The 72089-nt window shown below is 40.1% G+C and overlaps 1 protein-coding gene across 2 annotated transcripts; it reads left to right on the plus strand.

Moving 5' to 3' along the window:
• Positions 1–11522: 11522 nt before the first annotated feature.
• Positions 11523–52188, plus strand: KCNG3 (potassium voltage-gated channel modifier subfamily G member 3). 2 transcript variants are annotated; one of them, XM_079109773.1, is made up of 2 exons: positions 11523–12779; positions 49399–52188. In XM_079109773.1, the coding sequence occupies exons 1-2, from the start codon at positions 12115–12117 to the stop codon at positions 50042–50044; spliced, it is 1311 nt and encodes a 436-aa protein (XP_078965899.1). In that variant the 5' UTR covers positions 11523–12114; the 3' UTR covers positions 50045–52188. The 2 variants fall into 2 exon arrangements, with proteins under 2 accessions (XP_078965899.1, XP_078965900.1); XM_079109774.1 differs by having other exon boundaries at positions 11526–12746.
• The last annotated feature ends 19901 nt before the right edge of the window (positions 52189–72089 follow it).

Consider the following 72089-nt stretch of genomic DNA (forward strand, 5'->3'; position numbering starts at 1 on the left):
TGATCCCAGCGACTCAGTAGGCTGAGGTCGGAGGATCACAAGTTCGCTTTTTGTTGTTGTTGTTGTTGTTGTTGTTGTTGTCTCAAAACAAAAATATAAAAAGATCTAGGGAGGTAGCTCAGTTGTAAAGCTCCCCTGAGTTCAATCCCCAGAACCAAAAAAAAGGTGAACTAACTGGTCTGTGACCTGGCTCAGTGGCAAAGTGTTTGTTAGCATGCAGGATGCCCTGGGTTCCGTCCCCAGTATGGCTACATAAATAAATAACAAAAAAACTCAGATGACTGGAGTTGTAGCTTAGTAGGAGAGTATATGCTTAGTATGTGGGGTCCTGGATTTGAATCCCAGCACTGAAAAAAACAGAGGGTCATAGTTTGCCCACTTCTGTTCTAGAATATCTGCTATTTATCCCTTTTATAGTGTTTAGAGCTTTAATCCACCTAGAAGGGTGGAGGTGATAAATAAAGCATGATTGTAGAGAGTCATCACTGAGTGGGAAGTTTCTCTTTTGGTCTCTGAGATTTTCAGTCCTAGGGGCATTTATTAAACTGAGGTCAATGAACCTAAGCTTAGTAACTTAGCCTTTCTCAAATTCTGAACAGGGATCAAGTGTCCCAAGTATTCTCTTTTTATTCCAAAAAAGTACCTTAAATATGTCAAAAGGACACTGTCAAGGGATGGATGAAATGAAATGCCACGATAGGGGTTGCAGGAAAGGGCAGTCCCTCCTTTGCCTAGCTGATGATTTAGCAAGTTAGTAGGAGGGTGGGCAGAGGGAACATTCTTCTAGGGGACCCTATAGGGACAGATTCAAATGACATGGCAATATTACTTATATACCTGGAGTTCTCACAATTGTGGGTTTTATTGGCATCATTAAAATTGGAGTTTCTTTAAGGGCCTATAAGTCAGGGGATGTCTCAGTAATATCTAAACTACAAGGAATATAAATATCACTCTTGAGTTGGTTATAAGGTGAAAGCACAATGAACTATAAATTGAAAGAGTAGACTAATGCTGATGCAATGGAAGTGACATACATTTTTCTCCCTTTCTAGAAATATCTGTTGCTACTGAGATAGGCCACAGTACAGTGGGTGAGTGTTTCCTAATCCCTTGACACTGTCAAAATGAAATATGCTCCATACCTAGAGGAGGGAATGCCTTGGCACCCTCAAACTTGGGACGCCTATTTTCTTTTTCTTCGGAGATTTACACTGACATCTGCTCTAATTGTTCTTGCAGTTTCATCCATCACAACAGGAGCTAGTGAAAGGAAACACTGTTCAGTGTTCTCTGTTACAAAAATTTTTGTGCTTACTTTCCTCTGGAAAGAAAAATCCTACTTGGAAGACCTAAAGGACTCTTTTCTTTTCTTTTGGTATTGGGGATGGAACTCAGAGACACCATTGAGCTACATTCTTGGTTTTTATTTTTAAGAAAGGGTCACACTGAATTGGACAGGCTGACCTCAAACCTGTGATCCTCCTGCCTCAGCCTCTGGAGTAGCTGGAATTACATATGGTCCTGGGCCATTGCACCCAGCTACTATCAAACATTAAACAAAGAACAGGGTCCTGCAGCCAGAGGAAAGTGCTCTCTGGGGGACAGGATCTGATGTGACTTGGCCACACAGCTGCATGGGATAACAGTTCTGGAAGAAAAGTCCTGAAAAGCAGGGAAAGCTACAATAGGCTCTCATATTCCCCCCCCCCCCCCTTTTTTTTTTTTTAACTGAACCATAGGCTCTGTTGTCTGACCCAGGTCTGAGACAGGTTCACATCCACCTAATTGTACCTTCTCCAGACCACTTTGAGTAGTTGAGTAGACTGGTACCAGGGGTTCAACCACTGAGTCACATCCCCAGCGCTTTTTCTAAAAAAATTATTTATTATTATTTTTTAAAATTTGAGACAGTGTCTCACTAAGTTGCTTAGGGTCTCTCTAAGTTGGTGAGAATGACTTTGAACTTGTGATTCTCCTGCCTCTGCCCCCCAAAGCCACTGGGATTACAGGGGTGTGCCCCTGTGCCTGGTATCCAAACCACTATGAAAAAAAGGCAAGTAGCTGGGTGCAGTGGTGCACACCTGTCATCCCAGCGGCTCTGGAGGCTGAGGCAGGAGGATCTCGAGTTCAAAGCCAGCCTCAGCAAAAGTGAGGTGCTAAGCAACTCAGTGAGACTCTGTCTCTAAATAAAATACAAAATAGGGCTGGGGATGTGACTCAGTGGTCGAGTGCCCTTGAGTTCAATCCCCAGTACTCCCCCTACCCCACAAAAAAAAGGCAAGTCAGTCGGGTGGATGCACCAGTGTAGTCCTAGTTACTGAGGAGGCTGAGGCAGAACCCAAGAGTTCAAAGCCAACCTGGACAACATATGGAAACCCCATCTCAAAACGAAACAAAAACATCTGTAAGTCTTCCAGATAGCTGTTCCTCTCACCTCTTCACTCAGTTATTTTTGCTAAAATGTCTCCGAGGAAACTGAGGTAAATGCCTGAGAGTTTTTGACATACAGGGTAATAGGATCATACACAGTAGAATTGGATGATTTTATCTCCAGTTAAGAACTGGAGTTCTTAAATCCAATACTATAAAAATAGTATTTTAAATCCTGCACCTTGGAGAAAAATGCAATTGCTCTTGAAGAGTATATCAATTATTAAGTGTGGAGCCGGTGCTATTTTGGTTGCATCTACAATGGGAAGATCATTTCCAGGAATGCCATACGCTTCCCTTCAGTCAACCCCAGCCCCAATCTTTCCTGAAGCAGAAATAATAGCACTGGGCATGGGGGAGGAGGGCTGGCTTGTGGGGCCGGAAACAGACTGTTAGAGGGACAGAAGGGTAAGAACAGCAGGTGTTTTTGGAAGCTGACTTCTAAACTAGTTAATTTTGGTTCATTTGTGTTGGTAAAGGCAGCCCTCCTCTTTGCAGAATGGATAGAACACAGTGGGGAACTTTCATTTTAAAAATGTCTTTGATATTTCTTCTGAGTAGAATGTTCCCTGTTTGCATATGCCCTGCCATGTGATAAGGGGCAGAGTGGGTGATCCTCTACCTGTCAGGCTCTCCCACTTCCCTCTTGTCTGGGCTCAAGGACTGCCTTGCTGGAAGGTGTCTCCCTTGACCTTGAGCATCCAGGCAGCGGTTGGGTCTCTGAGATGTCAATATACCATAAAGGCGACAGCTTCAAATATTTCCTTCTGTATTTTCCTGCTTTCCTCTCTGTATTTTCTACAGTTTCTGAGTTCTGTAGTTTCTACAGTTCATAACAAAGAGCCTCCTGAATCCATATCCGATTCTTTTTGGATAGATCATTTTTCCTTTTGTAAGGTAACAGCCTTATTGAGATAGAACACACAATTTGTCCACTTCAAGTGTTCAATTTAATGGTAGACAGCTCTTCTTCCTTGCACCCCTGATCTGCTTTTGCATCAACTCCTTCCTCCAGGGACAGTCTGGATGGGTGAGGGAGACCCAGAAATGACTGGGGCTGATCCCAACAACTTTTCTGACTAGGGCATCTGTAGGTAAGGAGTAACCGGGGAACAACACATAGATCCCTACTCAGTGTGTAGGGTTTTTGCAGTGCTTTTAAACACCAGAAACAGATAGATACCATAGATACAGGAGAAAGCAGAGCCAAAATTTCCACCAATGTGCAAAAATTGAAGTGGTTTCTCAGAAAAAGTCTGAATTTCCCCAGATGGTCAATTCCAGTCTCATACACGAATACTGCCAGTTTATATATACATGAATACTGCCAGTTCAGCACTCAGAACAGTATTGAGATCAATGGTAATAGTCATTTATTCCTTTACTCAACAAATAGTTACTGAGCTGGGGTAAGGAGCCAGACACTGTTCTAGAAGCTGGGGTGGGTGTGAACTGGCCCTGGGATCCCAGCTTTCAAAGGAGGTGAGCAGTCTGGTTGGGAGACAGATGATAAACAGGTAAAGGTGAATAAGCAGGATGATTTTTGAAAGATTAACTTTATTTTTAAGAGCCACTTTAGGTATGCAGCAAAGTTGAGAGAAAGGTACAGAGATATCCTGTCTATACCCTGCCCTCTACATGCACAGCCTCCCCCACGACCAATATCTGTGCCAGAGTGGTAATGGACACATCATAATAACTCCAAGTCCATAGTTCATATTAGGGTTCACTGCAGGTATTGGACATTCTATGGGTTTGGGAAAATTAGGTTTTCTTGTGGGGTTAAGGGAATTAAAAAAGACAAAAAAAGAAAAGAAAAGAAAAGAAAAAGGTTGATATGCTGGAATGGGTGACCAGGGAAAGCTTCTCTGAGGAAGTAACATTTGAACTGAAACTTGACTGATAAGAAGGAAATCAGTCACATATGCTCTGGGACAGAATGTTCCAGGCAGAGGGAGTAGTAGGCGCCAAGGCCCCAGGTGAAACTGTGCAGGGGGAGATGCAAGATATAGCAAAAATGGGCCAGAGAAGGCTGGGGGTGTAGCTTAGAGCTAGAGTACTTCCTGAGTGCGCACAAGGCCCAGAGCATGATCCCCTGGGCTGAAAATACAAAAGAGAAAAGAATGAGCCTGAGGACAAAGGTAATCTGGAAAGAGGACCTGTGCTGAGATTTTTTTTAAAACTACATTTTTAAAATATTAAAAATAATCCTTTCATTGTTTTTAAAGACAAAGGTTTACAATAACAAATAGGTTTTATAACTACCCTAACATTCTCAGTCTATCCATAAATTTATTTTATGAGTCCTTTAAGAAATCTCACCATTTGGGCTGGCAATGTAACTTAATGGTAGAGCACTTGCTTTGGGGTTCAATCCCCAGCACCACAAAAAAGGAAATCTCACCATTTGTCTATTGGTCTGTTTATTTATTTATTTTCCATACAAAGGAGGAATAAATTTAGTCTACGGCTTAGGACCTAGGCTTTTTTGTTTAGCAATTTAGTTTAGAAACAAGTTCTATGTGGCCAGGCCTGGTGGCACATGCCTATAATCCCAGCTACACAGAAAGTTGAGGCAAGAGGATAAGAGGATGAAAATTTCAAGTCTAGCCTGGGCAACTTAGCAAGACCTTGTCTCAAAAAAAAAAAAAAAAAAAAAAAAGGGCTGGGTTGGGGATAAATTCCAGGGCAAAAGCACCCCTGAGCTCAATCCCCAGTACCATAACGGGGGAACAAAAAAGGCAAAAGGAATAAAGAAAAATACACGAAATGGAGAGATTAATATAATAAAACCCTCCTCATCACCTTTGCCCTCACCACCTGACTTTGATAATTGATTTGTGGCCAGGCTTTTTTCAGCTGGATGTCTACCCACTTGCCCCATCCTTGATGATTATAATTATTTTGGGGATGTTAGGAATTGAACCCAGGGGCACTGCACATTCTAGGTAAGTGCTCTACCACTGAGATATAACTGCAGTTGAGAATTGATTATTTTTAAGCAAATATTAGATGCTATAAAATTTCATCCTTAAAGCATTTCAGGATAAAGTGACTTTTTTTTTTTTTTTGGTACCAGGGATTGAACCCAGAGGTGCTTAACCACTAAGCCACATCCCCAGTTCTTTTTTTATGTTTTATGATTTTATTCATTTTTTAATATTTTTAGTTGCAGATGAACATAATACCTTTACTTTATTTTTATGTGGTGCTGAGGATCGAACCCAGTAACCTCACATGTGCTGGACAAGCACTCTACCTCTGAGCCACAACCCCAGTCCTTATGTTTTATTTTGAGATAGGGTCTTGCTAAGTTGCTGAGGGCCTTGCTAAATTGCTGAGGATGGCCTTGAACTTGGGATCCTCCTGCCTCAGCTTCCCAAGCTGCAGGGATTACAGATGGACACCACCATGCCTGGCTGAAAGTGACTTTCCTAAGATTAGTTATCTTGAATAATATTCTAGATATGTCTGATCATATCCTTTGGTATCAACTAACTTGTTCCTCCCTCCCCAGAGATGGTTTTTGTCTTTGTTTTATTTTTAAGGTATTGGGAGTTGAAACTAAAGGCACTTTACCACTGAGCTCTATCCCCAACTCTTTTGATTTTTTATTTTGAGACAGTGTCTGGAAAAATTGCTGAGGCTGGGTTCTAACTTGAGATCCTCCTGTCTCAGCCTCCTGAGTAGCTGGGATTATAGGTGTGCATCATTGTGCTGGGTCCCGGAGGTGTTTGATGCTTGGCAGATGGGAGAGTACGTGGTGAGTCAGCAGGGGAAGCAAGAGAACCTGCCAATTTGGGTTTCAAGACTGGGCTGCAGCACTTACTAGCTAGCTGTGGGACCTTGGGCAAGTCATCATCTTAGGACTGATCCCAGGGCCTTGCATATGCCAGGCAACCTCTCTACCTCTAAGCCACATACCCAGCCCCTTCAGCAAGTCACCTAACCTCACTTCCTCATCTGTAAAATGAGGGTAACAAAAAGAGTATTTCTGTGGAAAGTTGAGTGCATGGTGTCACCTAAAAAGGTGAAACAAGGGACATGGAGTGGTGATGGGAGAAGGGCTATTTCAGTCCTACTTTGGAGGACCAGAGTGACGTTTGGGGGAAGATTAAGAAAAGCAGCTGTTTTGTAATGGCACCAAAAATGTTTCTGCTGTTAATGATTATACAGTGATGCTCTCAAAACTGGATATTTAAGGCAGAGAGTACTTATTTTGCTTGTATAAGAGCACAAAGTGTCCTGGAGCAGAGAAAAAGGCAAGGGCATTGGTGAGAGATGGAGGTGATATCTTTCTAGTGGATTTTCATCTTTAAGAATGTGGTCTAGCTGCTGGGATGGTTCAGAAGGCAGTTAATGGAATGAAGCCACTGAACTAGGACAGCGTGGCTGGCAATGCACAATGGCTGCTATGACCTATGAAGGGGATCAGACTATGCCACCCCAAAATATGCCACTTTGACCTAGGATTATTTCGAGCTGCAAATGAGAAACCACACACACACACACACACACACACACACACACACACACACACACACACACACAGAGTCTGTGCACTTCCCTCTTTACCAGCAAGGGCAGGAAGATGTAGTCACTGAGATATGCTAGGCTCTCATTAGCCCGAAGATGGCACCAGAAGAATCTCCATGATACACCTTACTAAAATTCTTATCTCTTATTAGTTTCCTCCATATATTTACTTCTCCATAGTCTGCCACCCCTAAAAATCTAGCCTCTGTCCCCTTTGTTTTGTTACTTCTTTACAAATTTATTGTTCTTTGTTAATATGCTATATAAGCCCAAAGTCTTAAGTACCCCTTTGGTTTTCTCCTGAAATGGAGTGAATAAACTCTTGTTCTTTTGTTATTTGTGTTGTTTGTTTGAGATGGGGGTCTCACTGTTTTGCCCAGGCTGGCCTGGAACACTTGATCCTCCTACCTCAGCCACATGAGACTCTGGGAACACAAGTGTGTGCCACCATATCCGACTAAATTTTTAAATACACAATGAAGTGTAGGCACTATGTTGGATAGTAGACCTCTAAGACTTATTTCATCTTGCATAACTGAAACTTTGTGCTAATAACTCTTCAAATTAGATTTTTTCAATTTTGAGATGGGGTCTTGCTATGTTGCCCCAGGTGGTCTGATATTCCAACCTCAGCCTCCTGAATAGCTGAGACTACAGGCCAGCGTTACCATGTCTAATCAAATTAGAATTCTTTCAGGAAAGTACTCTCTGAACTTTGACCTTGAAAATGACAGTTTTGCCTTATCCAGAGAAACTGTGCATTATGGGCTAGGCCATTAGAGTCTTTCTTTTATACATAATTAGAGAAGCATTAAGGTTACATTTCCATTCAAAGAGCTACTTTTTAAAAGACTGCACCTACTGATTCTGTAGAGGCTGAGAAATAAACTGATATAAACACAAATATTCGGAAATATGAATTAACAACAGAGCAAGGGCTTTTTAAAGCAAACAGGGCTGATAAGTCAGATGCCCACAAGGAATTTCAATTTCTAAAGCTTTGGGGCAGGCAGGGTATTTAGTCTGCTGTGCGAAGTGATGGAGGAATTCATGTTCCAACCAGAGTTAGCACTGTAAGGGCTACAACTTCAATGAATTTTGATGTTTCATGTTACTTATTTGTGGTTGGTCACATTTTTAGGTGAATCAATTCACTCAACTGATTTGTACTTACTTAGAACTGAGGAGAGAAGTGAGCCTGGCTTGTTTGGCTACAGCACACATGAAGTGAGATTCTCCCAGTGTTATGCCCTGAACTATACACTGGCACCTATGCAGGATATAGCTACAGACCTCACATTATCTCATGCTTCATACCCTTGATAATAGTGTCTTTATCTTTATGAATGAGAGAACTGAGGCTCAAAGAGGTTAAGGAGCTTACTGAAGCTCACTTAGCAAATAAATTGTGCAATCAGGTTAGGGAGACCCCTAATAGCAAAGTTGGACTTTAATTTATAATTAAAATTTCTGTAGATCAATATAGTCTTTTTATTTTACTTGTTTATTTTCTCCCCTGTTTCCAGGAACTGGGGATTGAATCTAGGAGTGCTCTACTACTGAGCTACATCCTCGGACCTTTTTATTTTTCATGAGGCTGCTCTCAAACATGAGAATCTCTTGCCTAGCCTCCCAAGTCACTAGGATTACAGATGCACCATCACAGCTGGCTCCTTTTAGGTTTTGAACTGGGGAATGCTTAGATGGAAATTGATAGAAGGAAGAACTGTCTGGTGGCATTATACAGGATTCACAGAGGTAGGAAAGAACTGGTGTGCAAAGAGAGATGGTAGAAGGTTTTGACTACAGGCCATTTGCTGGAGACAGGGTGACTAGTTTGGAACTAAAAGACCTGCTTTTGTTTTGTTTTGTTTTGTTTGTACCAGGGATTGAACTCAGGGGCACTTCACCACTGAGCCATATCCCAAGTCCTTTTTTTTTTTTGGTATTAGGAGTTGGGGGAGCTCAACCCTGAGTCACATCCCAGCCCTTTTTAAGAATATTTTATTAGAGACAGGGTCTCACTGAGTTGCTAAGTGCCTTGCTAAGTTGCTGAGACTGGCTTTGATCTCGTGGCCCTCCTGCCTCAGCCTCCTGAGCCTCTAGGATTACAGACATGCGCCACAGTGCCCAGCTCTCAAGCCCTTTTAAAGTTTTTTATTTTGAGAAAGGGTCTAACTAAATTGCTTAGGGCCTTGCTAAATTGCTGAGGCTGACCTTGAACTTTCAATCTTCCTGTCTCAGCCTCTGACCTCAAACTTTGGATCCTCCTTCTTTAGTCTCTGTCACTGGGATTACAGGTATATGCCACCACACCTGGCAAGAATGCTTTCTAAACCAGATTATATTGAGACAAATCAATCATTTCTGCATCTTTCTGTATTCTTTGTTTAAGAAAATGATTAGGGTATTGCTGCTGCTGCAGGGATAGATGTTAAAATCCAACAAGAATATTACTTTTGAAACAAGTGAAATGATTTAAATTCATCTCTGTAAGAAATTTTATGGAAAATATACTTTGGAGGCACAAATTGCACTGTCATCAAATTAATTTGTTTTCTAAGCTCAAATTTAATTTAAAATGAGATATTTCTTCAACTACCTCAATCCACAGACTGTCAAGGGATTTTTGGATAGAAAACACAGGAAACAAATACAGTAATGTTTGAGCAAATAACCAGCACAATAGTTAGTCTGTCTTCTGTTGCTTGTGATGCTTCTGGAAAGTATTTTTAACAACTTACTGATGAATTGGCTATTGCTGGTGTGAAGCCAGGGTTATCTCTGGATGACACCTGCAAACTTTATTCCATCCCAATGTTCTAAAACAAACCCATTAACAAGCCCCGTTAAATCCTTGGTCTGCATTTCTTATAATTGACCTTCTTTCCATCTTTCCATCCCTAGGTTGCTGACATGGCCTTCTCTTCAAAATAACTCACAGGGCAAAGGCCTCTTCCTGAAATAAAGCTTTCATCAAGATATTTCTGTTATCAAAATTGGGGGGATCCCATTGCTTACAGATAAAGTCTTAATACTGCAGTTGGGCTCCCCATTGTTTCAGCCAGGCAAATGCATGCTCTTTCTTTAGACATTAATCCTCCACCTACTGAGATCCTGCTACTTGGAATCCTTTGTCGTTTCTCTCTGACAATTCAGGCCATCACCTCCTTCCATTCGGACTTGAGATTCGCTTCCTTTAGTATGTTTTCCTTGTTTAAAAGCTATTTAGCAGATAAAAAAAAAAACTTCTTTGTTTTTGGGCTTTTAATCACATTAAGAGCTTTTAAGATAAATTATCCAAGTCTTGGGATAAATAACTTACAGAGATTTCCATTCTTTAAGAACCACCCAGAGGGATTTTACTTTGTCAGAAACAACACTCCAGTTTTTAGGCGTCTGTCTTTTCACTAGGAATCCACATGAGAACCAGAGCAAAATGATTCTTTATGGTGACCTCTAGCGGGCACGGGACAATCCTACAAAATTGTTAAAAGTGGAGGGCAAAGTAAAACCCTTCCCAGTAACCAGCAGGGTTACTCTGTGATCAGATGACCGTATCCTACCCCACCCTTATTTTTTCTTTAAGCAAGTTTTGCATCTAACATAGTTTGCCTTACGACTCACCTGTTTGCCTTCGGCGGGTTGGGCTGCCAGTGTCGGATGTCGAGTGAACTGCTGGTAGCGGTTCAAAATAATCCCTACCAAGTAGAACCCATTCCCTGGGCATCCAGCAGAGCTCGGGGTTGTTCCCTCCGCGGAGCCTTAAGGGGCTCTTCGAGCTCCGGGGCTGTTGCTGTAAGCCGGATCAGGGGTGCAGGGGGGAAATCGCGACATTATGGAAAGGATGCCGACGAAGGCAACGGGAAATTCTGTTTTGGCCAGGGAATCCTCCCCAGACTTTCACCCTACTCTACCCGAGGCGTCACGAGAGGGTCCAGGCGCGCTTCACGTTGGCGCCTTCCAAGGACAGGCGCCGGGGAAAGCGGAGGCCCGGGCCGTTCCGCGGGCGGCACCGCGCGGGGGCTGGGGTGTGAGGCCGCCTTCGAGCACACGGCACGTGGGTCGCCCTGCACGGGGAGAGGAAGCGCAAAGTCTGCAGGAAAAGCAGCGGCGGGTGTGCCTTCTCTGAGGAATCCTTTGGGGCAGTCTCAGAAGCTGGGACAGTTTCTGGAAAGAGCTCTTGCCAAACGCCGTCTGTCCCTGCCCCTCAGACCCTGCACTCCAGACCTCACCTCTGCACCCTTCCTTACCCTCCTGTCGCTTCCCTTCAGGGGCTGTTAACTAAGGCCCTTGGGAGATGCACAAGTCATCCCGATGGCCAGGGGTGGGGACGTGGCAGCAGGCAACCTGGCCACTGGGCTTGGCTCCCCCTCCACCAGGACTCCCCTCTCCTCGCATCCCCGCCCTGCGGACCCCTCCTGGCCATGGCAGGCGGGAGCGCAGCGGGGAGCCAGCGTCACAAGGCAGGGAGCCCGAGGTCCAGGGCGGGGCGCCGGGGAATCCCAGCCCGAGCGCGCCCGGGAGGTGCGGGCAGACGCGGGCGGGCAGAGGAAGGCGGCGCGCGGAGGGAGGTGAGCGGCGCGGAGCCGGCAAGCGAGGAGGAGGCCGGCGAGGGAGGCCCCGCCCCCGCTTCTCCGAGCCGGCTTCTCGCAGCCGCGGAACCCGCTCACTTTGCCTCTCGCCTCTGGACGGCTGCGGGGCAGCTGCCCGAGCTGCGGCGGGCGGGAGCGCCTCCCGGGACCCGGAGCCTTCCGCACGGCGCCTTCCCTCGGCGCCCGCGCCCCTCAGGGAGGACGGCGCCGCCGCCTAGGAGAGGGCACCCCGGCATCGCAGGGGGCATCCCCGGGCGCGAGGGGCGGCGGCGCCGACACAGCCTCGTTCCGGGCCAGTGGGGCGCAGCGCTGGCTCTGGAGGGGACTCCCTGGCTACCCGCAGGTACTGCCGCGCGGAAGGCGCGCTGCTAGCAGCGACGCTGGGCTGCCGAGGAGGCTAGAGCCGAGGGACCCCGTGCCGGTGCGGGGCAGAGAGAAGCCCCGAGGGAAAGCGGGCCCCGACGGCGCTCTCCCGGGTCTGCCTGAGGCAGGCAGGCCCCGCGCGGCGACTGGGAGACCCTTGAGCTGTGGGGTCCCAGGGCAGCCAGCCATGACCTTCGGGCGCAGCGGGGCGGCTTCGGTGGTGCTGAACGTGGGCGGCGCCCGGTACTCGCTGTCTCGGGAGCTGCTTAAGGACTTCCCGCTACGCCGGGTGAGCCGGCTGCACGGCTGTCGCTCGGAACGCGACGTGCTGGAGGTGTGCGACGACTACGACCGCGAGCGCAATGAGTACTTCTTCGACCGGCACTCGGAGGCCTTCGGCTTCATCCTGCTCTACGTGCGCGGCCACGGCAAGTTGCGCTTCGCGCCGCGGATGTGCGAGCTCTCCTTCTACAATGAGATGATCTACTGGGGCCTGGAGGGCGCGCACCTCGAGTACTGCTGCCAGCGCCGCCTCGACGACCGCATGTCCGACACCTACACCTTCTACTCAGCGGACGAACCGGGCGCTCTGGGCCGCGATGAGGCGCGACCCGGCGGGGCCGAGGCGGCTCCCTCTAGGCGCTGGCTGGAGCGCATGCGGCGGACTTTCGAAGAGCCCACGTCGTCGCTGGCCGCTCAGATCCTGGCCAGCGTGTCCGTGGTGTTCGTGATTGTGTCCATGGTGGTGCTGTGCGCCAGCACGCTGCCCGACTGGCGCGCAGCGGCCGCTGACAACCGCAGCCTGGATGACCGGAGCAGGTACTCCGCCGTCCCTGGGAGGGAGCCCTCCGGGTAGGACGCACTGCTTCTCTGCCCGTCCGTCCTGTAGCGTCTGTCCGTCCCGTCCGTCCGTCGCGTCTCCGTCCTGTCCGCCTGACTGCCAAGCCAGGCAGGGTTCAGGGCCCAGGGAGGCCCCAGGCACGCCAACTAAGGGACGGGTTGGGCACTGGCCGGATCTGGTACCTATCTCAGCTTGAGGGCAGATCCCCAGGCCTGGGTAGGGGCAGATGGAGATACACAAATCTCTCATCTTTGTAGTTTACTTCTGAGCAAATAACGACCTAATTAATTTTCTCTAAACTTTTGTTGTTATTTTGCAATAATTTAACTCTGGGCATTTAATAACAGTTTGAAATATTTGCCAATTTTTGGTGGTGTTTGAAAAGATGAAATCTTGTTCTGGTGAAATGTGGTCTGCTGTGCTCTGCCCACACATGCTGTACACCCTGCCCCCGGCATAATGTGTGCTGTAATGGAATTGCCATATGATAAAAGACCCTATATTTAACGACAGACTCCAAATAATGGATGTCTGTGTCCTTCTCTGCCTTCTTTCCCCACCAAGGAGGAAGTGAGCAAAGTTCCTGTCCACCCCTTGGTACCAAAGATACACACTGTGACTCTCAGAGGGTCTTCAGTATGGGGAGGGAAAGAACCATTGCCTTGGGAGAGGAGAAAAACCAAAACTGCCCTAAACCCAGAAACAGTATCTGTATAGTTTGTTTTTTTCTTTTCACTTTACTAGATGAAAGGAGAATATTTTAATCTTTTTCTAAGATGGGGCTTACCTCTTAATGGTGATAACACTTTTCTGTTTTTAGTACAAGTGAGTTTATTTTGCATATTTGGTGGGAGGAATAAGCATACTAAAGTTGGACTTTCAAGAGAGACAGCCATTTTGGGCACAAAAACCAAGTTGTATGTTCTGTTTTACCTTTGTTTGGTAACTGTTTTAAGATTCTCCCTCCATTCACTTTTTATTTTATTTTTTTCCTAGTTACTTTTTAAATTCAAGCTTCCACCCTGTAATCTTTTTTTTTTTTTTTCTTGATAGGATGTGGTATGCTAGGAATGGTGCTATTCTTCTTGATTTTGCAGTGGATTACTTCCACATAATCTTCTTCCTGTGGGAAGTAAAGATTTCTACATAAATCTAAGTAAATAAAATTGTCTAGTATCATGGAGTCTATTACTGATATGTCATCTTGGCATGAAATCCAAGATACACGCTTTGAAAAGAAATATATTAGGAAACTTTGTTTATTGTATTAGGTTCTAACTGTTTTCAATTTACAGATAAGAATTACTTGGTACTCCAACAGAACAATAAAATTAATTTATATATCTAAATACGTAAGTGCCCTTGATTTTGATTTTTCCCCCCTAAGAGAGTCACGGGAAAATGAGCCATAAATGATCAGCCTTGAAATGATTCACTAGTAACTAAGAATTCTAAGATCCATGAAGACTTGAGCTATATTAGTAAAGGAAACAGGAGAATTGAGTTATTAGCAAAGATTCGTAGGGAGTAGACTACGCCAATATATAAGCAAAAACAGTGGGAATACAGAAATAATAATTGTTTGAGGGAGTCGAGGTGTTTTGGGAGAAGGGAAAGCTAGACTGCTGATCATTAATGTACAGCATTTGGAAAGAAGTGAGAGATGAATGACAATTTCAGGGAGAAAATCAGAAGAAACCAAAAAGGGAAGAGGCAGAGATGGAATAAAGGGAGGCTGCAAAAGAAGTGAGGGAAAAAGAGTAATGCTTAATTCGTGTATATGTATTTCATGTATATATATATAATTATTCAAGTCAGAACTGTTTCCTAGACACCCAGATATTTCAGGCAAATGCATGTTTTTCTTGGCTTAATGGCCCAGTTTTAAGCTTCCCTTTAGGAGTGTAGGTATATCAGACCAATATCTGTAATCCCAAACAGATGAACCGAAGGATGACTGACTGACGGAGGATGCCCCACATTACAGAGAAAGCCCCTCACACGCCTCCTTCAACCAAGAAGTACAGTCTTTCAAATCCTGCTTGCTTGTAGTTGCTGAAATTAGTCTTTTTGGGGGTGGGGGGTGGGTACCAGACAATGAACTCAGGGGCACTTGACCACTGAGCCACATCCCTAGCCCTATTTTGTAGTTTATTTAGAGACAGGATCTCACTGAGTTGCTTAACCCCTTGCTTTTGCTGAGACTGGCTTTGAACTCGCAATCCTCCTGCCTCAGCCTCCCCAGCCATTGGGATTACAGGCGGGCACCATCTTGCCTGGCTAAAATTAGTCTTTCTAAAATATCATTATGGTCATTTGACCATAATTGAGATTTATCAAATAAAGCTCCTTTCTTGGTCTTCAAGGCTCTTTACAATTTCATCATAACCTACTACTCTTGGTTTATCCCGTCATTAGGTGCAAATATCTTTTCAGTATGGGCTATATTCAAGGCACTGTTTCAAATATTGTAACTCTTTATTGTAAAGAAAAGTTGGATGTGTAGAACTTAAGAGACACAGTAGATTTCTTGAGATTGTTTTGAGAAGGCATTTAAGGTTGGGGAGGGTGAAAAATGCCATCATTGAAAGGTTACAAAGGTTTTGCACTGTCGGACACTGATGGGGTGTCATTTATATAAAAACTAGTTTAGGCAACCTGTACAACCATGTGTGGGTTGTGTTCCACCTGGGAACAAAGTAAGGATATTTCCAGGTGAAAGTAACAGCATAGGCATGAAACTTGTGTATTGCCTTCAGGGAGTGAGAATTTAGTGATGGAGTGAGAGGTGGCTGGAGAGCAGATGTGAGGGAGAATAATTTTATTTTCAGACAGTGGCTGCAGTGGTGAGCCATTGGCTGGTTTGTAGGGTTTATGATGTGTGGGTTATGCATATAAAGTAATGAATGTAGCCAGGTGCAGTAGCCATGCCTGTAATCCCAGTGACCTGGGAGGCTGAGGCAGGAGGACTGAGTTTAAGACAAGCCTCAGCAACTTAGTGAGCCCTAAGTAACTTAGTGAAAACTTGTCTTCAACCCCTGTTACCCAAAAAATAAAATAATGACTGTGGTGTGTACCATGAATTGGAGGGGAGTGGAGATTATACACAGTAAGATGAATTTGAAGATCTTTGCAGAGAGAGGGAATGAGAACCTGCTTGCTTTGTGGTGGTAAAAATGGAGGATAGGGGCTGGGGATATAGCTCAGTTGGTAGAGTGCTTGCCTTGCAAGCACAAGGCCCTGAGTTCAATTCCCAGCACCACACACACACAAAGAAAAAAAAAAAAAAAAATAATGGAGGATACATGCTAGCTGTGGAACATTCCAGGAAGAATTAAAATTACTACAGGATATTGGAAAGCTAGAGGAATCAGGGACTGATTCAGTGGATTTCCAGATGCTACCAAGTACTCCCTATGACTTGAGGGTCCATTTGTCCAACCCAGCCTGCTCACTTGTACCTAAAGTCTGTTTACTGTGCAATCTCTGGCCTCTTGAAATAGAATCATTGATCAAGCTCAACTCCCTGTTGTTTCTCTTGAAGCCTTCACTATGTATCCTCCTGAACATCTTCAGGGATTCTTATTTGTACTGCTTAATTGGCATCTGTAATGTAATTCCTAGCATGACAGTTATTTTCTCATATCTATGTGTCCTAGCTGCTAAGCTTGGGTTAGACAAAGAGACCTACAAGACAGGTAAATTTTCTTATGCTATTTCTTATCATGGCATTTTTTAGAAAAAATTACTTTTCAGCCACAATAAATACATACTGTTTATATTCAAAATAGAACCTTTCATAAAAATATTTTCTTTTTTTTCTTTTGGTACTAGGGATTGAATCCAGGAGTGCTTTACTGCTGAGCTGTATCCCAGCCCTTTTTTATTTTTTATTTTGACTTAGAGCCTCATCAAATTGCTAAGGCTGGTTTTGAACTTGCAAACCTCCTGCCTCAGCCTCCCAAATCTTGGGGTTATATGTGTGCCACCATGCCAGGCCACAATATCATCTTATGCACCACCATGCCTGGCCATAATATTTTATTACTCTGTCAGCCCCTGTATTAATTATAGGTAGTACTGATGATTGCACCCAGGGCCTTACACATGCCAGGCAAGTGCTTTACCACTGAACCACATCCCCAGCCCCAGAAATATATTTTTTGTTGCATAGTTTGAAGAGCTGTGTGGGATAAGGCCGTGGACTTCAGGTGCCAGAACTCTTAGTTAAAGCAGATGGGATCCTGTGCTAGAGTAAGAAAAAGTCTATCAAATCAAGAATTTATCAAGTACTTGTTGTACAAAAGGGATAAGGAACATGATTTCTTTAAAAAAAATTTTTTTTTCCATGCTAGGAATCAAACAGGGCCTTGCACATGCTAGCAAGCCTTCTATCACTAAGCTACATCCTCAGCCATTTTTAAAAGATTTCATCTCACTAAGTTGTCCAGGCTACCCTGGAACTTTCGATCCTCTTGTCTGAGCCTCCTTGGTAATTGGGATCACAGGTATGTGCCAGGGTACTCCATCAGAAACTGCCGGATTCTTTGGAGAAGCTTCCTGGGCCCAGTCTCCCCTCTCCAATTCATGGTACACACTACTTTCACTACTTTATATGGCTGTCCTGTAATTGTTGGACATTTGTGTTGTTTCTTGTCTATAGCAGGTGCTTTGATGAATATAGTGTGTATTCATATTATTTTGCTTGCTTTTTTTTTCTCCCTCTGCAGCAGGGGAATTGAACCCAGGGGTGTTCTACCATTGAGCTACACCCTCCGCCCTTTTGTTTTACATTTTAAGACAGGGTTACTTAGTTGCAGAGTCTGTCCTTGAACTTGTGATCCTCTTGCCTCCGCCTTCTGAGTCCCCAGGATTTAGGCATGTACCACCGTGCCTGACATTATTTTTTTCCATTCACAAATATACCTTAGGATAAATTTTTGAAAGTTAAATTATTGAGTTAAAGGACATGTACACATAATTTTCATAGATAATTCCAAACTACTCCAAGAAAGAGGGTATCAATTTATACTCCCACCTACAATGTGTGAGAGATCACGTTCATACTCTGAAGGTGAAGAATGATATGTAGTAGTTTAAGTTTGTTTTGATTAATTTTGAATAAGATCATGCATCTTTACATGTATTGAGAAGTCACTCATCTTAAGGGTTTTTTCTTTCTTTCTTTTTTTTTTTTTTTTGTGATGCTGGGGATTGAGACCAGGGACTCATACTAAGCATGTCTATCATTGAGCAGCACCCCTTACCCCAATGAATTTCTGTTTGAAGTTTTTCTTTTTCTTTCTTTCTTTCTTTTTTTTTTAGTATTAAGAAATTTGTTTATAATACGAGTTGCCAAGGCTGGCCTTGACATTGCAATCCTTCTGCCTCAGCCTCCTGAGTCACTGGGATCATAGGTGTGAGCCATCGTGCCCAATAAGCTGATGTGTTTTAAAAAGACCACTGACTGCTGGGTAGAAAATGTACAAGAGGTGAATAGCAGATTCTGCAAAACCTGGCAGGCAAGAGATGTAGGGGATACAGCAGGGGAGAGGCGATTGGATTCAGGTCAGTGGTGGGTTTTTATGATGACTCATTCACCAGAACTAGGAATGTGTGAGATGTTGTGGATTGAGTGAAGCAGTGCCAGGGCCCACAGACATTGGGGTCTCTCTGGTGTGACCACCGTGGCCCACGTGTAACTCTGTTACATAGGGTCTGCTTCCCATTTTAGGATATTGTGAGGAGGAGACTCTGGAAGAGGGATGCCCAGAGGGCTGGTGGGAGACAGACCATAGATCCTCTTCCTTACCGTTCACCTGAAACCGTCTAATTGAGAGTATTTTCTCATGAGCCAAAGATCTTTAGTGAACACATGCGCAGCCTCCCTTGATAAACAGTCCTAGTAACTAATTAATCTTAGAACGGTGATGCGCTTAATGTTTTATCTGATTAAGAAGATAAACTAGATTCTTCAGGCAGTTTGCCTTCCAGTCACATCTGAATATTATTCTGACGCTGCCAAGGTCAATGTTCTTTTTGGCCCTTTAACGTATAGACGAATCGTCCTTTTTTATTTTTTGGTACTGGGGATTGAACCGAGGGGGACTTAACCACTGAGCCATATCCCTAGCCCTTTTTATTTTTTATTTTGAAACAGAGTCTTGCTAAATTGCTTAGGGCCTTGCTAAATTATTGAGGCTGGCCTTGAATTTTGTATCCTTCTGCCTCAGCCTCTCAGCCTCTGGGATTATAGGTGTGTGCCACCACACTCATTCAGCTCATTCTTCAAAATAACTAAGCATTGCTGCCTTTTCCATAAAAAGATGCTGTTTGCTTGTTGCTTTTGAGAAGTTATGACCTCTGAAAGACAGGTCAGATATAAAGCTGTTCCTTTCACTGTCTGGTCCCTTTTGCTTCTGGACTTCTGTCCCCTCAGACAGCCTCAGTAGAAGTTTTTTGAGTTTTTAATCTCTAGCAGGCAAAGTCTTGTGATCATTTTGATCTATTCTTCAGAAATTCTTTCCAAAAGTTGCTTCACGTAGGAATTTTGATCTTTAATTTGTATTACTTTGTGTTGTGGTGATGAGCATTTGAGGAGATTTTTAAATGTTTAAATTTCTCACAGTGTTATTTTAAGCCCAGGTTAAGGAAATTTAAATAATCAAAATGAAAAGCAGGGTGATGGAAATTTAAAAATCAATTGTATTCTTTCCATTGCCTTTTCGTTCAATATTATAAAAATCAAGTAGGTTTTAAAGTATGTTAAAAATAAAAAGCAGTATTTTAAATTGAATGTGAAAGTCTCAGTGCTTTTATTCTGCAGATAAGATGGTTATTTTCAGAAGTCAGTAATTAATAGATCTTTGATAAGATTGAACATAACCCAGAACCTTGGTTAAATCCTGCTCTTTTACAGTAGACTGTTTCTTTTAAATATGTATTGGGTTTTTCAATCTGCTGACAATTTTAGAGTCCTGTGGAAACTCTGTTTTGTTAATGTCTTTTAACCAAAGTGCTTTTGGTAAGCAAATCAGTTTCAATAATATTATTTTATTTTTTAGTTAAAACTTTGCTTATTGGAAAAAAAGTGTTATGATGTGAAAAGTTAACAAGTCCCTGTCTCCTCCATCCCACCACCCAGTTTCTGGGTATTCCATGCATATACAAACGCATATGTACACACATTTGCATACATGTATATAAATACAGATGTGCATACATATATATTTATATATATAAAAATATTTTCTTTGAAAATATATAATTCAAGCAAGATCATTCTGTATTTATGTTCAGCAATTTGCCTTTTTCATTTAACCACACATCTTGGAACTCTTTCCATACAGTTCATGTTTTTCTCATTCTTTTTAATATCTGTATAGTATTCCATTGTATGGATGGGCCATCATTCATTTAATAAGTGTCTGTCCTGGAGATAATAGTAATGATTGTAATAGCCATTAGTGTATACACACACACGTTTGTGTACATATATCTATACTTGTATAAAAATACACACACGTGTATGTATTTATTTTTGAGACATTTTTGCTATGTTGCTCAGGCTAGCCTTGAACTCCTAGACTCAAGCAATTCTGCCTCACTCAACCTTCTGAGTAATTGGGGCTATAGGCATATACCACTGTGCCTAGCCATAATGCACATTTATTGAATACTTAAATATATTCTAGCCACTTAAGTTTTTACATAATTTTGTCATCTAAGTCTCATTAGAGTCCTATGAGATAGTGCTGCTTTTATTCCCATTTGTGACTAAGATTTAGACAGATTAACTAATATGTCCAGGCTCACACGAGTGGGTAAGAGTTACCCCAGGTTCTGATTCCCACATCCCCACTCCATTGTATTGAGAAATGATTAGTTTGCTTCAAGTTCTTAAAAAAATACAGAGTGGTGCAGAGAACATTATTTTTCACATCTCTTTGAAAATGAGTGTGAGTCTAAATGTAGGCTAAATTCCGAGTGGAGAAATAACTGAATTAAAAGGATTATACGTTAAAAAATTTTGCTATGGGGGACTGGGGATGTAGCTAAGTAGTAGAACATCTCTAGCATGCACGAGGCCCTGGATTTGATACCTAGCACCACAAAACAACAACAAAACCCCACAACAAAAACAACTGGGGGAGAGAGATTTTATCATCTTTCCCCTTAAAGTCTGAATGAAAATCAGTGCTGTTCTTTTATTTATTTAGTTTTGACTTTTTGCAGAGCTGAGTATTGAACCTAGGCTCTCATGCATACTAAGCAAGTGCTCTGTCATGGAGTTATATTCTCAGTCCCCAAATTCACACTTCTTTAAAAAAACAAACAAACATGGTACTGGGATTGAACTCAGGGCCCGGGACATGTGAGACAAGTGCTCTACTGCTGAGCTACATCCGTAGTCCCCAAATTCACCTTCAAAGTGCATAATTCAGTGGTTTTCAGGATATTCGCCGAACTGTGCAACTATTACCATCTGGACTGCTTTAACCATTGTGGTTTAGTGGTGTGCTTGGGGGAGGATAAAATGTTTAGAAAGCTGCATCCCTTGATTGGCTTAGAAGGGGACCCAGGCATTTTGACTGAGCAGATGAATCAGAGGAAGCAACAGACAAAACATTTGTGTTTGAATAAATTAATTGATCAACTGGTGGGTTCTGCTGGAGTGTTTGGAATAGTATATACATTTAAATGACCCTCTTTGTGAGTACTGAGGTCTCCTCATAACTCTGCTGGCCAAGGGAAGTAGGTAATTGAAGCAATCATTTGACTTTCCCAGGCAACACATGTCAAAAGGGAAAGGCTGTGGTGGAAAGAACCAGGGCTGAGAGTCAGGAGGGGGTGTGTGTATGTGTGTGTGAGAAAGAGAGAGAGAGAAGAGAGAGACACACGCAGACACAGTTAATTAGCTGCCCTCATTTAGTAGATTGTGATCTCCCACAGAAAGGGTGGATGAGAGAATAAAGACCAAACCCTCAACTAGAAGGTAAACTTCCTTAGCTGTATCTTTCCAAGTCTTAGGCCCCTGGTTACTGTCTAGCTGTCTTGAGGTTGCTTGAATGTCTTAGATTCCTTTTAGTCTGTTCTTTGAGAACAGAAATTCTGTGCTTCGCAGCACATGGTTCAGTGCCTCACACATGGGCAGGCACTCCATATATATGTTAAAATGAATGATGCATGTGAAAGAACCATGCAGAAACAATAGTGTTTTTATTTTTGTTATTTTGGAAGAGTGGGTATTGATAAGTGTCTTCAACCTAGAAAATCTATAAGCAGGATTTTTTAAAAAAATAGTTACTGGGGGTTGAATCCAGGTCTTCACACATGCTAGGCAAGCTCACTACCATGGAACTACATCTCTCAACCCAAGGTTTTCATTTGTGTGTGTGTGCGTTTCCTTTTTGTTGATACTGGGGATGGAACCCGGGGACACTTTGCCACTGAGCTACATCCCAAGCTCTTTTTATTTTTTGAGACAATGTCTGATTAAGTTGCTTAGTGTCTCACTAAGTTGCTGAGGCTGGCTTTGAACTTGGGATCCTCCTGTCTCAGCCTTTTGAGTCTCAGGGATTATAGACATGCAGCACCATGCCCGGCTTCACATATTTTTATTGGTGCATTATGGATGTACATGATGGATTCGTTGTTACATATTCATACATGCACACAATATAATGTGGCCAATATCACTCCCCAGCACTTCCCCCTCCCTTCCTACCTCACACCCCTTTTTCTACTGATCTAAGGGCTTAGTTGTCTGTTTTAAGAGTTTAGTTTTGATTTGTCTTCTTTCTTTATTTTTGATGCTGGAGATTGAACCCAGGGCGTCCTCCATGCTAAGCCTGTGCTTTTCCACAGAGCTATGCCTCCAGCCCCATTCTCTCTCCCCCCTGTTTTTATTTTATTGGGAACGGAACTCAAGGCTGCTCTACTGCTGAGCTGTATCCCCAATTCCCCTTTAAATTTTTTATTTTGAGACAAAGTCTTGCTAAATTGCTGAGGCTGGCTTTCAATTTACCATCCTCCTGCCTCAGCCTCCTAAGCCACTGGGATTACAGGTGTGCGCCACCACACCTGGCCCCAGTTCTCCTTTTTGAAAATGGAAAACAGTAAAGATTTGGGTTTACATCTGAATGTGGGTTTGAGCAAAAGACTTAATTTGCTTCCTCCCTTTTTGAAGTGGGGTGTGTGGGAAGGAGCAGGAGGTCTCTCTGTTCTCCACATTTGCCTCAAAATTGTGATTCTCTTGCCTTAGCCTTCTCCTAGCTGGTTTTACAGGTGTCTGCTACCACTCCCATTGGGCTTAATTTTATTTTATTTTTTATTTATTTATTTTTAAATTTTTGGTACTGGAGATTGAACTCAGGGGCACTCAACCACTGAGCCACATCCCTAGCCCTATTTTGTATTTTATTTAGAGACAGGGTCCCATTGGCTTGTTTAGTGCCTCACTTTTGCTGAGGCTGGCTTTGATCTCAAGATCCTCCTGTCTCAGCCTCCTGAGCTGCTGGGATTACGGGCTTACACTACCACGCCCAGCTTGCCTTAATTTTAAAAGCTCACTCTAGGGGCTGGGGTTGTAGCTCAGTGGTAGAGTGCTTGACTAATGTGTGAGCTCTGGGTCCTTAGTACCAAGGGGGGGAAAATGCTCACTCTGGCCCAGGTAATGAGTCCAGGTCAGGTCTGCTGTTAACTGAGTGGTTTCCTTAGCTGTCTCAAAGAAGCTTTTAAAATCTGGTTTTACCTTGACACCCAGAGGACCGCCTCTGAGATCTGGTCCAGGCAGCTAAAGTCCAGGGTTTCCTTGTTTATTTTGTGGGAGGAGATACTGGAATCAGCTAAGTTTGCCTCTGCCCTTACGGTGTAACCATGATCTCAACTGGTCCCCTACACTCTTAGTTGCCACAGTGGTAGAATTTTGGAGCCTGCATGTGAACTCAGCCCCACTGGCTGTGTCTTTGTACAGATAGAAAGCTGAATATAGTTATTATTTTTATTTTTATTTTATGGTTTTGTTTTGTTTTGTTTTTGTTTTTGTTTTTTGGTCCTGGGGATTGAACCCAAGGTCACTTTGTTACTATGCTACATCCTTAGACCTTTTTATTTTTTATTTTGGAACAAGCATCTTGCTAAGTTGCTGAAGATCTCACTGAATTGCTGAGGCTGTCCTTGAACCTTTGATCCTCCTGCCACAGTCTCCTGAGTAGTTGAGAATATACGTGTGCAGCACTGTGCCCAGCTTTCTCTCTCTCTCTCTCTCTCTCTTTTGGTGCTGGGGATTTAAACCAGGGCTGTGTAACCACTGAGCCATATCCTCAGCCCCCACTTTTAAACTTTTTTATTTAGAGATAGGGTCTCCCTAAGTTGCTTAGGGGCCTCTCTAAGTTGCTGAGGCTAGCTTTGAACTTGTGATCCTCTTGTCTCAGCCTCCCGAGTGGCTGGGATTATAGACATGCACCACTGTGCCTGGTTTGTTTGTTTGTTTTTCAATTAAAAGTTTTTTGGTGGTTCTGGGTATTGAATTTGAGGCCTTGTGCATGCTTAGCATGTACTCTACCACTGAGCTACGACCCCAGCCCAAGTATATGTTTTTATAATAATCAGCGTGATGGAATGGGAAATTGCAGAAAACACTTTTGCACATACTGGAATGTTGTGACTGTCTCCCAGAAAAGTACTTGTGCAATTGGCTGAGTCCTGAACTGAACTAGTGGCTCTCTTCATGACACACCAGTCACTTTTATTGCAAGAATGACTAACACACTGGGTTTATTCCTACTTGACAGTAGAGTAGACATTTTCTCAAAAACAGAAAGGTGAGTCTTTGAATTTGAGGAAAACAATGGACAGTGTTTGCTGCTGATGAAAAAATTCAAGCTTTCAAGAAAAGTTAAAAATTTGGAAAACTTGAATTCATTCCGGATGCCTTCTTAACACTTTTCTGATTAAATTTGTGCTGGTGTTAATAAATGTCATTTTTAGAATACAGAATGAGGTGTTGGGGTAAAGTTCAGTGGTAGAGTGTCTACTTAGCATATGCAAGGTGAAAAAAAAATCTGTTTGAAAATGACTTAGTTTTCTCAATTCTTTTAAGATTCAGTAACATTTAGAGACCACTGTGCCTCAACTTGCTAGAGCCAGACAAGAACTGGGGGATGGTTTGGGGACCACATTGCTGTAGGTTGTGATAATGTCATAAAGTGTCAGGAGATGAGTGTGGTCAGCTAGAGGGTGGCAGATCAAACAGCAGGTCGCTGAGTAACATGTTAAATAACTAGCTTGATGGGAGAGGACAGTGTGTTATGGAAGCATCTAAACTCTAGACAGTCCTGAAAAGCCTGGAGGATGACATCAAGCTCTTGGCTTTTATTCAGTTCGTCTTCCTAGGATCATGCCAGGGTTTTACCCACCTCTTTATTCATTTGCTTATCCTGTGTCTGCCTTGATGATCACTAAGGATCTGATTGTAGGCTATGATATATTTTGAAGAAAAACCTATTTCCAATTTTGTCCCCATGTCCCTTGTGAGCACCTTTGCACGGTGCATAATTCTGGTGTGTGTGAGATGTGAGTGAGCAGAATAAATATGATGGAGCTCTTTCCAAGTGCTCAGCAGTAACACAAATTGCCTTACGTGTACAAAACCTTCTGAGTTTATCCATTAGCATCTCGGGATCACACAGGCAATGGAGAAGTCAAGTGATGGACTCTCTGGAGGCCAGATAGTGCGAGGGGGTTGGGATCAGCCAGGTTCTGGTCCCAGAACTGCTGTACATGGCTGAAATTTCATTGCTTTCTGTGTAACAGCAGCCCTGTCTTTGGGTGTGTAAATGATGCGTGGGGAATTTTGACTCACATTTCAAGAACCAAATTAAGGACCAAATTAAATTTAATTGGTAGTTATTGTCATATATGTCATTTAAGAACTAAGTAAATGGAAAAGATTTTTTTCTATCCCTAGAAAGATAAAAACTAAATTTTAGCAGTTCACAGTACAGTATACAATGGGCTTTTAAACAAATTGCCCCTATTTTTCAATTAACATAATTTATTTAAATGTTGGTGATAAGCCCATTATAGTAAATGTTCTGAGGAATTTTTCTTAAATACAAAAGACTATTGGGAATAAAACAAGATTTAAGCATTTAGAAAAATGAAGAATTCCTTATGCCAATCAAAATGTTTTCCTTAAATACAACTACCAAAAACTTGAGAAGAACAAATCAATCTGTGAAATAAAAGAAACTTGCTTTACAAGAGGTAGAAGAGGAAATTATGCATAAAAGCCATTATAAAGTCTTTCAGGCATGTAAAAAATATAGATTATAGTACAGTGAACATTTGTATACCACCCAACAGAAGAAATAAAAAATACTATGTGTGTCCACTAGGCCCTTCTCTCCCATTAAAATCCTTTCCTTTTCCATATAGAAATTGCCATCTCATAATTTTGATGTTATTATTTCCATGCACTAAAAATATATTCAATATGATGCATGTATATACGTTTATGTGTGTGTTACTTAGCTTTCCACTGCTATAATAAATACCTGAGACAATCAACTTAATAAAGAGAAAAAAGGTAGCTGGGTGTGGTGGTGCACACCTGTAATTCCAGCTACATGGGAGGCTGTGGCAGGAAGATTTCAGGTTCAAGGCCAGCCTCAGTCACTTAGGGAGAACCTGTCTCATATAAAAACAATGAAGAGCTGTGCTGTAGCTCAGTGACAGAGCATTCCTGGGTTCAATCCCCCAGTATCAAAGGAAAAGAGAGAAAAAGAGGGAGAGAGAGAGAGAGAGAAAGAGAGAGAGAGAGATTTATTTGGGCTCTTAGTGTTGGAGGATTGGCCCTGGCCCTATTGCTTTTGGGCCTAAGATGAGGCAGTATATCATTGCAGAAATGTGTGGGAGAGCAGAATTGCTCACCCCATGGCGGAGAAGCAGAGAGGAAGGGATTGGGGTCCTATTATCCTCTTTAAGGTCACATCCCCAGTAACCTAAAAGGACTCCTCCCCCTGACCGCTAGGCCCCACATTGGAAGTTTTTACCACCCCCCCAACAATGCAAACTGAGAACCAAACCTTTTACCATGTGAGCCTTTGGGGAACATTCCAGAGCCAAACTCCAGCAGTGCATCTGCACATAAAGTATGGTATCATTTTACTACTTTCAACCATTTTTATAGATGGTATCACTAGTGGAATCTGCAGCTTGTCCTTTTAGGTCAGCTTTATATTCTGATGTTGATTCCTATAGCTGTAGTTCTTTCGTTTTAACTGTAATACAGGAGGTATTGATTTATTTGTTCTTCTGTCTGTAGATGTTTTGCTATTACTATAGTGCTGCAGTGAATAGTTTGATTCATTTTTCAGTGCACACATAGGAGAATTTCTTTAATGTATCTACTCAGGATGGGAGTTGCTATATCCAAAGGTATGCATGTTTCTCCCGGATGCTGCTAACTGGCTCTCCAGGCGAGTTGTATTGATTTATACTCTTTTTGGTAGGGAATAAGGCTTGTTGCTCAGTATCCTGGCTCTTTTTGCATGTTGCCAGAATTTAAAACTTTGCTTATATGGTGGATGTGAAATAGTATCTCATTTTTTCTTTAAAAATTATTATTATTATTATTCATTATTGTGTTACTGGGATTGATCCTTAGGGATGCTCTACTTCTGAGCTACATTCTAAGCCCTTTCTAGTTTTTATTTTGAGGCAGGGTCTTGCTAAGTTGCTGAGGCTGGTCTTGAACTTGTGATCTTCCTGAGTTCCTGGGATTACAGGTGTGCACCACCATGGATGATTTAAATTAATTTTATTGAGATATGATTTAATATAAAATACATTACACCCGTTTTAAGGTATACAGTTTGGTGACATTTGACCAGTGTATATACTGATATGAGTACCATTCCAATCAGGTAAGAAATTGCCTTATTGCTCTCAGTAGCCACTGATTTCTGTCACTAGATTTGTTTTGTCTTTTTTAATTTTTTTGTACTAGGTATGGAACCCAGGGGTGCTTTACCACTGAACCACATCCCCTGCCCTTTTTATTTTTTATTTTGCTAAGTTGTTTAGAACCTCACTAAGTTGACACTGGCTTTGAACTTGGGATACTCTTGCCTTAGTCTCCTGAGCTGCTGGGATTACAGGCGTGCACTACCATGCCCAGCTAGCATCATGCTTTTAAAAATTCATCCATGCGCTATTTGTATCATTGGTATATTCTTTTTTTTTAAATTTGAGATATAATTCACATAATAAATTTTTCCTTTTTGTTTTTCCTTATTTTTAGCTTTTTTGAGAAGGCTTCTTGCTGTATTATCCAGGCTGGTCCTAGACTTGTGGACTTCAGTGATCCTCTTGTGTTCATATATAGCTGGGGATTTACAGGCATGCACTACCATGCTGGGCAAATTTACCATTTTATTTTTATTTTTATTTTTTTTAAGATTGCTGTGATTTTTTTTTTTTCAGTTTGAAATCCTGATTACAATAAAAGCAGTGAGATGAAGCTTTACAAATATTGCAAAATTATGACATCATTGTGAAAATTTACTGTTATAGAGTTGGGGGTTTTTGCTATACTCTCTGTATGGTTCAGTCCTCATCACTATTCAAGATCATTTTCAGGGCTGGGTTGTAGCTCAGTGGCAGAGCGCTTGCCTAGCACACGTGAGGCACTGGGTTTGATCCCCAGCACCACATAAAAAACTAAATAAACAAAATAAAGGTATTGTGTCCATCTAAAAATAAAGGTATTTTTTAAAAAGAACATTTTCAACACCCCCAAAAGAAATTGAACCCTGAGCGATCATTTCCCTTTCCCTTCCATCCCTTGACAGGCATTTATCTATTTTCTGCCTCTCTGGATTTGCTTAGTCTGGACATTACATATGATGGCAGTTATACAATGTGGAGCCTCTTATCTCTGGCTTCTTTCACTTAGCATGATGTTTTAAAAATTCATCTATGTTGTCTTTTATTCCTTTAAAAACTTTTTTAGTTGTAGATGGACACAGTACCTTTATTTATTTATTTTTATGTGGTGCTGAGGATCGAACCCAGTGTCTCACAAGTGCTAGGCAAGTGTTCTACTACTGAGCTACAACCCCAGCCCCTATTTTATTCCTTTAATGATTGTGTGATCATTCCACATTTTGTTTATCCATTTATCATTTGGTTTGTTTCTGCTTTCTGACTATTCTGACTTTTGGGAACATTCACGTCCATGTGTTTTTTTTTTTTTTTTTTTGATACTGGGGTTTGAACCCAGGGGTGCTTAATCCTGAGCCACATCTCCAGCCCTTTTTGTTTTTTCTTTTGAGATAGGGCCTCAATAAGTTGCTTAGGTCCTCACTAAATTGCTGAGGCTGACTTTGAACTTGGGATCCTTCTGCCTCAGCCTGGGGTTACAGATGTGCACCACTGCACCCAGCACATGTCCAAATTTTTGTGTGAATATGTTTTCATTTGTCTTGGTTAGACAACTACTAATGGAATGCTGGATTGCATGGTAATCATGTTTTAACTTTTTTTCATGTTTAACTATTGTATAGAATATACTACCAGCTTATCATTTACTACTCGATGGACATTTGAAGAGCTTCTTAGTTTTAGTTATGAATAAACTGTTATGACCATTTATGTACAAGTGTTTTTGTGGACACATTCTGCACCCACCCCCACCCCCCCACCCCCCGCTTGGATTAACACCTAGGAGTAGAATTGCTGGATCATAGGTAGATGTATGTTCAATTTTTTTCCAGTACTAGGGATTGAACCCAGAGTCTCGCAATTGCTAGGCAAATGTTCTATCACTGAGGTACATCCCCATCCCTTTTTTATTTTATTTCGAGACAGGATCCATTAAGTTGCTCAGGTTGGCCTGGAATGAGACTGGTAGTCTCCTGCCTCAGCTTCCCAAGTAAGTGGGCTTAGGTGTGTGCCACAAGATGTATTTTTTTGTGTTTGTTTTTTTGGTACTGGAGATTGAACCTCAGGGGGCCTCTACCTCTGAGCCCCATCCCCAGCCATTTTTAAATTTTTTATTTTGAGACAGGGTCTTGCCTAGTAGCTGTGATTACAGGTGTGCACCACCATACCTGCTTAATTTTTAAAATATTGTCAGCCTTGGGTATTCATGGGGATTGGTTCCAGGGCCCCAGTGTATATCAAAATTTGTGGATGCTCAAGCACCTTATATAAAATGGTATGTAGTATTTGCATTTAACCTATGCATATTCTCTTGTATCCTTTAATCATCTCTAGATGAATTATGTATTACCTAAGACAATGTAAATGCTGTGTAAATAGAAGTTATACTACATTGCTTAGGGAATAATGATAAGGAAAAAAAAATCTGTAGTGTCCAGGACAGATACAATGTTTTGATTTCCAATTATTTTTGATCCACAGTTGACTGAGTCCATGAACCTGGAACTCTCAGATTCAAGGGCCTGGATACTCAAACTGTCTTCCAAAGTGGTTGTACCATTTTATATTCCCACTAGCAGTGTCTGAGAGTTCCAACTGCCTCATGTCCTCACTGTACTAGATATTATCAGTCTCTTTAATTTTAGCTTATCTGGTGGGAGTGATACTTCATTGTAAGTATAATTTGCATTTTCCTGCTTAGTAGTGAATTTGAGCATCTTTTCATATAATTTTTTACCATGTGAATTTCTTTTTTTTTTTTTTTTTTTTTTTTTTTTTCAGTACTGGGGTTAGAATCCAGGGGTGCTTTTACCCCTGAATTAAACCCTAACCCTTTTTTCTGTTTTATTTTGAGACAGTGTTTCACTAAGTTGCTTAGGGCCTCACTAAATTGGGGGGCTGGCCTTGAACTTGCCATCCTTCTGCCTCAGCCTCCTGGGTTGCTGGGATTACAATTGTACCCCACTGTTCCCAGCGCTTTTTTGTTTTTTGAGTTTTTTTTTTTTTTTTTTAAAGACAGGGTCTCACTAAGTTATTGAGGCTAGCCTCAAACTTGTGATCCTCTTGTCTCAGCCTTCTGAGTTGCTGAGATTATAAGCATGTGCCACCATGCCTGGCTGGATTTCCTTTTTGTGAATTGTGTTCATAGCTCTGTCCGTTTTTCTTCTTTTCTTTTCCTATCCCTTCCCCTTTCTTTCTTCCGAACTGGGGATTGAATTCAGATCTGCTGTACTACTGAACTGAGTGTACATTCCTTTTTATTTTTCATTTTGAGATAGGGTCTCACCAAGTTGCCCAGACTGGCCTCATTCTTAGGATTCTCCTGCTAGAGGCATCTGAATTTAGTGGATTACTTCTGTGCTCCACAGTGCCTGGCTACATTTTTCTTTTTCTTAATAGTTGATTGTACACCCTCTATACTGATTTCTGTCAGTTGTGTGTACTGAAATATCTTCTTCTGATTGTGGGTAGACTTTTCACTTTGTTTATGATGCTTAGTGTATAGAAATCAGTTATATTTTTATTTACTTACTTTTTTTTGGTGTTGGGGTGGAACTGAGGGTCTGGGCATGTTAGGGCCTGTGCTCTATTACTATACCATCAGCCCCTGTGGATTTTTTTTTTTTTATTGTAAACAAATGGGATACATGTTGTTTCTCTGTTTGTACATGGCATAAAGGCATACCATTTGTGTAATCATAAATTTACATAGGGTAATATTGTTTGATTCATTCTGTCTGTGGATTTTAACATAGACAAACTGATCATTCTCTTCCTTTATGGTTTATGTGGTTTTTAATTAAAGAAAATAACCCATGTCTCAAAGATTGTAAAGATTTGACTAAAAATAAAGTTTAAAAGGGCTGGGGATGTAGCTTAGTGGAAGAGCATTTGTTTGGCATTCTCAAAGTCCTGAGTTCAATTCCCAATACTGGGGAAAGGAAGAAAATATACTTATAAAAATTTGAGTTAGCTTTTACTTTTCAAGTATGGTCTTAGTCCTTCTACAATTATTTATGCCGTGAGGGGTTTAAATTTTTTTTCATATGGCTAATAGTTTTCTCAGCATTATAGAATAGTCCAACATTACTCACATTAATCTGGAGAGCTTCTTCTGCCATATATTTAGTTTCTGTGAGTGTGTAGATCCTTTTTAAAAGGATATCATCAACAATAGTAACAAAAGTTGTAAGGTACCTAAATGTAAATCTAACAAAAGATATAGACAGATTTTTAAAAGAAAAATCATAAAACTTTGCTGAGAGACATTAGAGAACACCAGCGTAAATGAAATTCTATACTCTGCTCAAGGATAATAAGACTAATGTAAATTGGGTTCCTTTCTCTCCATTAGTCTTCCTGTTAATTTGAGCATCAATGCCACACTATCTTAATTAGCATAATAATATAATCAGCTTATTGATTTCCAAGAAAACCCTTATGGGAAATTTTGATTGTAATATGTTAAATTTTTTTTGCATTAAAGTTGTGGATTAATTTGAAATAGTTGGCATGTTTACATTAGTCTTACCATCCATGAGTATAGTATATAATTTCATTTACTCCAGTGTTCTCTAATGTCTCTCAGCAAAGTTTTATGCATTTCTTTTAAAAATTTGTCTTTATCTTTTGTTAGATTTATATTTAGTTACCTTATAAATTTTGTTACCATTGTTAATAATATCTTTTTAAAATTCTCAGTCTCTTTCTTTTTCTTTTTCTGGTATTTGTAATTGAACCCAGGGGTACTTTACTACTGAACTACATCCCCAACCCTTTTTATTTTTTATCTTGAGACAGGGACTCATTGAGTTGCCCAGGCTAGACTCAAAGTTGTGATCCTCCTGCCTCAGTCTCTGGAGTAGCTAAGACTACAGGTGTGTACCACCACTGCCTTGATATGAGTTTTTATAAGATGATCTAGTTTGAAGAGGGAGATGGGCTCTCAATATCCCTTCTTTTCTCATAATTATTTTATGAATGAATTGCCAGTTAAATGGAAAGGGTGTAGAACCATCTGGTAGGGATGTACGGAGTGGGAGCAGATGAAGTTTCAGGATAGGATCGAGTTTCTTGTAACATTCTTCAGGTCACTGTGTGCATATTGGGGTGGTGTGAAGAAGCAGTGAGGTTGCTGCACATGTAGGGTGAAGGGGGCCCTTCTGGAGTGGAGGGCAGGGACCTGGGAGGTCAGGCGCTGGTGCTGTGGGTTTCTGTTGCTCTCACCTCTGGGAAGTTGTTTAATGGCGAGGATCAGAACCACAGATTTTGGGTCTCCCCATCCATATGCCCACCCAGACCATGGTAATCTTCTGCAAAGTCAGTCCTTAGCTCTGTGAAGAGACACATCCCTTATTTCTGGGTCAGTTAGAGGGAAACACTCCTGACTAAGCCTGAGACACACAGAGCCTTCCAGAGCTAAGGCAAACTACCCAGGCTTCTATGAGAGGGAATGAACATGGGCACCAATGCATTCTAACTGGTTCTAGATTGATGAAAGTCTTTAGGTAATTAAGCTTCTCAAAGGTGATTTCTGTCTTTGTATCTGTTATGAAAATCAAGAGAATGGTTAGAGTGGCCTTGTCTTGAAATTAGATTTTCTGGGTGTTTTTTGTTTCCTTCACTTACCTTTTCATTTAGAGAAGCTCTGCTTGGCTCCTGCTCCTTGCCTATCTGTGGGAGGTGCAGGTAGTGGCTGAATGTCTGCTAAGGGTGGTCTGCCTGTGCCATCAGACTGGGATGTGCTCACATGCTCCCAGCCATGACCGTGGACCCCCTATAGCCAGCCAGTTGCAGGGTCTTGAAGTCCTCTGGCTTCTCTCTCCCATCACTTCATTTAAAAAAAAAAAATTTTTTTGTATATATTATTTTTTTATTTGCAAAATAAAAAGTGTTAACAATAAAATAAATCTATTTCTGTGAACCATATGATAAATGAGAGAACGAACAATTACAACAAAAGCATCCCAACAATCTTCTCTCTGAACCTGACAGCAGGACTGTTCAACCTGTTTTCCAAAATATTACATCATCAAGCCCATCATTTACCCAATTTTCCACTGCTCTTCATGTCATGTGTTCTTTTTTTAATAATATCAATAATTTAAATATAAATGATCTAGATATTGTAATTAAAAGGTATAATGTTCAATGTGTGTAAAAAGCAAACAATATCTATATGCTCTATATATGTCACACTTTGAATATCAATACGCCAATAGGTTAAAAGCAGAATAAGGGGGAAATAATCATGAGAAATCTGAAGTAGAGCTATTAATATAAAATAAAGTTCAAGAAAAAGTATTTTCAGAGCTAAAGGGGAATGTTTAATAATCATAATATTGTAACTTCTTCAAGAAAGTATAACAATCCTAAATGTGTATGTACCTAATAACAAAATTTCAAAATACATGAAGTAAAAATTAATAAAACTAGAAAGACAAATCCCCAATCTTATTTGGAGATTTTAAGCCCCCTCACTTTGCTGGAATGAGTAATAATGTAGAAGATTTAACATTACCAGCCACCTTGACCTATTTGTTATTTATAGAGAACTATATACAAAAATGACAAGTAGAAAATTAATAGACCATATTCTATCATAAAATAAGCTTTGAGAAACTAAAAAAATGTGAAATCATGTAGACTGTTTCCTGCATGATTTATTACATTAGAAATCAATCACCTTAAGATATATAGAGTCCCACCCCCACATCTCAACTACTTCAAAATAAAACAGCACGCTTATAAATACCTCAGATCAAAGAAGAAAGCACAAGAAAAGTAAATAAAAAGTGCTTTGAACTAAGTGATAATAAAAGCTTAAAATATCAGAATCTCTGGCATGAAACAGTACCCATGCACAATTATAACTTAAAGTATTTGTATCAGAAAGAAGCTAGAATAACAATTGAATTATTTTCAAATTAAGTAGTAGGAAGGAAAAAATAAGAGTAGAAGCAGAAACATGAAATCAAAAAGAAATAATACAGCTAAAAGTTGATAAAAATCTAACAAGTCTAATCAAGAAAAGAAGAAGAAAAAACATCAATGGAAAGGGAGCCATCAAAACAACCCTACTGATGCTAAAAATGTATTAAGGTAATATTACAATTATATAATTACAATTATATAGCTTACATAACTTGGTCTGTTTTAGAGGGTAGAAACCCCTGCTTGTTTACGCAATCCATATGAGTGATATGTTTTTTCCCATCCTTTCACCTTCAGTTTGTAGATGTCGTTACCTATGAGATGAGTCTCTAGGAGGCTGCATATTGTTGGGTCTTGTTTTTTATTCCAATCTGCCAGTCTAGGTCTATGATTGATGAGTTCAGGCCATTAATGTTCAAGGTTATTATTGAGATAGGATTGTGTTCTTGGTTATTTTGACTTATTTCTAGTTTTTAATTTGAATTAGTTTCTTGTTTGATTGACTATTCCTTTAGTGTAGTTTTTTCTTTTGCTGGTTCACTTTTTTTAAAATTTCATCTTCATGGAATATTTTGTTGAGACTAATCTGAAGTGCAGGCTTTCTGGCTGTGAATTCTTTTAATTTTTGTTTATCATGAAAGATTTTTATTTCATCTTCAAATCTGAAGCTTAATTTTGCTGGATATAGGATTCTTGATTGGCATCCATTTTCTTTCAGAGCCTAGTATATGTTATTCTATGACCTCCTCACTTTGAGGGTCTGGTTTGAGAAATCAGCTGAGATCTGAAATTGTTTCCTCCTATATGTAATCTGATATTTTTCTCTAGCAGCATTTAAAATTTTATCCTTATTCTGTATACTAGGCATTTTCGTTATAATGTGCCTTGATGTGGGTCTGTTGCAATTTTGCACATTTGGGGTCCTGTAAACCTCTTGTATTTGATTTTCCATTTCGTTCTTTAGGTTTGGGAAGTTTTCTGATATTTCATTGAAAAGATTGTGCATTCCTTTGGTTTGTGTCTCCATGCCTTCATCTACCCTGATAAATTTTTTTGTTTTTTTTTGGTGGTGCTGAGGATTGAACCCAGGGCCTTGTACTTGAGAGGCAAGCACTCTATCAACCGAGCTATATCCCCAGCCCCTATCCTGATAATTCTTAATTTGGTCTTTTCATATTATCCCATAGTTCTTGGAAGTTCTGTTCATGGTTTCCTAACATCATCTTTTTATGGTCAACTCAGTTTTAAAGGTTATATATTTTGTCTTCATTGCCTGAGGTGTCTTCCAAGTGGTCTAATCTGTTGGTGATGCTTTTTATTGACTTTTTAATTTGGTTATTGTTTCTTTCATTTCAAGAACTTCTGGTTTTTTTTCCCCCCCCAGAATCTCTATCTCTTTATTGAAGTGATCTTTTGCTACCTGTATTTCCTCTCTTACGTCATCTTTTACCTTGCAGACTAGTTTAACTATGCACATTCTAAACTCTGATGTTTCTTCCATTGTGGTATCAATGGATTCTGTAGTTGGAGCATTGCTTTGCTTGAGGCAATTTGTTTCCTTGCTTTTTCATGTTGTTTGTGTGTCTGTCCATCTAACAGTTATGGATCTGAGGCAGTAGTTTCTACCCTGTGGGCTTATAGTGTCCCTGAAGGTTTCCAATACCTTACTCTTCAGGGGGAGACAAATAATAACAATAACAAACAATTTACAGTATTAAACCATAGTTCCTACTATGGCGTCTACAGTGTTAATTATCACAATAAACAAATGATATGATCAGTTATGCCTATAATAAAAACAAGTTTGCAAAAGGGTTTACATTTTCAAATGGTGGACAAAAAGAGGACAGAAGTGATATAGTATGTGATGATTATGAGGGAGGAGAAGAGACAACAGAAGAGATTAAAAGAAGAGTGAAAGAGAGAACAATAGAGATTGACTTGCAGAAGAAAAGAGAGAATCCAGAGAAAAAGGTAGAAGAAAAAATGTACATAAAACAAAAATTTAAATAAAAACAATTAAAAATAAAAAATAAAAGAATACAAAACAAAACTAAAATATACTAATCAAATATCCTAGTTCACAAAAAAACTAATTCATGTGAAATAACTGGCTTCAAAAATACTAGAGATGAGAAGAAAAAAATGGAAAACTATATAAATGACCATGTACCATTAAGTTCACAATTAAACAGTGAAAAAGAATTTTAAAAAATCTTGATGAAAAGTTAAAGAATTTTTTCTGTTGAGTTCAAGATTCTCAGCTTCTCTTCTTGGCACTTCTAGGTGGGGTCTTCTGGAGTGTGATGCTCCACTGTCCATATTGCTGCATGAGGGAGGTAAACCGTAGGTGGAGTTCCTGGAGGCAGGCTTTAGGCTTAGGCGGGCTCCAGGCTCTTCACTGAATGCCAGTTGGGCTGGCATCCCCAGATTTTATATCAGCTCACCTCCAGTGCCAGTACTTGCTGGTCTGTGCTGGAAGGCTTTATCCCAGGGCTTCCCAGGGTTCCACTCACATGGTGGGGTGCCAATTCTTAGTCCCCTACGTTACCTGCAGACTCCACATTTCCTGGTCTTGGGTTCAGTCTCCAAACAATTTCTCCCACCCTGGCCCTTCTGAGTTCCTGGCCAGATGTGCCTCTCCCAGCAGGTCCTGCAAGTAGTCAGATTGGAGGGGGAGGAGTAGAGCCTGGTGGGTTTCACAACCAGTTTTCCCTTGTGTAAAACTCTCTCCACGTTTGAATTTCTTTGGTCACTTAAGCACACTCTGTAGTGCAGTATGTGTTTACAGGGCCTGTGTTTGAGGCCAAACTTGGGTATGCCAGGAATCGGCTTCCTCACTTTCTGGCCCCCAAATCAGAGCTGCAAAATGGTTCCTTCCTTTGTCCTCTGCACACTGACTGGAGATGCCGGCTTCTTTCCCCACACTTGAACATTGTGCAGCGCATCTTTCAGGTTCGCAGGGCAGTGTCCTTGATCTCTAAGTGCTCTTTACCCAGACACACCTCGAGCCTTCCAAAAATGTTCCTTTAATTCCCTTATTCCTATTATGCTCATGGAGGGACCTCTCTGGCTGGAGCTTCTGGTCCGGCTGTGAGTGACTGTGCTGCTGGGGACTTCTTTATTTTATTATATCCAACCTCCTGTGCTTGATTTGCTTTGAATGTCCAGTTTTAGGTTCCAGTAAAGTCCCCCCTCCCATTTTTTTTGTTCACCCTCCTTGTGGAGAAGCTACCTGTGTGCTTTCTTGGTTTCACACCACGGAGCAGCCAGGAATGTGACCTCCTCTATTCCGCCATCTTGGATTTCCCTATCACTTTATTTCATTTCATTCAATTACCATTATCTCCTTCCAGTTTGAGTTCTGTTTCTCTGACATGTGTCATAGCCTTCTGACTCACTGTGCCCTCCAGCCATCCCATAAACTACTGCCTCGTGTGTATTCCCACAGCATGTGGTATGTGGCCTCTTCCCACATGCAGGTCTGGTAAGTATAACCACGTGTGGAAATGCATATTGAGTGAATGAACCCACCTGTTTCCTAGTCATCCATGGGGTCCCTTTGCTTTTAGAGCAGCAACTGGATCTTCAAAACCTTTTGCTGTCAAGCTGCCAGGTCTGCACCCAGCTGCCTTTCCCAGTCTCCCTCTCTCCCCACTGCACATCTCATTGTGCATCTGAGTGGGGCTGTTGCCTGAGCCGCTTGAGACACAATCCTCCCTGCTTTTCTTGATGTTAGCCCCTCCTCTAGTTTTCCACTAGCATTGCTTGGTTTTTGGCTTTTATTTTGGTGTTTGAATATTTTGAAATTCCCTGAGTAGACCCTATCCTCCCTTTTCCCCCAGCAGAAATGTCCGTGCTGTAGACCAAGCACCCCAACTGTGTCACTGATGAGCCACGAGCCTATTTCTTCATCTGAATAGTAGAGATAATACAATGGTGATGACAAACTTGTAGGCCCTGAAGGATAATAATAATATACACCTAAAAGTTTTTTTTCTTCCTGGGTACTGGGGATTGAACCCAGGGGTGCCTACCTCTGAGCTATATTCCCAACCCTTTTTAGTTTGAGAGAGGGTCTCACTAAATTTACCAGGCTGCACTCAAAATTGCAACCTTTCTGCTTCAGCCTCCTGAATAGCTGGGGTTACATATGTGCCAATGTGCTTGCTGGTCTTCTTTTGTATGTTGAATAGTCTTTATTCTCCACCTCAAAAGTTTATTTAAAAAAAAATAAAAAGCCTATCACATTGACCGTATCAAAACCATTTCTTGCCAAGCATGGTGGCTCATGCCTGGAATCTCAGCAACTTGAGAGGTTGAAGCAGGAGGATCATAAGTTCAAGATCGGCCTTTGTAACTTAGCAAGACCTTGGTTCAAAATTAAAAATAAATAAATAAATAAAAGGGCTGGGGAGTAACAAACAAACAAAAACACCTCTTTCTGAGGTTTTAGAGTCTCTGCTGAGACACACTAGCAGCACAGAATTCCAAGCAAGATACTACCTTAGGCTGAATCACAGTGTACTTGCCATGTATTTGGGTTGAAAATGAAATTGATTATGCTAAAAGGAGTCAGGGAAGATAAGGGTTATTTTTATTAACTGCCTGTAATTTTTCACAGAAACATTCTGGTCTTGGTGGAGATCTATATATGATAGGTAGGCCTGGTCTTAGCAGACCTTGGGTAACTCAGACAGGTGTTGTGGTCTTTAGATATCTGTGCAATCAAGAACTTGCTTGTTCTTTAAAGAGGGTCACTGGTCCCTCTTTACCAATAAGGAATGGGGATCTGGAGCCTGTGTTGCCAAAACTAGAGGACAGGAGGACAGAAGGACAATGGGAGAAATGGGGCAGCTTCCTTGAATGAGGGAGAGAGCAGCATGTTCTGTTGTCTAAAAGGAGAGTGCAAAAAATAAGGGAAGCTCCATTGGAGATGGTTAATGAGAGAAGAGATCCAGCAGTTGTAGCAGCCCCTGCCCCTTAAAAACTTTGGGAGAAGATCCCAGTTCTCCTTAACCAGCCCCGATGCCTTTCTGCTCACCATTATTGTTACCCTGACATATCACCCTAAAGAAATTGCCACCCAAATACAGGTGTGTGGTTTGGATCTGAAAAGTCCCCCATAGGCCCATGGGTCTTGGACCCTTAAGAGGTGTGGCCCAGTGTGGCATCTTTAGGTCACTGTGGCTGGGCCCTGGGATAATGAGACTATAGCCCTTCCTCATTTTTGTTTTTTTCAATTCCTGGCCATGAGGTGGGTAGCTTTGCTCTACCATGAGCTCCCTACCATGATGTGCTGCCTTGCTGCAGGCCCAAAAGCAACGGGGCTAAGCAGTCCCATTAGAGGGTGGAAATCTCCAAACTTTGAGACAAAAGAAATCTTTTCTCCATAAGTTGATTATTAGGTATTTGTTACAGTGACCAAAAGTCGACTAACACAGCAGGCATGAGTAAACAAAATAATGTAAATCAAGGAACAGAAAAGAGTAAGTGTGCATTGACTGTGGCTACAAGAAAAGACCTATATCCCGATAGGATTTGATGTATGACATAGTCAGTGAGTGATATTACTCTGCCCTTCATTAGCTGTGGTGCATGAGCACATTACTCTCTTTGCCTCATTTATAGGAGGGACTGATAATAAAACCTGTCACATTCGGTGTTGTGAGAGTGAAATGAATTAATATATCCAAGTTCAGATGAAATGAATTAATACGTCTAAGTTGGCATTTGACTAAGTGCTCAATATGTGTTTTTCTTTATTCTCATCGGTAGAGATTGGAAGATAAGTAGATGAATGATAAAGTTCTTTATTTTTTTTCTTTAAGGTACTTATGAAAAAAATCATGTTTTAAAAAAAAATCCTACTTTCCCCCCATGTAACTTTGTCATGGAGAAAACTCTTATAAGGGACATCAGAGAGACTTCAGGAAATATGGTGGATGTTGATGTGCAGTTTGTTGAAAATTTTTATTACACTACCTATTATTAAACTGTACTTGTCTGTTAGAAATGTGATTGGAAATACCTTGCACATTTAAGTCTGAAAGCTGTGGGTATGGGTGTGGATGACTTTTCCTTTTGTGGTTCTCCTGGGGTTGTGCAGGTTGATTCAAGCTGCTGATAACTCGATCATGATGATTGCTCTTCTGGTTTGGCAGGGTTTTTACTCTTTCTTTAAAACTGTTTTTAAATTGGAACAGTAATATGTGTGCATGGTAAAGCATTTAACAGCACAAAAGGGAATAAAGTAAAAAAAGTGAGTTTCCATCTAGCATCAGGGTTGAGGTTCCCTCCCTGGAGGCAGCTGGTGTTAACAGTTTCTTGCGTTTCTCTCGTGTGTACACACAGAATTTTAGCACACTATCTGCACACAATTCTAGCACACTGTGTGCACACAATTCTACATACTATATGTACTGTTTTGCACCTTGCTTAACCATGCTTCTTGGAGAATGTTCCACACCAAAACACAGTGATATACTGCATTCCTTTTCATAGTATAAAATTGAATCATATAAAATAGTTGATTTTTTTTTTTTAAATCTTAAGAGCTGTCTTTATTGGTTGCAACAATAAATAGGAGAGAGATTATGATGACTCTCACTACTGGGGTGGCGTCCAGAGACTGGGACACCACCCTCCAAAATGCTGATATATAACTGACAATTTTGCATGATTCAACCCAAAATAACTTTGAGAAATATATTTATATAATCAATTTCCTATAGACAGACATTTGTATTTTTTTTAATCATTGGGTATTATAAATAATGGATCTTGTCATACATGTTTGTGTTAATACACTGGTGCGTATGTAGGATAAATTTTTAGAGTGTATGGTTGGGGCTCCTGTGTAGTATTAAGCTTGATGGATTCTGCCAGTTGCTCTTGTAAGTGATTTTAACAATTTGTGCTGCTGCCAGCAATGTGTAAGAATATATGCAGAATTCTTGAAAGAAGAAAAGAATGAAAAGGTAGAATATTCATTCTTGCTTTCTGTCTTAGTCCATTTCCTGTGGCTGTAATTGAATACCATAGATTAGGTAATTTGTAATGAACAGAAATCTCTTGGCTCACAGTTCTGGAGGCTGGGAAGTCTGAGATTGAGGGACCAGTATTTGGTAGGCACTATTTTGCTGCCATATCCCATAGTGGAAGCATCACATGGAAAAGGAGAAAGAGGGGGAGAGATGCTCAAGAGGGGGCGAACCCACTCCTCTAATAACAAACCCAGGCCTGCAACTTGGCATTAGCCCATTGTGAGGATGGAGCCCTCCTGATCTAAACACCTCTTAGAGCTCTCACCTCCCAATACCATCATAATGGCAATAAAATTTCAACACGAGGTTTGAAGGGGACGAACATTTAACCATGGCACCTTCAGTTTGTACTCAGGAAGGCAGTGAAATTAATCTTCTTTGTGTAAAAATAACTATGAGCTCAGGGGTAGTGATAATAATTGTAGTAATGATAATGACAGCAACAATTTAATGAGCATTTATTGTATGTTAGGCAATGTTATAACCCCCCCCCCTTTTTACAGTGTGATTGTGATTAAGTTGAATCCTATAGTAATTTAAAGTTTGTGTCTTTTTTTGGCAGTGATTGGTGATTGAACCCAGGACCTCGTGCCCACTAGACTCATCTCTATCACTGAGCTACAGCCCCAGACCTTTAAAAGTTTTATTTAGAAGCCAGGTGTGGTGGCACATGCTCCTAACAGTGACACAGGAGGCTGACACAGGAGGCTCTCAAGTTCAAGACCAGCTTCTGCAATTTAGTGAAATTCTATCTCAAAAAAAGAGGAAAGGACTTGGGATAAAGCTCAGTGGTTAAGTGCCCCTGGGTTCAATCCACAGTCCGCTCCCCCCCCCAAGGTAAAAAGAAAAAAAAAAGGAAGGCAGATTGAGGCTCCAGCCTCCTTGAAAATGTGGATTGAATCCCATCACTGCCCTTTCCTTGACACTTGGTGGTACTAGGAATTGAACCCAGGGATGCTCTGCTACTGAGCCACATACCCAGCCCTTTTTATTTTTTGATTTTGAGACAGGGTCTCACTAAGTTGCCTTGCTGAGTTTCTGAGGCTGGCCTTGGAATTGTAATCCTTCTTCCTCGGCTTCTTGAGCTTTTGGAATTGTAGGTGTGCACCATCAGGGATGGTGGATTTCCTAACTTTGAAAGGTCAAATAATATTTCATCCTATGTTTATACCATATTTTCTTTCTTCATTCATTCATCAATAGACATTTGGGTTGCTTCTGCATATGGTCTATTTTAAATATTCTGTTACGTATATGGGTGTACAGATATTCCTTCAAGATCCTGCTTCTCAATTGTTTATATACTTAGAAGCGAGATCGCTGGATCATATGATATGTCTATTTTTAATTTTTTGAGAAGCTTCTGTACTGTTCTGCATAATGGATGCACCATTTTATAGTCCCATCATGGCTATGGAGTGGTCCACATCTGAGGCCTTTGCATTCTGTTGAAGTCATTTATGAGGTACTGGGTTCACATCTGCTGTGTACTTGCTAAGTTAAGTGTTTGATGGATTTGGAAAGCGAGGGCAGGGCATATAAAGCTGAATCAGGCAAAGAACTTTCTGGGTGGTGTGAATATTCTATATTTTGATAGATGTTTGGGTTACGGGTTATGTATCATTAAAACTGCGAATGTACATTTAAGGTTTGCACATTTCATTGTATATAAAATTTACATCAAGAGAAAAAAAAACCTAAAATATTGAACTCCTGTTAATGATATGCACTCTGAAGTTTTAGAGGAAAGAGCACTGATGTCTGCAATTTATTTTGAACTGCATAAAAAAAGAGATTAATGGACAGATAAAGAGAACAATTGGTGATAAGCAAGTACAATATATTTAAAATATTAATGAATCTGTTCTCTTTGAAAGTTTTCATAATAAAATGTTGGGGGTAGAAGATGAAAACAGCACCCAGAAGTCCCTGATCTTTACCTTACGCAGCATAATTAATGGCCTTTTGTGTCCCAGTCTAGTCTTTTTTTGAGGTAGCAGGAGAAAATGGAGTCTGATACCGGTTAATCTGAAAACATTTGATCCCGACTGTAGCCTGTTTATAAACCTGAGTCATTCCCAGAAATGCCTTCTATCTTGAGGGATCTGCCAGCAATTAGTAATGGCCAATGGTTGCAAGCAATGTCAAAGTCCTCCAGGACCTGAAGAAAGGGACACTTTTTGCATCATAACTGTCTTGGTCCATTTTCTGCTACAATACCAGAATACCAGATGGGTAATTTATAAACAATTTACTTGGCTCATGGTTTCTGAGTGTGGGAAGTCCAAGGGCATAGCCCAGCAGCTGGCACAACCTTAGTGCTGTGTCATGGCAAAAGAGCCAGTGAACACGTGAGAGATGATTTTTTTCCTCCCAGTACTGGGAATTGAAACTAGGGCCTTGCATATGCTAGGCAAGTGCTCTGCTACTGAGCTACAACCTCAACCCAAATTAAGTTGAATTTATCCTTTTTTTTTTTTTTTTTTCTGGCTACCAGAGATTGAACCTAGGGGCGTTTAATGACTGAGCCACATTCCCATTCCTTTTTATTTTTTATTTTGAGTCTCACTAAGGTGCTCAGGGCCTCACTAAAGTCCTGAGGTTAGCTTTAAACTTGCAATCCTCCCGCCTCAGCCCCTCAAATCACTAGGGTTGCAGGTATGCACCACCATGCCCAGCGAATTTATCCCTATTTCAAGGAGCTCACTTCCAAGATGATCCACTTTCTTTGAGGATTGAGCAGCATTGATTCATTGGTGAGGACAGACCCTCATCTCCTAATCACTTTTTAAAGCTCTTATTTCTGAGTTCTGTTAGAAAGGCAATTAAATTTCAACATGAATACTTGTGGAGGGGACACTCAAACCATAGTAATAAACTAGAACACAATTACACATAATTGAAGTGAAGCTTTCATAAAACTGTACTTTCATGTGCCCTGACATTCTTTTTTTTTTTTTTTTTTTTTCAATATTGGGGATCAAATCCAGGGCCCTCATACATGCTAGGCGAGTGCTCTCTCTCTCAGTTTTTCTAATATTTTCTGTTCTATTTTTGAAAAAGAAGTTTTGATTCACTGATGGATAAGAATCTATATTCTCAAAAATGCTGTTCTAACATAAACCACAGAGACCAAGAGATTAACACATACCATTTACCATTATAAGTGAGATAAATGGACACCACCACGAAAACTATCCGTGCTTTTGGATGTTTCTGATAACTCTCAAGACCTGTAGATCTGAGTTTCATTATCTGTGTCATTGCAGTTCCTTAGTTGTATGATCCTGAAAAAGATGCTTAACCTGTCAGTCTTAGTTTTGTCATCTGTATTATGGAGATATGAGGGGAATACATGCTTCATAGAAGATCCTCCTGCCTGTGCCTCCCAAATTGCTGGGATTACAGGTGTGTGCCACTGCACTTGGCTCAGAATTCCTCAAAAGGATTAAATATGATGATCTCTGTACAGTGCTCAGCCTAGTGCCCAACTGAAAGGTTGCAGTAAGTTGTCAACATTTTTATTAGTCGTGCATTCAGGAACTTCTGTATGTTTGGACCGCAAAAGCAACGGAATGGCTTCTAAGGAATATGGTGTTCCTCATTACCTTCTTCAGTTCCTTTTTCCTGTTGGTTTTCTATAGAAGTAACCTTCAGGAGTGCCCCGTTGTTTTTGCAGTGCTCAGTAAACAGTACTCGCTTTCAGCCGTTGTTGGTGGCACTGGCAAGAGAGCCATTTGGAAACATGGGGAGTTTGGCAGGCTGAGTGGTGTTTGTTTTTGGAGACTGCCTTGGCATAATCCTAGGTGGAAGCGATGCCTGGGGTTTCTCACTGATTCATCCCTTTGGTGTGAATTCTGGAGAAACCGCATCTGACTTGAGGAATGGGCAGGAGGAGCCCCCAGGACCTCACTGCAGATGTGCTTCTTTGAAATTTCCTTACTGAGGGATTATTCCACATCATTTGAATTTTCTCCTTTTTAATCTGAACAACTTGGGCTGCTGGTGGAAATAATTAGAAACTGTGCTGGTATTTTTGGCACAATTAAAAATTTTATTCTTGTGTAATTAATAGAATCTTAGGATTTTAGAGCTGGTAGAACCCTTGGAAGATCCACACAACCCTGCCACTTGATGGGTAAAAGCTCATCCATTAGAGGGGACACAGCATGGGATCTCATATATCATGAGGGCAGTGCCCTTCCTTGCTCATGTCAGCTAGAGAAGAGTACGTTAGCCAGAGAGCTGGTACGTTTATTACAGGTTGACTATTCTTTATCTGAAATGCTTTGGACCAGAAGTGTTTCAGGTTTTAGTTTTTGGAATATTTTCATACATATAATAAAATCTCTTGGGAATGGAATCGATGGTCTGAAAAACACAATTCATTTATGTTTCATATACACATGACCTTGAAGGTTATTTTATGCAGTATTTGTAATGTACCTGTTTTTGACTGTTGCATGATGTCAGGTCTGGAATTTTCCACTTATGTGTCATGTCAATTCTCAAAAAGTTTTGGATATTGAAACATTTTAAATTCTGGATTTGCAGATTGGGAATGATCTCCTTGCACTACAGTGCGCTTCTGCAGTCCTTTCTGAGTGCACAATTTACTACTCCCTATATTTACCAGTTTATCACCTAGGGTAGCAAGCAACTTGGAAGTCTCAGTGGCTTAACACAACAAAGATTTACTTTTTGCTCACATTTTGTATCCAATCTGGGTTGGGTGTAAAATGTCTTTGCTCTGCTCAGTTACTCATGGACTTCGGCTAATAGGGGCCTCATCATCTTAACAGCAAGCCATTTAGCATACATGCCTTCCAGGTTGCCATGGCAAGACAAAGAACTCACACCCACTCTACTATGCATCTGCCCAGAAACGTTAAGTCATTTTGCTCATGGCGCATTGGTCAGAACTGATCACATGACCCTGCTGGATTGCAAGGGATATGGAAATATGGCTAATACATGGAATATTCAAGCTTTACTAGGGAGAAATGAGGCAAGATATTAATGCTTGTTAAAACAGTAGTTTGGAAAATTGTAGTTTCCTGTTTTCTAGGTCTACCAAGAGTTTTATGACTCTACCAGTTTTCTGAGGCTCCAAATTCACGAAGGCCATTGTGGCAGCAGCTTTTTTTGTTATCCTGGTGAGGACAGGGAAATGCTGCCAACCACAGGGTCCATGAGCAGAGCAGCACACAATAGACCACATAGGAATTGTGGGGTCGGCTGTAACTAGATTGTTTGGATTGTGGCATGCATCCTCCTGGTTACTTTGTGTGGTAAGCTGCCCCTCACCAAAAAAAAAGATAAGAAGGATCTAATTCCCTGGAACTGGTGAGTGATACTTTATATGGCAAAAGGAATTTTATAGAGATGTGATTAACCTTCAGATGGTGGGGTTATTCTGGATTATCCTGGTAGGTAGTAGTGCCATTGTAGCTTGTATTGTTAAAAGGAGGAGGTTGGGGGAGATGTCATAGAGAAGAGGAGGGGGCAGTGGGTCATGGGGACAAAGAGTGGCGTGAAGTGACCTGGAGCCAAGGAATGCCTGCAGCCACTAGAAGCTGGAAGAGGCAAGAAGTGAATGCTCAGAACTTCCAAAGGGATATGACCTGGCTGCCATCTTGATTTTGACCCAGCGATACTGATTTTGTATTTCTGGACTCTGGCTTCTGTAAGAAAGTAAATTTCTTTTGTTTCAAACTACTAAGTTTGTGTTTTGTTTTGTTTTTTTTTTTTTTAATGGCAGTGACAGGGAACTGTAATATACTTTGGTGCATAAAATAGCATTTTTCATCTATAAAAGTGGCAGAGATCACCAAATTCAGTAATACTTTACATTGGTGAGGCTGTGGGAAATAGACTGACCTGTGTTGCTGGTAGGAGGGCAGTTTATATAACATCTGTGGGGGTAGTTTGGCCAGATCTAAAAACATTATCTCCTTTGACCCAGTATATTGTTCAGAGTTTGGAGTTTATCCTTATTATATGTGGACATGTTTGAACTGATATAGAAACAAGAATATTCATTGTACCATTGTTTGTGGTAGCCAGAGATTAGAAACTTCCTAAATGTTCATCAAGTGAGCTGGTTAAATAAATCACAACACAAACATTCAACAGAATACTGTCACGACATTTAAGAAATGAGGAAAGTCTTTATTCAATACTAATATGAAATGATCCACATGCCCTCCACACACAATTTTATTATAATGCTGAAAGAATTCTTTAAATTTTTTTTTTTAGTTATAGATGGACACAGCACCTTTATTTATTTATTTATTTATTTATGTTTATGTGGTGCTGAGGATCAAACCCAGTGTCTCACATGTGCTAGGCAAGCACTGTACCACTGAGCCACAACCCCAAGCCCTGGGAGAATTCTTAAGAAACTGATATGTGTGTCCCCACATATGAATGTGAATATCTGTTCAAAAAATAAATAAAAGTTAATGAAATAAATGAAGTTAAGTTTTATGGCACCACAAAGCCCTGTGATAAGGAAACCTGATTAGTTGTGTTTACTTGTTTCCATGAGTAGCAGCCTGTGCAGCTTGGGTTCTGTAGAATGCTCTAGAGTAATTCTTTTCAGTATATTACCATTCTTACTCTCATCCTACTTACTCTGATTTTTTTTTCCTCCTTCTACTGGACTTCTGATGTTTAAGTCTAGGTAAGAAAGAATTAGGAAAAAATGAATGATGGTATGCTAATACTATTTTAATTTCCAGTTAAAAATTTTTAATTAATTTACAATTTCTCCTGAAGTACCTCTGTCTTCATGCCAGGGCTTCCTAACTGGCATGCTGAGATTTGATTTCCTCAGGCTTAGAGTATACAGGGCCAGGGCCAGAGTGGCCAGAGCCCTCAGGATGGTGGTTTCTGCTTAAAAGAATTCTACCCTTTGGCTCTAGGAGGTTGTGTAAATATTAATTATTTTCAATGTGTGCAGTGATGTGGAAAGGTTGGTAAATATGACTGTAGGCAAAATGTGGACGTATATTTTTAAAATATATATGCTACATAAAAATAATTTAGGAAATAATGAAGTAGTTGTGGTCTTCAGGGCATCCTGGTGGTGGTTTGCTCCAAGGTGGGAGTCCTTGGCCTTTTCCCACTGAACTGGGATGAGGACAGTGGGGAGGTGCACCTCCTGCCCAGGACCATCAGGAGGAGAGGAAGAGGGATGTTTTAGGAAATGATTTTGTACTTACTCTAATCTATCAAGAGAGAAATGATCAAAAGACAGTGGGCATGTCCACTGTGGATAGGAACAACACCATTCTGACCTGCCTCATAAAGGTTACCACAGTTAAGAACCTCTGTCCCCAAAGACTGAAATTTCACACGGTGGCCAACTCAATTTAAGTTAATTTCAAGTCACCAAACAAGAGAGTTTTTAGGTATTAATGATAAGTAAAAAAAAAAAAAATCATTTAAAGGCTGTATTACTTATCACATAATATGTATAAGAACTTTATGAAGTTCAGTTTTCATGAGAACTGTGCTGTTTGTCCTTCTGTTGCGTCCTGGTGGGTCTGATGATGTTGGTGATGCTGTCTGTTCTTCATGTTTTCTGGAAAAGTAACTGAATTAATATGTCAGTGTAGTACTATCTGAAGAAATTCAAGAGCTATTAAAATGCTTAAAAATAAAGTGATCAATTCTTCCTTTGTTCTCTCGACAGGATAATTGAAGCTATCTGCATAGGGTGGTTCACTGCAGAGTGCATCGTGAGGTTCATCGTCTCCAGAAACAAGTGTGAGTTTGTCAAGAGACCCCTGAACATCATTGATTTACTGGCAATCACGCCATATTACATCTCCGTGTTAATGACAGTATTTACAGGGGAGAACTCTCAACTGCAGAGGGCTGGAGTCACCTTGAGGGTGCTCAGAATGATGAGGATTTTTTGGGTGATTAAGCTTGCCCGACACTTCATTGGTCTTCAGACACTTGGTTTGACTCTCAAGCGATGTTACCGAGAGATGGTTATGTTACTTGTCTTCATTTGTGTTGCCATGGCAATCTTTAGTGCACTTTCTCAGCTTCTTGAACACGGGTTGGACCTGGAAACATCCAACAAGGACTTTGCCAGCATCCCCGCTGCCTGCTGGTGGGTGATTATCTCTATGACTACAGTTGGCTATGGAGATATGTATCCTATCACAGTGCCTGGAAGAATTCTTGGAGGAGTGTGTGTTGTCAGTGGGATTGTTCTGTTGGCATTACCTATCACTTTCATCTACCATAGCTTTGTGCAGTGTTATCATGAGCTCAAGTTTAGATCAGCTAGATATAGTAGGAGCCTCTCTGCTGAGTTCCTGAATTAATGCATTGCAAATCAATTCTTGCATACACTTGGTTTGATAGAAAGGGTTGACGCTGCTTCATATTCATGTGTTTCTTGATGGGTGAGCACTGCAGTGGCATTGTCATCGTCTTGGTAGGATAAAAATTATCCTTCCCAGCTGAAGGGATAAAACAGTTTACTTACTACAGAGTAAATAGGATTGAGACTGCGAAGGAAGAGCAATGACTCCTAGAGTAAACTTTAGGACTTTATTTTGTTTAGATTTGTCTCTTCCTTGCCTTGAACAATCACATAGTTGTTTTTTTTTTTTTTTTAAAGTACATTATTTGGACACTTTAAAACAGAAAGGTACTATTTTTCAAATGTTTTTCCATCCTAACGAATTCTGAAGAAGCTTGGAACTTGTAGTGTTATTTTTTGAGACTAACATTTTCATTTCTAAATGTTTTATAATTTCTTGTATCAATGTCAGAAGTATCCTGGAAACATATGTCACATGCAGGAACTGTTTAACAAATACTTAAAAAATTTTGGCCAAAATTTAAACTGTATAATGGAGCTAGATGCAAGTGTGAATATTATTTGAAACACTTTTCCATATTTATCTATCCTCTGCTTTATTTTTTTGCCTATTATTTACCTTATCATGGAAGCTTGAGTATGTTTACCCTTTTCTATTTTGGGTTTCTTTATCTCTTTACTGAAATGACTTCAAGAAAGTGTTTAAGAATGAAGAGAGCTTGTATTGTTTAGCCTTTTGTTGGATAATATTAGAATTCATTGCTGTTACTAGGTGATAATCATTCTAACATTCAGATGTCCAAACAAGAATATTTCCATCATAAAAATGATAATAGAAATAGTTGATATTATCAGTATTACAACCCGTATTTGTCATCTTCTGTTCTTAGTTTTCTCCCCAGACATCATGAGTTTAATGAGACTTACCAGATGAAAGTATATTTATGTGGCCTTTTGATACCAAAGTCATACTTATGTGTTGTCACTAGATTTTCATTAAAAAAGGAACATTATTGTACTCTTAGTTGCTGAGTAGCTAAGTCAGTTTCAAGCTAGCTAGAAGCAATGAATACATAATTATTTGACCTGATCTTCACCATCATAAATCAGTTATGGTAAAACTCTTTTTTGTAAGACAATTGAGTAATGTACCATATTAATCTGTCTAGATTATTAGTACTAGATAATGTGCAAGATGATTATTTAGTGCTAAATTTTAACAATATGGACTAGAATTTTGCCTTTTCATCCAGTTAATAAAAGAAGTCATTTAGAAACAAAAAATTAAAAGTCATAGATTTATGAATAATTTATTGTGCACACTGTAACTATTGGGAGTGGAGGAGAGAGAGGTTGGGAGGTGGTCGATAGGACAGAGAACCTAGATGTAATTATCAAAAAAGAAATGGGCATTACCAGGAGTGGTCATTAAAGGAATGATCTATCAGCTCATTCAGACTTTTGACTATTATGGGTAGAAACTCAGGGCAAGAGAGGACACGATTGTGAGGGAGTTGTAACTAAAGCCTGGATCTCCAGAACCCAACCCTAGCCCTGCAGTTTTGTTTATTTTTTTGTAATGATTTTTGTGTACTGGAGACTGAACTCGGGAGCCTTCTACCACTGAGCTACATCCCAGCCCTTGTTGATTTTTATTTTGAGACAGTGTCTTAATAAGTTGCAGGGTCTGACCCAGAATTTGCAGTCCTGCCTCAGCCTCCCGTCGCTGGGATTTCAGGCATGCGCCACTGCACTTAGCTGGGGTTTTGACACCCATTGGGTCTGACAAAAGCCTTGAGAAACCACACACTTCTTTGTCATTGTCATTACTAATGTAATGATAGAAAAGCTGTTGTATTTTCCCTAATTTTCTTTCCTGAATTTAGGTGATATTTCAGCCATTAAAAATCTCACTCCAGGGCTGGGGTTGTGGCACAGTGGTAGAGCGCTTGCCTGGCATGTGCAAGGCCCTGGGTTCCATACGCAGCACCACATATAAATAAATAAAATAGAAGATCCATTGACAACTAGAAACAAATAAACAAACAAAAAAACACCTCACTCCAGGGCTGGGGATGTAGCTTAGCGATAGAGAGAGCTTGCCTAGCCTGTGCAAAGACCTGGGTTCAATCCCCAGTACTGGGGGAAAAAACCTCATTCCATTTTCCCTCTATTTCTCACTTATATGCTTCCCCCCCTCATTTGTATGCTGCTTTTTTTACATACTGAGTACATTCTGTTATTTATTATACATTCATTGTATTTTAACATAACTGAAACATGTGGCATGGATTTTTAAATTTATTTTTACCAGTTTGAACTAAGGCTTTGTGATTCAAACAAATAATGTGCAGATTATTTAATGCACCTTCATGTTACTAATAAAAATACGATAATCTTCCATTTACTGGTACTGGGAACTCTTCTTGTGAATATGCATTATCTCCCTAAGTAAATTATAGCTTTTCTTGAGAACTGAGACCCTCTCTCTTGCACACACCTGCGCTTCCCCTCAGTGTCCAGTCCTGGACATAAACTTTTGGCTGATGTGGAGATAGAAACTTCTACCTGAAGAGGAAAGGATACGGATGTGCCTGTACATGTACATGTATAGCTACACACAGACACACATACAGACTTCAAGTTGCCCTTAAGTAACAAGTCAGACATCTCTTGTTGATAATGCCAGATTTTGTACAGGGCTGCTTTCCAGAAAGAAGCATGTGGGTTAAATGCTAAGAACAGTAACACTGCCCATTCCTTTTTTGGTATGGGGGATTGGACCTAAGGATGCTTTATCACTGAGCTATATCCCCAGCCCTTTAAAAAATTTCTTTTTTTTTTTTTTAATTTTGAGGCAGGGTCTTGCTGTGTTCCTGAGGGTCTCACTAAATTGCTGAGGCTGGCTTTGAACTTGTGATCCTCTTGTCTGCCTTCCGAGGTGCTAGGATTATAGGCTGCTGGTTGAAACAGTTGCATTTGTTCTTGGTTATTTCTAACCACACTTTTTTATTTACTTTTTTTTTTTTTTTTTAATGTGGTGCTGAGAATCAAAGCCAGTGCCTCACACATGCCAGGCAAGTGCTCTATCACTGAGCCACAACCCCAGCCCATCTAACCACACTTTTTAAACTTTTGAGTGCGTTAAAATATTATTTCACTGTGGCTGCCAGTAAGTCAAAATAATGTTTCCTTTTTTAAACTTCTGTGAGATGCTTTTCCTCTCCTATTATTGGGATAAGTAGAGATGGATTAAGTTGAATGTTGGTGCTGGAAGAATTTTCTTCGTTGGCTTGATATTTTCTAGAAGTGACTGATTTTTCTTCTTTTCTATAGAAATGAAAATAAAACTCTGAAAACTCCTTGTTCAGATTCACTCTTAAACTTTGTAATGTCAAACTTAATGCAGAGCTTCAGAGAATATTTCCAGAGCCCTCTGACCCAATATAAATGGGTGTCCTTTATAGCATGCAATAAACAATCCAATCAATCAAACCTGGTTAAATATGTTATAGGGTCATAGGAAGTTGAAAGTAAAGAGATATTGGAGACCCATTGGCCTACCTTGCCCCAGTAGTATACCCTGTGTCCCATGCAGATCATAGCAACCAGGGAGGTGGCTCTCTTTGGGTTATGATTTAAGCATGGTCACAAGAATGTTGAATTAGGACCCAGAAACCTGATTTCCAGACTTTTGTTTCAAGTATTCTTTGGATATACTTCCTTTTAAAAATAACATCAAAAGAAATGAAGGATTTCTTTTAAAAATATTTTCTGTGAGGCTTTGGAGCCACCCTCCCCCTTTAGTTCTAATTAAAAAATGTTTTGTTTTTTTTTTAATCTTTTCAGTGTTGGCCATGGAATCCAGGGCTTAATGCATGCTAGGCAAGCAATCTGCCATTGAGCTATGTCCCAGTCCTCAAATATTGTTCGTAGAAACCTTAGATGTCAGGAATGACAACTTGAAACCAGTACAGAGTGTAGGGAACTCACATTTTCATAGGATTTTCCCTTCTCAATGCCCCTGTGCTCCTTACTGACTTTTGCCCCTATGTGTTGACCCCGGGCCTCATGCATGTTAAGCAAGTGCTTTAACAATGAGCCATATCCCTAGCCCATCACTAGGACTTTAAATTGCAAAACCTGTTGTGTACCCAGTCACATATATAAAAATAAGTATAGGCATTTCACAGTTACAGCATTATTTAGAAGAGCCAGGCTGAGAAATATCCTAGCTGAGTAGGAAGTAACATGGGTAGAAGCTCTAATGGAATGTTCTGGAGAAGTTCCAGTTTGGTCCAGGAAGGTTGCATACACTTCTCTGTTTGTTCAGCATGCATTCATATGGTGTTTTGCTTCCTGCCTTTTCAGAACCCATCTGCACTCATAGGATGGGGCATATCAGTTCTGCCTCTGAAAAAAACTAATGATTTATTGCTCCTTTTGTTGTGGAACCTTCCATAGACTTGTGAAATGTCTTCTGTAAGCGTGATTATATTGCCCCATTCTGTGATTAACTTATGCCTAAACTTTCAGATTTTTCTATCTGTCCCAGGTATTACCAATAAGTACTTAAATTTTGGCCATTACTATGAGCTTAATTGCCAGTTTGTGAAATTGAATTTGATAATCTATATTTATGCAGTAATTTCAACAAATTTAATTTTAAGTAGCTTTGGAGGAAATTCTGTGATTTATATTTAAAAATACCAAGAACACTAAACCAAGTATAGTTAAAGCTTAAGTGACATTTAGTGGGTAAAAGCCAGAAGGAATATTATTTGGCTTTCACCTGCCAGGATTAAGTGATGCTATGTCATTTATATCTGAAGTAGTGCTCTGGTGTACTTACTTATGCAGCATTGTATTAAAATTAAAACTAAAATTTCCCATAATTTTGTATAGGGTAGCTCCCCCACCCCCACTTGATTTCAGTTATTTCTATTGTTTTAAAATTAATTCTATAATTCTGCCAGTGACAAAGTAGAGACCATTTGTAAGCTGGATTTTAAAATGTTTGTTTGCTTGCTTTAAGAAGCATAAATAATGATAGGTGTATTTTGCTGTATTAGTGCACAATGATATATTGAAAATATATACTGCTTTTTATCTGTATCTTATAAACTCAATATTGCACCTCTGATAAAATTTCATGCTTGGGGCTGGGGGTGATGCTCAGTGGTAGAGGGCTTGCCTGGCATGTGCAAGGCCCTGGCTTCAATCCCCAATTACCTAAACATAGACAAACAAAAACTTCCATACTTTCCTATTCTATAATACAGATGACAGGAGAATTTAATTTCTTTGGTGGAAATTAGTATTTGTAGTTACAGATCCTGATCTTTGATATAAGTAAGATGTTTATTCTGTGGTCACTGCAATATACATTTTTATTTTATCTTATTTTATTTTTTAAAACCATAACCATTTTTTCATATGAATTACTTGGAAATCAAATTTGAAATCATAAAGCCAATGTAAGACTTAATTTTTATATTTATGTGAAAACTATTTTTGTTTCCATGACAAAAATGGAAAGTTTAAATTTTTTGTTTTGAGATAAATTGCTTAGTATCTTATCCATATTTTTCTTTCTTTTAAAAAAATCTTTTTTAGTTGTAGATGGACACATACCTTTATTTTATTTATTTATTTTCATGTGGTGCATAAGGATTGAACCCAGGGCCTCACACATGATAGGCAAACACTCTACCACTGAGCTACAACCCCAGCTCTGTATTTTTCAATTCAGTAATTTTTTATCGCTCTGAGGGCTTATTTAAAAATAAATAATACAGCTAGGTGTGGTGGCATATGCCTGTAATCTCAGCTATTTGGAGGCTGAGGCAGAAGGATTGCAAGTTTGAGGGCAGCCTGGGCAACTTACCAAAAATCTGCTTCAAAAAATTTAAAAAAGGGCTGGGGATGTAGCTCAGTAGTAGAGTACCCCTGTGTTCAATCCCCAGTGCATACATACATACATACATGTAATAAATCACATAAATATTCTGGTTTTAAAATTAGAATGGTAGGTTACAGTCACTTTCTTTAAGATTTGGTTTACAATCATTTAAGAAAGCTCACCTTTTATCAGTTGACTGTAGATGTGTATTTTTTGACTCAGTCCTTTCTAGTAATCTATATGTCTTTTCTTATGCCAACACTACACAGAAGACTAGCTTTGTAGTAAGTCTGGAAATCAACAAGTGTGAGTCCCTTTTCACTTTCAATACTGTTTGTCCTGTTCTTGTTCTCTTTCATTTCCGTGTGAATTTTAGAATTGGCACATCCTTTTGTCTTAATAAAATGTAGGTGAAATTATCAAAATTTCACCTACTAATTGCATCTGTTGACCATTTAGGGGAGTTTTGCCATCTTAACAATGTTAAGCCTATCAGTCCATGAATATGGACTGTCTTTCCATTTACTTTGCTCTTCCTTAATTTTTTTCATTTGTGCTTTATAGTTTTCAGTGGCAGATCTTAAATTTCTTTGGTTTAATTTATTTCACCGCCAGATTGAACCCAGTGGTGCTCTATCACTGAGCTACATCCCCAGTCCTTTCTATTTTTTTGAGACAGGTCTTGCTAAGTTGCTCAGGCTGGCCTGGAGCTTATAATTCTCAACCTCCTGAGTTGCTGAGATTGCAGGCATGTGTTGCTGCACCTGGCAAATACAACTGATATTTTAATATAAATCTGTGTCCTATAATCTTGCTGAACTTATTTATTAGCTCTAATAGTTGCGTAAGGATTCTTTAGTGTTCTATATGTATATAAGATCATATCATCTGCAGTGAAATAGTTTTACTTTTTTCTTTCCAATCCGAATTTTATTTATGTCTCTTGTTTAATTGCCCCAGTTTGTATTTTCAATACAGTGTCAAAAAGAAGTGATGAGAATAGACATCCTAGTCTTATCCCTGATCTTAGGGGGAAAACTTTCAGTCCTTCATCATTAAGCATGATGTTAGCTTGGGTTTTCCCATAGATACCCTTTGTCATGTTGAGGAAGTTTCTTTCTGTTTCTTCTTTGTGAAATGCTTTTATCATGACAGTGTGGTTTTTGTTTTTGGTACTGAGGATTGAACTTAGGGGTGCTTTACCACTGAGCTATATCCCCAGCCACCACAACCCCTTTTTAAGAGTCTCACAAATTGCTGAGGCTGGCCTTGAACTTGCAATCCTTCTGCCTCAGCCTCTGAAGTCACTAGGGTTACAGGCGTGAGCCATCATGCCCGGCTAACAATGTGCTTTAATGAACAGATGGAAAGCTTTTGTTGTGACTTTGAGTTGTTATCCTATCTGTGTTAGAAAATACGTTTTGTTCAAGTGAGTTTCTAAGTCACTAAAAGATACTAATCAGGTTGAAGCCATAAAAGTGCTTCTTGATAGTTTTTGGACAGCTCAATTGATATACATTTTATGGTTTCTAAGTCTATTAAGCTGATTCTCTTCATTAACCTAAGTTAATTTGGGTTTGTGTTCTCTTGCCTAAAGATACAGAGACACAGAGATATAAGAGACATAAGATGATTTGTTTCTGTTGGTTGATTTAATTTAATGCTTCTTTATTACCTGACCCTGGGCTTCCCTAACACGTATTCCTGGAGTATTAGGAGCATACCAGAGGGTGTAGAGCTAGGATGGCTATCTCTCCAGGAGGTGAGTGTGAGAGCCTGTCTTGGGGTGCCCTGATAGAAGAGCTTGAGAAGCAGGAAGTCTGTTGAGCTTTCTGGAATTGGGCTTCCTGGTAGTGTTGAAGTCTGCATCTTTCCACAGTACTTATATGAAAGGCACATGTCACTGAATTACTACTGAGGGGAAGCAGGTCTCAAAAGCAGAACTTGGTAATTCACCTATGGCATTGCCCTTGAAAACAATTTAAAAAAATCTTTTGTGTGCCTTGTCTAATGAATGTCACTCTTGTACTGGGCTCTAGGGGGTACATAGGGATGATCATCAGCAGACCTCACCCTGGCAAATACCTTCTGAGAGATGCTTGTGTGTGGAAAAACCCCACCTGTGCTCGAGACCACTTCTTTGGTTTAACCTAAGTCTCCTTTTTGCAAAATCTGAGCCCAGATTTTTAAAATATAATTTATTATCATGTGTATGATCATTCTGAAATTTCTTTAGGAAATTATGACAGTAAAATAAACTCAGTATTATGCATAAGTAACACATCCCCACATGGCTGGAAGATCTCTTGCCAGTTTTCCAGTTTGGCTAACTTCTGATAGATACAACCCCTCTGGTATTTTTGAGTAATTTTGTGAGTAACATTGCTAATGTAGTATTTGAATGAATACTTAAAATTCTCTGATTTTGTACATATGCCCCAAGGGCCTTTAGCTAATGGTTATATTTTTAATAAATCATATGAATGCTAGGCAAATGTTAATGATCTTCAATGCAAATGTGGGTATCAAACCAAATGAAGTTATGAACCAAGACTTGGAACTCATTACATAAATAATATTCATATTTTTTAAAAGTGTTTAGGGAAAAAAGATTTTAAAGAGAGGTATTTTTGCCATAACTGTAAAATATATGTTATTTGGTACTATTCATAAAAACTGTTCTTAGGAATAGCAGGATCCCCACTTACTAATCATTGAATGCTTGAATAATGGCTACAATTCTTAAAAATTTAGAGCAATGAATGTTATAGAACTCTTTAAATAAAAGTAGTATGTTAATGTTTTATAATTCTCTTATTTTTCTTATACTTATAAATATTCTGAAAATAAATATCTGGTCTTAGTTGATCATTCTAATATAATTTGCTTAGAGGAAAAAAAAATGAAGCTAGCAGTCCCTCAAAAATGTGCCTTTCCCTGGGTCCGCAGCTCAGTGGTAGAACACTTGCTTAGCATGCATGAGGCTCTGGGTTGAATCCCAGCGCTGCAAACCAAACAAAGCAAAAACCTTTCTCCTTGTATTATAGTCTCTCCTTCCAGGGAGGCGCAGGGGTCACTACAGGTAATGGGGTGTTTACTGTAAGGACACAGCAGCAGCTGCCTGCTTGAGTGTGGTGGTTCCAATTTCGCCTCTCCTGCCTCCCAGGGTTGGCATCCAGACTGGCATCACTCTGACTTGTGTGGCATCTCTGCTTCTCTTCCAGCATCTTCTCCACTCCAGGTCCATTGCTTCATTCTCTTCCCACTTTCCCTGTTCAGATTCCAGAGTGGCATTAGCTAACTAAGCCTGACCATCTTCTGGGTAGGGAGAGGTTTCCAGGGGAATGGGGAGATTGCTACTGGCAGGGCAGTTTCCCTTAGAAGGAGGTGTTAGAAGAGCCGTCATGGCACCAGAGACACTGAGCAGAGCAGCCACTCTGGCCCACCACATGACATTGTGCTGATTGGACCCAGTGAGCAAGAAGTAGCAAGAACTTAGCTGTCACAGTGATTGGCTTGCCTGGTTTATTCAAGAGTAGACAATGGATTTTACTCAAAACTCTAATCATTCTTGTTATATAGTTATAATAAGAGTGAGTCATTCTGTAGGCAGAAGCTGTGGCTGATTTGTGGCTCTAGAAGTGAAGTCAGTGCCATGTTTCACAAAGTACTAAATTAGCAGATTTCTAGATCTCTTCAATTAAGGGAACACTTAACTTGGCGTTTATACTTGGAGCTCCTTACACAACTCCCCACCCCCAAACATTAGGACATTTTTACACTGGAGCAGCTCTGTGAGATTGGTACCAGTGAATACTCGAGGGTGCTTTTATCTATGTGTTCTTGTAGGACCCGGCAGGGGACCTCACAGCCATATGGTACCTGACATCACTGTGGAAGTGAGATCTGGGTTGCCAGTCTTTCTGGTTACTCAATATGTGGCTGTTTTAATGTTTATTGTTTTTGTTGTTATTTATTCAGATTGGTAATCCCATTTTGTTTCTCTTATTTTGATCTAATTGGGAAATTTAATAAGCAATTCCTGCCAAACTTCCCCTTAGAACAACATTTTTTTCTAGAGTGTTTGATTAAATTATTAGGTGAAACTAATTAGTTGGTTTGTTTTTCCCCCTCTTAATGCCATAGAGAGTTTGGTAGAAGAAATGAGTGCAGTAATTGTCAAACTTAAAAAAATAAGCAATCTACCTTGTTGTTGGTTTATCTTTGTATTTGGGCATAATGAATACTGTCTTTCCATCTTAAGGAAAACATTTTGAACGTGAGTACAGTTAGTAATCAGATTTTTTCACTGGATATATTGCATCAAACTATTTAATAATTAAAAGTACCTAGACTCTACAAGCCTTTGGGCTAGAACAGAAATCTGGGGTATATTTTTTCCACCTATGTTATATCATAATTTTTTGTTTTCAGGGCTGCAAACTGATGACTTATACATTAACACACCAAATGGCTTGCAATTTAGATTTGTATCATCCTTCATTTCAGAAAGCCATCTACTAAAATCTCCAAAGATAAGCTGTTAGGCCATTTCTAACTTGAAAATGAAGAATAGATCTACTTTTGTAAAAATCACACAATGTAGATTTTAAAAATAAATTATGAATACCATGTCATGGATTATATTTTATTTAAATTATTTATGTAAAGGTATGTCTATTTTGCACTAAGAAGTATCTTATACATCTAGTCACTTTTGTATCATGATGGTTTAGTTTTATGTTGAAAAATGATAGGAAACATTTTTATTTTTGCTTTAATTTTGAGCTGATCACCATACCCTCCCTCATAAAACCAAGGCCTCTCTTTAGTCCAGAATAGCTTGAATTTTGGTGCAAATTTTTGTTATTTTCAGAAATTAAATCGAAGTAGCCTTATATTAAAGGTAGCCTTATGTGGAGAGCCTTATTACAAAGATATCAGAACATTTAATTTCTAGTACTTTTTCTAGAATTCAGAACCTTGGGTATTTTGGAGCATATAAGAACTTTGAGAAGAGTTCTCTATTTATGGCTGAGGTATGTTATGTACACTGGATGTCTTTATACTTTCTGACATTTGCATTTATGTTGTGGAAAGTTATACCTCGGTTTCTTGTTTGGCACAATAAAGCTCATCAACAGATAAATTGTTCTGTGTGTATGTGTTAAAAGATTCTTGCCTTAAAATAGAGTACTCATGTGGCAAAATGGTCTTCTAGTGATTCATCTTTCTGTGTGCCTGGTCAATGCAGGCCTGATAAAGTACAGGGAGTATGAAAGAAGATGAAATAGCTTTCCATTGTTAATAATCTGAACCTGGATTAAAGGTATTTGGGGCATGTAATGATTTTGTGGAAAAGGTAATGTGTCTGTTTGACTTTTACTGTTAAAGATGGCAAGTGGTTGAACAGATAACATTTGTTTTGGTTTTAACCATTATTTTTTTTGACTCTGTTCTAAAAGGAAATAGTTATTGAAAGTGCATATGTGGTCAGTTTTACTACTTCCACTGTGCACACATTGCTTCAGCTAACCGTCATCACTGATGGCCACTGCACATGTCATAGAGAGATCAGACGTGCTGCATCAACTGATGGAAGTGGTAACGTGGATAAGCAAAGATTGTTTTATAGTTCGGGATTTAAGGTCATAATTATATTGTCTGATAGCTCTTGTAGGAAGGATGGTTTATGGACACATAGCTTTTATCTTCTAATATAGAGTCTTAAATCAGCTCAATTTATGTGATGTAATTTTGTTTTCCACTTTGATGCAGGATTAGTAAAGTCTGCGGTCATTTGGTTCCTCGCTTTTCTTACCTGACTGTGTTAATAGAGTTGTCAGATCTTCTATAGTACCTATAAATGTACATCAAATGTTTAATTGATGGTTGAAACTTTTTAGCATCTTCAGTCCTTGAGGAAGTACTATTTTATAAAAAGTAACTTTGTTATGATATAAATATGTTGAATGCACACCAGAAAAAAAAAAAACAAAACTGTACAGCTTTAACATTTGAAGAGTTAATAAATCTTGCCTTTGAGAACCACCTGGAGCTGGTACTAACTACTGTTATCTGTTGAATCGATTCCATTAATTGGTGTAGTTTTTTTTTTTTTTCCTTTTTTTAAAATTTGTTCTTATTAGTTATTCATGACAGTAGAATGTATTTTGATAGATTATACATATATGGAGTATAACTTACCTTCTGGTTGTACATGATATGGAATTACATTGGTTATGTAATCATATGTGCACATAGGAAAGTAATGTCTGATTCGTGTAGTTTGTTCTTGATGAACTTAATTCCCTTCTGTTTGGAATCAAAACTTCACTTGCAATAAACGACTGGTGGATGAAGCATAAAAGGCGTCTCCTGGCTGTGACAGTGCCTGTGCGGATTGGGTGGCTGCAGTCCATCATTTGATCCTCTGGCCGACACTCATGTTTTCCTCCTTTGCAAGTACTCCTCTTCTCTGTGGTAAGAACATAATTAATCTACGTGAGGTGAGTTTCCAGGGGACGGTAATGGGTACCCAGTGGCATAGAAAATATATAGTTAAGTGAGAAATCTTGGAAATTTGCTGCTTGTTTACAGTGTGTTCTTGGTGACAAAAGTGCCTGCCAGACTCTTTCAGTTCTAATGACTCTCTCCTTCATGCCCACTCTGTCTGCACCATCCCTGCCCACACCCCACCTTTGACCCCATGGTGCTTTCTCCCCATTGCCCCGTCGGTATTGCAGACACATCTCCAGGAAGCAGGCCGGCAACACCAGACAGCACTTTCCCTGGGGCAGAGACCCTGCTTACCTTGACTGTCTCAGCAGGCCCTGGTGAAGGGCTTAATTGTGAAAGTCACCCCTGCAGGAGATGCGAGGACCTCTTAGGGCAGATTAAGTGGGTTCCTTCCTGGACAGTTATTGAATGGGGCCCAGCATTCCCTCCAGGGTCTCTGACCAAGGTGTGAAGTGGTTTTCCCCATGTTGGGTAGAGAGGTTTCCTTTGATTTATTGCTGGTAAAGTTGTTGCTTCAAGAGCTGGGCACAAATTCCACAAACAGTAGGGAATCACAAGAAATTTGTGCTAATTGCCTTTAAGATAGGAGCCCATTTTGTCAGGTAACACGTTTGGGCTGTTAATCAGAGTGATGATTTCTAAGCCACAGGGTTTGCTTCTTGTCTGAGTTTTTCTTTATATTTTATTTTTGGAACTAATCAGGTTTTTGTTTTCTTCTGGGGAAAAATAATAGCAAATGTCAGCCTGAACATTATATGACTGGGTTATTTTTCACAAATAAAAAAAAAAAAAAAGCCCAAGCCAGGGTTCCTGGTTGAAATTTTGAATACCTGAGAACATCATTAATGTTTTGATAAAAAGAGGTGGTAAGAATCTTCAGCGGCCACCCTCCCGCTCATCTTTCATTGATGTCTCAAGTTGATAAGTGATAGCTATCAGAAGTTTCAGCACCCCTACCCTCTGCATATTAAGCAGGGTCTGTCCAAGTACTTCTCCTTTTGTGTTCAGCCTGTGAATACAGCGAAATCTGATGAATATTTGGACAGAAATGGGCTTTGGCACTCAGCTATAAGAGCAGTGTAACCTTTCCAAGGCCAAAGAATTTTTTTGGTGTGTGGGTGGTCCTCCTGTCTGCTGGAAACAGAAGAAAGTCTTTCTGCCTTGCCAAGTCCTGCGGAATTTGTGGAGCTTGAGGTGGGAATCTCGAGGACCCCGAGGGGTCTGGGGAGAGAGGAACTTGAGGTTGACTTGACTTAGGCAACCAGTTCTTTTGTCGAAGCTAGCTAGGAGAGATTGGACTCATCTTAAAAACAAACTGAATTTTTAAATGTATAAAAATAGTGTAATCCAGCCCGGTGCGATGGTGCAGGCTGAGGCAGGAGGATCGCGAGTTCAAAGCCAGCCTCAGCAAAAGCAAGGTGCTAAGCAACTCAGTGAGACCCTGTCTCTAAAGAAAATACAAAATAGGGCTGGGAATGTGGCTCAGTGGGTGAGTGCCCCTGAGCTTCAATCCCCGGTAACAAAAATAAAGACAAAAAAATAAAAATAGTGCGATCCAAATACTAGACAATATAGAAAACAGGAAGAAAATAAGCACATGCTTCCCAATCATTTAATAAGCAGCTGTTGTCACTCAGTTTATTCCTCTCCCCTCATTTCCCTCTGTGCTTGGCTCTCCCCACACAGTGGAAGACCCCTTCCCTGTGGCCAAGGAGCTCCTGGTGGGGAAAGAGACCAGTGAAGAAACATTAAAGAGACTCAGAGGTAGGAGAGAGATTATGAAATGGCCTCTGTGAGGGTCCAGGGGACAGCTGGATGGCTCAGGAGTCCAGGAAGGCTTCCTGGCAGAGTGATTATTAAAATCAGTCAGGGAGACAGACCCTGAAGGGCTCATAACACTTGTAGGGCTCAGCATGTACCAATGCAAGACGAAGGAACTTGTTTTGACATTTGCTCTTGGTTAAGTAAGTGCGCAGAGGGGCTTGTGAGGCGTGCTGTGAGTAAGCAGAGGTCACATTAGGAAAGGACTCATGTGCCAGCCAAGGAGGTGGGTATGAGTCTGCATGCAGACTGAGAGCCACTGAGGGTCATAAGTCAGGGAATGATATGACAGTGTTTGTACTTAAGGAGGGTTTCTGGCAGCTGCCTCAAGCGTGAAGTGAGATGGGTGACAATTTGGGGAAACCATTGTTACCATCCAGGTAGGAGGAAGTGATGAGAGTGGATCCTGTAGCAACGATGAGAGAGACAGAGTGAGTGAGCAGATTTTGCTGGGGAAGAGGTCCATTTAAGACTTAATGTTTTGAGGAGCCTGGGTATAATCCAAATGGAAATATCCTGCAGGCTGGTGGCTCTCTGCCTGGAGCCCTGGGGAAAGGGCCCATCCAAATGGTCAGGATTTGGGAATTCTCATCTGTAAGTGGAAGTAGAGGCGAATTGGACAAGGCTATGAAAAATGCCTCAGAGAGAGTATTTGGAGACTAGAGAAGGAAACCAAGGCTTGGTCCTTGGAGACCCCAAATGGGACCAGCAGAAGAAAGGGTGTTGAGAGGCCCTGAGGAAGGTGTGGCTGTTAAATGCCTCCCCACAGTCACAGGAGCTTTAGAACTGAAAGTGTCCATTGAATTCAAGGAGCCAATAAGGGATTTGGGAGTAAGGATGCAGGTTAGAGCTTCTTCGTAGTCATGGTTATAAACAGAGTGGACATAAAGGACATCAACACCAAACTGTTGGCATTTCCCTCTTACTGTAGAGTGCCCATTCCTTAGGATAAGACTCACAGAGATGTTCCAAAGAGCCTTATCATTTTTATGGCTTTGGAACTATGCTGTCACATGATATTCAGATTGGGGCATCATCAATAATGCCTGATATTGTCAATTTCACCCCATTCTCACCAGCATACAGTTTTACCACACTAAATCATTTTCCTAATGCAACTGAAGAATCATGAGTTCTCACTGTATAGAATTGCTATCTTCTTGACCACTGGACATGTCTTATTGTCAATTTTAGCTTCTGGATAACCAGATCAAAACCCATATATTGAACCAGAAGTTTTAAAATTGAAACAGAAAGCCAGCTTGTCAAACCACCTGACCGTTACTGTGGGATTGGCTGCTCTTGCACTGTCGTCCTGGATAAAATGCTTAATTAATCTCTCTGGGTCTGTTTCTTGACTAAGAGAATTTGCTGGTGTTTTTTAAAGTTCTTTCCTGTGTTAAGGTTTTGAGCTATTCAGCTCTGTTTTCTGCTTCTCCCAGCCGACAGCCAGCCCCAGCTAAACACTAGGAAATTGACAGATCAGAAAATGTATTTTGCTTTGGAGTAGGAAGATATTACCTACAGAACAATAAAGACTCTAAGTATTGTATTCATTAAGAAAAATAAATAGCCGATAAAAAGAAGAAAGGCTGGGCCAGGTGGCACAGGCCTGTAATCCCATCGGCTCAGGAGGACGAGGCAGGAAGATCACAATTTCAATACCAGCCTCAGCAACTTAGGAAGTCCCTAAGCAACTTAGTGAGACCCTGTCTCAAAATTAAAAAAAATAAAAATGGCAGGGGTGTGATTCAGTGGTAGAGTGCCTCTGGGTTCAATCCTCAGTTCCAAAAATAAAAAGAAAGAAGAAAGTCAGGGTCATCTTACTATAATAATATTCCTACTCCTACTCTGCTCTTTAGCTACTGGCTACTTATCAGGTTTTAGTTTAAATGTTTCTCAGGGGACTTGTTGCCCCTATAATAGATTAGATTCACTAGGTGTTCTCTCATCCCTTTGGTCCTCCTTTATTTATTATCACTTCCAAGCTATGGCTGCTTACCACAACAGTGACCTTCTATGTGCAATTAATTACGGTATGCCCAACACGCAGCCTAGAGCCAGCCTTGGTATGTTTACTTATCAAGGTTATTTTTTCAGCTGGACACGATGGTGCGTACCTCTAATCTCAGTGACTCAGGAGGCTGAGGCGGGAGGATCGAAAGTTCAGGCCAGCCTCAGCAACTTAGTGAGACCCTGTCTCAAAGTAAAAACCAGAAAGAGCTGAGGATGGAGCTCAGTGGTAGTGTATCTCTGAGTTCAATACCCAGTACCCCTCCAAAGATACTGTTTCCTTCTAAGAATGAGGTCAGTTTATGATACTGTTTCATTATTTGTTCTTCATTCCCATTAAATTCTTTTTCTGTGGTTGCCTATTGTTTAGTAGTGCTCCATTCTCACTCAGAACAATTTAAGCAAGAGTGCTCTAGTTTAGAAATACGGCCTGGGACATAGGACACTTAAAGGATGGAGCAGTTCAATTTTTTAAAAAATGGTTAAACTAGCTGAACACAGTGGCACATCCCTGTAACCCAGTTACTTGAAAGGCTGGGGCAGGAGGATGGCAAGTTGGAGACTAGCCTGAGCAATTTAGTGAGACCCTATCTCAAAAAAAAAAAAAAAAAAAAAAAAGACTAGGGATGTGGCTCAGTGATAAAGTGCCTAGGGTTTAATCCCCAGTACCACAAGAATGAAAACAAACAAACAAACAAAAAAGGTCAAACTGTCTAAACTGATCTGATGTTGGAGAGCATGATTTATCACCGCGGGCAGTGGCTCCAAGGGGACCTGGATAAAGTGATGGAGGAATTGAGGAAGGATGCTGGTGGCCAGCCTCTCGCGTGCTCTCACGCACGTGATGTTGCTTAGCCTCTGCAGCATTCCTGTAAAGTGTTATTAACCCCTCTTGCACATATCTCAGGGTAGTGAAATAGCACCCCAAAACACTCTAGCTATTTGTGGCAGCTAAATTCAAACCTTGGTCTCCTGACACTGGATCTTCATTTTAGGTAGTCTACCCCAGGGGAGGGCTGGGTCCCTGGTTACAGGTAGACCACAGTGCTGGTTCTCTTGCTGGCAGAGCTGGCTTTGATGGGGTTGAACCCCAGTGCACACAGTCAACCAGTTTTTTCGTGAGTGCTGCTGTTTGTCAGCTGTGGGTAGTTACTTTATTTGGTTGAAGCTACATTGAGCAAGCCCAGAACATGAAATCAATGAGTGATCTTACTTTTTATCAGGAGGCTGAAAGTTCAAGTTGTATTGAGTAGCTGAGGGCCAAGGCCAGGCCCTCCAGCTCTAATTTAGCAAACCTTGATTCAAAGTTTCCACTTCCTTGGGTCTGTCCTTTTGCAAAGATATTAAGAAGTACCATTTGAACTTTATTCTGGCCACCTGGGAAATAGCAGCACAGAACTTCCAGGGGCCTGTCAGGAACAATGTGACATAGTTTGAATAGCTGAAAATCAGAGTAGCATTTTCAGTTAAAAACCAAGAGCAGCCACACAGAATAGCATTGTATTACAAATGACGTAGCTGAAATTCAGTATATTCTTAATCACATTTAGACTCTGGAATGGGCCACTATGATAAGCTTCAGCTTTATTCAAAAGGGACTCTTATTACTAATAATCATTAATCATTGTGAGCCATAAAGTCTGATACAGAAGAGTAGGAGAATTAAAGGATGAGAAAAGTGAGTATCATGTTCAAGAGTCTCATTTAATCACATACGGCTTCCTGTGATATGATTTTAATTTTTTAACAACTACTCTTCGTTTATGGAGATTCTGTGGCTGGCTGCCAACCAGTGGAACCACCCAAGCTTTTCCTAATAATTTAAAAATATACATTTGCATGCATATTTAAAAAAGATTGAGATGGAGATGTTTATGATATGTGTTTTTAACCACAATGTTTAAAAGCCCACACATTCATGGTGATTCATTATCTCTTTTCTGTATCTCCCTTCTGATCTAAAGGAAGTATTTATTTTTAAAACTCTTTATTACTTTTTAAAATTGCATACAATTATTACAATTGAAATAATACAGAAGTCTACAAAATGAGAAAAATTTTTTTCACTCCAAATTGAACTCAGCAGGCACCTGCTGGTAATACTTTGTTGTGTAATTTTTTAATGATAGTATATATTTGGCTACTTATAGATCAAAAGAGCACAGTGACAATAGCAAAATGTGGAAACAACCCAGGTGTCTATCAGCAGATGACTGGACAAACAAAAAGTGGTATATACATGAAATGTAATATTATTCAGTCTTAAAATGAAATGAAATTCTAATACATGTGACACATGGATGAACCTTGAAAACATCATGCTAAGTGAAATAAGCCAGGCTTAAAAGAGGCAAATACCGTATGAATCTACTTATGTTGAGGGGGTTGGGGATTTGTTGTATAATGTGTATAGAATTTCTATTTGAAATTCTGCGATGAAAAAGTTCTGGAAATGGATACTGGTGATGCTTATACAACATTGTGAATGTCCCCAATGTCATTCATTTGTTCATTTAAAATGGTTAAATTTAATGCTTAAATTTTACCATTTTAACATAAAATGGTAAATTTTATGGTATGTATATTTTATCCAATAAAAAAAGAGTAAGCCAGACATGGTGGTGTATGCCTGTAATCCCAGCAACTCAGGAAGCTGAAGCAGGAGGTCGGCAAGTTCAAAGCCAGACTCAGCAATTTAGTGAGGCCCTGAGCAATTTAACAGGACCTGGCCTCAAAAAAAAAAAAAAAAAAAAAAAAAAAAAGCTGGAGTTGTGGTTTAGTGGTTAAGCACAACCAAGTTCAATCCTTGGTACCAAAAAGAGAGAGAGAAAAAAAAAAAAGAACCACACAGTGAGTATATAATTTTTTTTTTTCTTTTTAGTATTGGGAATTGAATTCAGGTGTGCTTTACTACTGAGCCACATCTCCAGCCCTTTTTATTTTTATTTTGAGACAATTGCTGAGGCTGTCCTCCTGTCTCAGCTTTCTGGGTCACTGGGATTACAGGAGTGTACCACCACACTCATCTATAATTCTCAATCCTACTCTAAACACAGAAATAATAGCTAATGGGCTGAGGGTGTAGCTCAGTGGTAGAGCTCTTGGCTAGCATGTGTGAGGCCCTGGGTTCATTTTCCACCCAGGACTACAACAACCACCAAAAAAAAGAAAAAGAAAAAGAAAGAAAGAAAGAAAGAGAGAGAGAGAGAGAGAGAGAGAGAAAGAGAGAGAGAAAGAAAAGGTAAAAGATATATGATACAAAAGATTTTAAATGCAGTTACACTGTCAACCTGAAGTTTATGTTACTCACTTATGTTAGTCACAAATGAATGACATTGGGTACATTTACAATGTTTATGTTAGTCACTTTGGGCTGTTATGCATCAATAACCAAAGACAAACTAACCACAAAAGTCTATTTCTTGCTGATGTTACATGTCTTTCACAGGTTGGCTATGACTCCACGTGAAGGAACTGTCTTTATCTGTAGTGTTGCCATTCTTGTGTCAGAGGAAAAAGAGAAGACAATGAAAACATGAGACTCAAATCTTCTGCCTGGTAATGTCACGTTTTATTTTTATTTACATTTTATTGACAAGGTAGTCATGTGATCCAACCTGACATTATTAGGTTGAGAAAATATAATCCTCCCATGGGAGTGATAATGTGATTACTATAGGGCTGTAACCAGACATAGGATGCTTGTCTGTGATCATGGAGGAAGGGAAGCATCTATACATCTGAGACCTAACCGTGAGCTAGTGCAGGATCTGGTCTTAACACTATCTGGATGGGGCCAGAGTCCTAAGCTCTAGTGTGAGGTCTTCTTTAGATCCCTGTAAACACAAATTACAAAGCACTTGTGGAAGTGTAGGTCTATGAAAAAGAATTTACAAATCTAACAAATAGAGACTTTATACCAAGAAATAGGAATAATTGGCTAATCCAAAAGACTTTATGATAAAAAAAGTATGTTTATGTGTTTAAAGATATAACAGAGGACTAGTATCAGTGAACTGAGATCAGGAAGCAATGAAAAAAGGACAGGAGAATGTGAAGCCTAGCACAGTTGGTACATGCCTGTAATCGCAGCAACATTGGAGGCAATTTAGCAAGACCCAATTTTAATGGCTGATGTAGCTCAGTGGTAGAGTGTTTAGCATGCATGAGGTCCCAGAATCCATCTTTAGGTACCACAAAAACAAAAATAAAAAACAACCTTGAATCAGTCAGGATTTAGTTCAGAAACCCAAAACCACTCTAAATACTTTCAGCAGAAAGAAGTACAGGGAATTAGCTGCTTCCAAAATCACTAGCAGGCCTGATAGTCTAATTATCCAGATATGATTTTTAAAAAATTGCTTCTAACAGTTTCTGGCAGATAATATGGTTATATGAGTCTTTATTAGATAAAAATTTAAAAGGTAAGTTGAGAGCTGTTGTGGGATTAATTATTTCAATCCTATCATCATAGCCATAATTCAGATGTCAGGAAGCCAGCACTGCTGCTGCCAATACAATTTCCTCAGGTCCACAAAGGTGGTGACTGCATGCTGGAATACTGAGACAGGCGTATTTGGTTCTTGGCCACCATCACAGCAGCAGGTTGGAGTTTCCTCCTTGTTTCCATCCTCCTGCTCCTGCACATATGCATGTGATTGGTCAGAGTTAAATGCTGTGGAAGCCTGTCATGGACTCTGGGAAATTTGATTTTTTTTTTTTTTTGGTCTTTAAGCCCCTATAATTCAGAGGGAAACAGAAGCATGTGAGAATGAATGTCAAGTGCTAATCAATGATATCTAGTACAAGTAGCTAAGAATCAGCTTAATGAGAATGTACAAAGACCCTTATGAAGAAAGCTAAAACACTGTTTAAGGGCACCAGAGGGGACCTGAACAAATGGAAAAACATTCCATGGTTTTGGATCAGCAGACTCAGCATTAGCTCTCTCTCTGATTGCCATGCTTTCTCCCACCATGATGTTCAGCCTCATCCAGAGCAATGGAGTCGGCTGATCACGGACTGAATCTCTGAAACTGTGAACCAAAATAAGCTTTTCCTTTTCTAAAAAAAAAAAAAAAAAAAAAAAAAAAGACTCAGCATCATAAAGAGGTACTTTCTCTAAGTTAGTTTATAAGAAATAATAAACAAGCAATAAAAATGCTGACTTGTTTATAACTAGATAGGCTGATTCTAATATTCATATGGAAAAATAAACAAGAATGGCGAGGAGAGAGTTGAATAAGAAGATCTGTGAAGTGGAACGAGCACTAACCAAATCTTAGAGCACACAAACTCAAAAATGAAAATAGTGGAGTGTAGAAAATGAATAGATACAAATCAAAAAAAAAGATTAAACTACATAAGAAAATATTTGTATATGTTAAAAGAGCTATCTCAAATCAGTGTCAAAGAGAGAGGGCATTCAATAATTGCATTGAGACAATCAGGAATCCATCTGGAAGAAAACTGACTCTCTGCCCCAAAGCATACCCCAGAAAAATTCCCAAGTGGTTAAGGGTTCTAGATAAAGGTAAAACACAGAACTGTAAAAGTACTCACAGGAAACAGGAGACATTCTTCCTAACTGGAATAAAGAGGCTTTTATAACTTTGACCACAAAGTTCTGCATAGCAGAAAGAAAAAGAAAGAAATCACCATAAACAAAGTCAAAAAATTTAAGGAAAAACCAGTTGCAGCTTACATCCCAAAGGACCATTCTCCCTAATATGTTAAGAGGTCGTAATCAATAACCAATAGAAAAGGATCAACAGGCAAATAGAAAAAT

Source organism: Sciurus vulgaris (assembly GCF_902686455.1).
Source record: "Sciurus vulgaris genome assembly, chromosome: 14".
Taxonomy (NCBI): Eukaryota; Metazoa; Chordata; class Mammalia; order Rodentia; family Sciuridae; genus Sciurus; species Sciurus vulgaris.

What these genes read in the sequence shown, in the direction of transcription:
- KCNG3 (XM_079109773.1), top strand. Translation starts at nt 12,115, where the DNA reads ATGACCTTCGGGCGCAGCGGGGCGGCTTCGGTGGTGCTGAACGTGGGC. An exon ending in CCTGGGAGGGAGCCCTCCGG is followed by an intron (nt 12,780 to 49,398) that starts GTAGGACGCACT and finishes TTCTCTCGACAG; the next exon opens with GATAATTGAAGCTATCTGCA.